This window comes from Uloborus diversus, chromosome 3 (assembly GCF_026930045.1).
Source record: "Uloborus diversus isolate 005 chromosome 3, Udiv.v.3.1, whole genome shotgun sequence".
Lineage (NCBI taxonomy): Eukaryota > Metazoa > Arthropoda > Arachnida > Araneae > Uloboridae > Uloborus > Uloborus diversus.
In genome coordinates this window covers 140,672,897-140,744,985 of record NC_072733.1, presented here as the reverse complement: position 1 = coordinate 140,744,985, position 72,089 = coordinate 140,672,897, and the positions used below count along the sequence as shown (strand labels likewise).

Here is a 72,089-nt window from a genome sequence, read left to right as displayed (position 1 = left end):
TTACTTCATGTCTCGAAGTTATTTCGAGTAAGGGCGAATGTAAGGGGGGGGGGGGCGATCGAAATAACTTTTAAAATCTGACTTTTTCTCTTGGAAACATTGCACTGAGCTGCTGTTAAAAAAGAGATGGCTAGTTTCAGTTAATCAAAGCATTTTACCTCAAAATGTTTTTAAAAAAAATCTTGAAATTTGATTGAAATAATTATGTATTGTTTATTTTACTGTAATAAGTATGTCAAAAAAATGAGAAACTGCTATTGTGCAGGTTAAACTAACATTTGATATACTGTCCAGAAAGCAAGATGTCTATTTCTGGAGTTCATATTGATCAATATTAAGTTTGTTTCTGAAGTAAATGTTTCAAAATGTAGAAAATCGTGAAATATCCCTGAAATATCTCTACTTTAAAGAGATAATGGGTTTTTTCAACTATGCCTGCCTGAAAAAAAGGGCGCGATTTTTTTTTGGGCTGGGCCCAGTTCGATGAATCCTGCATTTGGTATGCAATTTTGGAAAAAGAAAATATCTTTAAGTATCGAAGTAAACGCCACTTTAAATATCTCTCTGATATGTAATTGATAAATGACAATTCAAAGTGCCTGTCAAAACATGACCACGGAGTACTGAATAGATTTATAAATTGAAGTAAAAGATATTCTGCTTTAAAATCTGAAACTGAACTCATTTACTCTAAAATCAAAAATTCTATTACAAAAGACATTGAATTTAATGTCAAAAACAAATACATGATGTCCCCAAAGCGTTTTTTTTTTTTTTAATTTTTATAATTTAATACACAGATAGTTAAAGAAATAAAAGGGGAGGGGGGTAGAATTAAGTAATAATGGTCGAGTCTTTACTTTTCGGAATTAAAAAGTTGACTTAAATTATTGTCTACAATATATAAATATTACGCTCATATAAATAATATGCTAATGTGCATAACATATTTTTCATGTATGATGACACGAAACAGTGAAATTACCACAAATTAAAAATAACAAAAAGACTATAATTGCACAAATTATAATGTAAGGTATTTCACCGCAAGAACCAAAATTAGAAATAGCAAATTTCTTGCGTCTTGTATGCTCAACATTGTGTACTATAGACATACCGAAATAGCATTCAAAGTTCCACATTAAAAAGGAAAATGCTAATGTATGCATTAATTAAAGTCACTGTAAAGACACAATTAAAATCAGTGTAAAAGATGGCACTTTTGAATAGCATGTTTAAACACAAATCAATAATTTTTCCCTTTTAGATTCTCAGCGAGACGGATTAATTATTTCAATGAGCAGTATAATTTCTCCTCCAGCATTACATATACAGTAGACCCTCGTTTTACGCAGGAGTTATGTTCCATGGAAATGCCTCGTAAATTGAGACCTAATAGTAGGTTAAAATAGGGGTTGGGTTCCGTAGATAAAAAAAAAACTTCATTCTAGTGATGACCAATTGTATAATAAGTTTAATGTGTACTTATATCGATTTTTATGCACAACATGCATAAAGAAAACATAAATTAATTTCGTGTTTTGTTTATAAAGAGGAGCTGGCTATGACAGTGTTTTAGCAGTCATGAAGAATTTTTCTAATTCTTTGAAGAGCATTAACACATCCATGATAACTTGCGTCATTTCCATGATACAATCTTCCTTCACTAACAAATCAGGAAGATCATTTCTATTGCATAGCATGAGCGCCCATATGCAAAATTGTAAGGGGGGTTCAGATATTTTAACCACAGTTTAGCAAGATATTGTCCCCATGTAAGCAGATTTCAGGTCAGATTAGAGTCATTAAAATTTGACAATTTTAATAACTTATTCATTAATGGCTGGAAGAAGAAAAAAGGAACTAAAAGCAAGGAAGTTCTCATTTCTAAGGGGGTCTCGAACCCTTCCTTGTCCCCCTATATGGACGCCCTTGTTGCATAGGAATGGCTCAAAATTTTCAATGTGAATGTTTTTGGTTGTGTGTCACCCGTGTCAGTATCCTCGATGGTTTTGGCCTCCTTTGTCACTCCTAAAAGCTCTTCTTCCAGTGAGTTCTGAACTGTGTGAGTTTAATAACTTAACTTCTGGACAGAGCTCTGGAACCAATCACATAAAATGTCTGCACTGGCTCAAGCTCAACTATTAGCACTCCAAAATGCAGCTGATTACAGGTAATCTGCAATCTTTAAGAGTTTGGATTTTGAAAGAGGGGAAAATTTTATCTGTTTGCATTGTCGCATCAGCGTAAAACTGAAACTCATCTGCGTAAAATAAAATGAAGGTGTCAAATCTTAAACCATTTATAATCAAACCTGCGTAAAATGGTACAATAAGTTTCTACTGTAATGAAGAATTCAATTTTACTTTTTTGGTGAAAGTTTTTGTTTCCCCTTCATTTGGAGAATTTTTGATCCGTGGAGATCAGCGCCTTTTTACTCTGGCGCAGTCGTGCGTTGCACGCCCGTGCATATAGGGATGGTGCGGCCCTGTATGCACTATATCACCAAAAGTATTGGGGCACTTTCAAAAATTCATTTTTTGGATTTCTCGAGATATAAGAGACAAATTGCTTTATGAACTTTTGTCATATGAAAAGTATGCTTCAAGCTGTCATTTTTCAATAAAAAGTAAATCACCCATGCATTTAGGGGACAGTAACAAATTGCAAAAACAGCAAAAGTTTTTTGATCATCCTTCGTCATAAACAGCTGGGAATAAGCTATAAATATCAGATTATAATATTAGATTAATTTATAATTACAGTATAATATTAATATATTCTGTTATTTACTATTATTTCTTTTCTGTACTCTAATTAATACCATTTAATTTTTTTTTGGGGGGGGGGGGTGATGATGGTACCATGATCACTAAGATGTTAGGCTGGACTAGAAAGTTCCAGGTTCGATGCTTGCCAGTCAAAGATCCTCCGTGTTCGCTGATGATGACTGGGGCAGGTTAAACATGTTGTGGTCATGAAGTTCTTCCACCCCTAGAGTCCCCAATGACTCTAGGGGTGCTGAACCGGGACTTTTTCATCTTCTGGTTTGAATCAAAATTATTGAAATGTTGATAGAATTGAATGTTGTTGCTTGAATGTGTCATGTGCTGTCTAGGCTAAATTGGACTTCCATCTCAGTGGTGCTCTGTAAACAGAACCCATACTGCCGTGCTAAGCACAAAAGTGATATCTGCAGTGGAACTGAAAATGAGAAATTCATGATTAAAGTTTTACAACTTGTTTCTTTGATCAATGAATGCAGTTTCAACAAATTTTCTCTTCAAAACCCTTTCATATACTGGGTTAATTTCACCGTAAGTGACTATTACTAGGCATTTTCAGGGGTCTCTGCATGGATACGACAAAAATACCTTAGTAAAACGCACTTAATGTGTAATTAAATAATACTCTGCTTTATTTGGACTTAGCTGCCACTTTATTTTGTTAATGCAAATAGTTATTCTAACAATCTACCTTCTGAAAAATACCATTTTCAAAATTTTGGACATTTAAAACTGTAAACTATAATAATTTTCCGTTCTTTATATTCAAAGGATGTGTTGATGCTATCATTTTTAATGTTTTATTTCCTATATTCATTTTTACATAGCATGAAGATAATTTTGACAGCAGACGATACTTAAATAAAAATATAATTGGCTGTAGAATGAAATGCGTTTTTTTTTTTTTTTTTTTTTGCATGAAAGAATTAGATATAATATTCTACATGCATTTCATTTTTAGAATTTGCATTTTAAATAAACATTTCAATAGAAAAGGCTGAATATTTACTTTAACAATTATGAAAAGTTGTATTAGTTTTTATTATCAACCTGTATCAACTATTCAACGGTAAACTAATTTAAGTACTCTGTTACAATAAACTGCTACATTATTAAATATGCTGCTTTACTAAAGTATAAAAGTCATTACTAAGGAAAAAAGTGGTAACTGTGCAGATACCACTTTAAAGGCTTAGTATTTGTCACTTATGGTTCAAATTGCCTTAGCAAACTACGCAAAATGTGCAGTTGCAACTTTTTTCTTAAAGTTTTTTTAATATTTCACGTCCACAAATCGCCAAAAAATTTTATATATAGGTAAATTAAATTGCTAACAACCACCTGGTGACAATAACTCAATTTTAATAAATAAAATGTGCAGATACCACATCTGTGCTGGCAGCACACCTCTCAGCCTTATACCAGATAGCATTGTCTTACAAGGCTCAGATACTTGAGTGGCTCAAGCAACAACAACAAAAATGTTTTGCTAATTTTTCAAAAACATCTATTTTTAACCCACCTTTCTGAAATTGAATGGTTTTGTTTTCAAAATAATTAATAAATAAATGAAATAATTCAAGGGGGGTGCTTTTGGGATTTATGGTTATAAAATTATATCAGAATATGTTAAATTTTTAACAGAAATAAATACTTGTTTCTCATTTAGCTATAAAATGTTAACTAACTTCAAAAGTTTACATTATTTTGGGGGTTAAAATCAACCTTGCATAATTTCTGTAAATTCAAATCAAAATAGGTTTTTTCTGCAAAAACAGTTTAAATCACAAATAATGGAATGCAAAATAAAATATTGACTCCAAAATTTGGTCAATCAAAAGACGACGTAGCTATTTTAGCTTTGTACAACAGATGGCAAAATAATTCTGTTTTTATGACACCACTGCACAACAAAAAGAGAGAGAAACTGAAGAAAAAGTCAATGTTTCAAAAAAAAAAAAAAAATCTGATACCATGCAATTTATGACTTTGAAGTTAAGCTTTTTTTCCTTTTGCTGTGTCAGTATTACAAATATTTAACACAATGGTAAAATTGCTGATTACAATATAATTTTTCATAAAAACGATAAAAATCAATCCAATAAATTAATAATGAACTGCATGTTATTATTATTATTATTTTGTCATTAAAGGGGGTGCATAAACCTTTAGGCTGCCAGTATGAGGTATAGTTAATTCCTTCAATTTTCCTGTTTTCCAGCAAAGTAGTTTGATTACTAATATCAAGAAATGTTTTCTTTCTGTTGAAATGTACATAAGTGTGATAATTGATCAGTAGGGTATTTAATTAAATCTACCAAATGGTTAACTGAAATTTATTTTATTGAAAAAGTTAAAGCATGATTGTATAATGAAAATATAATGCAAGTTTAATGGTGTTGGATACTTTATTCATAGCTCATCTGTCATAGTTGATTGATCAATAAATGAACTGCTTTCTGGTAACTCAAGGAAGTGAATATGATTCATAATTAACAATAATTATATGTGTTATGTGAGGCACTCTATTGTTTTACTTAAGAATTTGTTTGATTACTTATATATCTTTGATCTTCTATAACATTATTGTTGTTTTATTTCTTTTAGGTGAAACCAATCATATCAGAAGAAATTCTTTATACACCTTCGGAGAGTGCAATATTCGCTCATCTTGGTTTACCTGTCCGATCACCTGAACTAAGAGATCGTACTAATTTTTTTCATTAACCTTTCAGAAAAGGACCTCAGATTTAATGGTTGTGTATTTATGCTATGTTCATAGGCGGATTTAGGACTGAGTTCCTGGGGGGGCAGGATTTTTTTTTTTTTTTTTTTTTTAGCAACATTTTTATTGCTTCCCACTCCCACGTTTTTGTGTGTTTCCTGTGATGCAGAAGTCCATGTTTACTTTTTTGTGTGTCGTTTTCATTAATGTGTGTTTTCATGCTGTCCTTTTTGAATTGACCTTAAGAGAGGGAGCTGGTATCAAGAGAGCGGGGCTCCCTTTTAAGTGGAAAATAGAATATCTCCAATTTTAGGGGGCTGGGGTTTCTCCCCCGGAGGAAAATTTGTAAAATGGATATAAAATTCTGCATTTTGAAGCCTTATAAAGGTTATTGGATATACATAGAAATTGATAACTAGATTATACAGTTATAAAGTATTGTTCTAACTTTGTAAGAAACAGCCATTTTAAGTTTGAGAGAAAAAATAAACTATAGATTTCTCATTACAACATCCTTTTTTTAATTATAAGTAGTGCAGAAAACGAAAAGGAATAGGGGTAGTGTATCATTTTTTTCTTTGGCTAAACAGATTAACAATATGCAGTGGAAGTAATTGGAGCCCACTTTGCTTAGGATTTTCAAGGACTTATCTAATTATTTTCAAGGACTCTAGAATAAATAAAATTATTTAACGCACTTCATTTGTACTTTCCTGTCTCTGATATTTTAGTACTTGATTGTAAACTTTTACAGTCCTGTTCTAACTTTGTGAGAAATAGCTATTTTAAATTTAAAAAAAAAAAAAGAAAGAAAGAAACCATAGATTTCTTATGACAACAATTTTCTTCAGTTGCAAGTAGGGCAGAAAACGAAAAGAAATAGAAGTAGTGTATAGCTTTTTCTGTGCTAAACAGATAGACAATATGCAGAAGAAGTAAGATAAAAGCAATCAATACAAAAGAATTTCCAAAATACTGCATTCGGGATTGAATAAATAACAAGATATGAAACATGTGAGTCACAAAAATTTATTTTAAATAATATGTTACAAACGTGAGAACCATGATTTTTACATTTTTAATACAGGATGTGGCAAGGAGCTGAATTTGACATATTTCGGCATTCCTCCCCCTCAACCATTTGTTAGAAATTTTAAAATTTAAGGTTTGTAGCCACACGTTTCCAAATATTCAAGGTTTTCAAGCTCTTAAAAATGAAATTAGTTTTTTCAAGCAATTTCCATTTTTTAAGAAACAAATCATGAATTTTTTTTTTTGGAGTTAGGGATCCACTTCAAAGCAAGGGCTCTAAGCAATAGCTTGTTTATCTTATAGGCAAATTCGACCCTGTTTGTAATTCACTCTTACATGCAAATTTTTGCTTGATTTTTTGTAATTTTTACGAAAATTCATCAGTTTTTACGGTTAAAGGATTTTTACGATTTTACCAATCTTTGTTAGATTTTTATAGACTTCTATAAAATTTCAGCAATTTTTTGCAAAAATTTTGATGACTCAATTATTTAGATTTCAATAATGACAAAGACTGACTCACTTAGACTTAGATGATTATAACTTACCTTACTTTTTAAACAGTATTTATAAAGTAAGTAAAATTGTACTCTCCCTCTAAGTAAAAGGATTCATTTAATCAGAATACTCAGATAACTGAAATTTATTCATATTGCTGTAGTATTTATTTTCTCTCTCTTTAAAGAGAGAGAAAGAAAGAAGGGGGGAAAAAACTATGTTTTTTAGAATTTCTCAAAAAAACAATTATGCACAAATACATTTGAAATGTGGACACAAATCATAACGAGTAGATCGTTCTGTTAGCGCGAATGGGGGGGGGGATTTTTTCCCCTTTACTTTAGGTTCTAATTTGTTAAAATAATCGTCAATTATTATAAGTGATACAGCTTAATGTATAGCTCGTTTAGCCTATATTTTCAATCATATACTTGCCCAAATGGTTTCCAGTCCAAAATAGTGAATTTAGACACATTTTCAGCACCCCAGTGACAGCTGTACTATTTGTATTTAATGTTCATTTTTTTTTTCCCCTTTTCTTTTCTCCCATCAGAAAAGGACATTCATTCGCTTTTCTCTTCACTTTCATTGAACTATTCAAAAAAGAAAAAGTCATGATTTTTTTGTTTTAAGATTTTCGAAGATGTGTTGTTACTATATAAAGTCCTACCAAAACTGGGGGGCATTGCCCCCTATGACCCCTCCCCCCTATAAATCCACCCATGCCCTTCTGAACTATTCAAAAAATAATATTTTTTTGTAATTTTTGGAAGATGTGTTGTTACTACATAAAGTCCTCCAAAAATTGGGGGGGGGGGGCATTGCCCCCCTCTGCCCCCCCATAAATCCGCCCATGGCTATGTTTTAAGCAGCACAAAAATTAAATTATCGTCTGAAGTTAAATTTTGTTTGCTCTAATGCTTTCATGCTGAAACTTTCATTGTGATGTGACCTTGGGCAATCTTACTGCTAGGGATGCACCGATTAATCGGCAGTAATCAGTAGTCTGCCACATCGCTGATTGTTTGTAATCAGCCAATTTTCGCCATAAAATTACTTTTAATAAGCCTAAAACAAGAAACTAAACTGAAACAATATGTACACCATAATTAAATGTAAATTTTTTATTGTTTCATAAAAAAAAAGTAGCTGGTTGTGAGATGGTTATAATCATGTCTTTATCTCTCTTCCCCTCATCTCCTCTCAAACTTTTTAGGGAATATTCTTCTTCAAACAAAAATAACATTTTTATTTCTTGTAATCACTGTTTATAGACATAACTGCAACCAGCTTTTTTGTTTGTTTCACATATCATGACTTTTTCATTCAACAAAGCTGTTATTATTGTTTAATATGTTTTGATTTTTTGAAACTTTTATTTTTTCTTCTTTTCAAAATCAGATGATTGAAGCTATGTTAGTTTTTTTCAACTTAATTTACTACTTTATATAATCACATAGATACAATGTTCCAACATGTCTCATGCGTCAATACATTTCTCTACTACTTCATCTTCAGCATAGCTCTTGAAGATTGCCGTTTAATTTTCAAAAAGAGTAAAAGTCCTTAATAAGTAGCTAAGATGTATTAATGATTAAATAGAGCTAATGAATTAAAAGATGAGCATGGGGCGCTAACTAAATACTATTTTAATTTTCATGTCCAGTTAACAGAATGTCATTTTAGTAATAATGATAATAAAGTTGGCTTACAGAATTTGGGTAAAGTTTTAAATATTTAAAAAAAACAAAAACAAAAAAACATGCAAATTGAAAAAATTAATCATCAATCCCAGAAATGAGCAAATTATTAATTTGTTCTGAAAATCCAAAATTATAAATTAAAAAAAGACTGACCGAGAAATGACCGCATTAAAATTCCTTTATCATTAAAATAAATTGGTTGCCAATTAATCAGTAAGTGGCCGTATGTGACCGATTAATCTTCTGCTGATTAATCGGTAACCAGCCAATTTGCTTATTGGTGCATCCCTGCTTACAGCAAAAACGGATTGCTCTTTGAAGCACATTTTATGTCATGTCATTGCAGAGTTAAAAACTGCTTCTTTTCCATGAAAGCAAATGAAATATGTGTTTCTTTGGTAACAATGAAAATTATTTGTAGTTATATATGGTTCTTTTTCAGAATGTTTCATTGATTATATTCTGAAAGCGAGCAATTCCTAATTCTGCTACAGCATCATTCTTTCAAAATTCTGATAGGTTTTCTTTTTCTCATTATTAGTGTTTAGCAGAACATTTCAAATGATTAGTCATACCTGTGTGCCATTCAGGGGTTAGGAATCATATTTTTTAAATGAAACACTTCAATCTGTTTAAACTTACCTTTCAATTTTGGTACTTCTTTGTCAGTCTTTTTGGCTTTTCAAATAAGATCCGCAGTTAAGAAATTTACATTGGATGTTTCTTTCTTTGAAGGTATGTAAGCCTATGCTTTGTTTTAATGTTGGTATGAATGTCATTGAATAAATTCTTTTGTGCTTCTTAGACATGCAATTAACAACAAAAGTAATACCATTTTTTTAAAACTTTGTAATCAATAAATTCCCTAAATTTTATAAAAGACTTATTATACTGAAACAAAGGATGTGAGTTTTAAATTGATACTAAAAGCTTCAGCAAAAGCTCCTATGTCTGGCTGAAATTGAACTTTTGTGAGACTAAGAGCAAATTTTTAGTTATTTTCTACTGATGATGTTAAATGAGTTAATCAATTAAAATCAGAATTAGTCCGAATTATCAATCTGCTCATCATCATTAGATGCAGGCTAGTAGTCATTTTTTGAGAAAATATTAGAAATACTATGTGATATCCAAAAATATATGACAAGCATTTTGTCTATCAAAAAACATGTTTAATAAAATATTTTTTTGTAATTTGAAAATGTTATATTTTAACCCATTAAAACTAAATGTAAGTTGTATTGCAAAATGTACTATCAAAATGGGTTTAAAAGATTAACAAAGTTGATGTAAAGTCATGTTTTTATAAAATCCTTCAATCACAAATGAAAATACAGCCCAAGCTTCAACATAGAGTTGATTGTAGAATACTGTTTTGTGAGATAGTCTATAACAAGGAGTGACCAACTACTCTAACCTTACGATCAATTCGATATGTTGTCAAATGTGTCATAGTTTACCACTGACCTTTTTTTTTGTTAATGGGGGAAAAGACAAGAACGAAACATATTTAAAGTATTAATTTTGCTGTATATTTGATAAGAAACAGTAAAAAATGTGCAAACATAAAAACCATTTATGCATGTAAGGAATTCATTGAGAATTGTGAACTTTTCTAATGTGCTGTGGAGTAAATGGCAGCAAAGATCATGTTAAAAAAATCTTCAGTGTATTATCCTGTCAAGTAAGAGCAGTGATTGCTCTGTTATTTTTAGGAAAAAAATGAAAGTGTCTGAGCAATGAAATCATCATAGTAATTTACTCAGATAGACCACACATTTTTGTGGTATCAGCAAAAATAGTTCCACTATTGACCCGTTGACCACCCAAAATTTATGCAGATTAAAAACCTATAGTGATCAAATTTATCAAATGTTGACAATGAAAATCCAATACAAACCTCACATACTCAAAAAAAAAAAGTCTTGTGCATTATTCAAATTCAAGTTTAACAACTTGCTTCAATCAGGGATATATTACATTGTAAATGAAGATGATACATTGAAAGAGGATTTTAAATTGTTTTTCTACATGATAGTTTTAAGATTTTAATTGGGAGACTGACTAGCAAATGTTCATTTTTTTTTTCAAAAAAATGGTTACTTACATGAATTAGCAAAAGTATCTTCCTTCTATACAATTCTAGAAAACCAACGGCTTGAGAAATTTTTTTTTGTCCTCTAGTTAGACGTGTTCATTTACTGGGTTGATGCCTTTTTTTTTAATACTCCCTAAAAAGCTAAAGGAAGACCATGTAAATTCTCATTAAAAAAAAAAGTTACACATGCATGATTGCTCTGGAGAAAATCCATACTTTGTATGATTTGTGACTCCCAAGTTTAAAGGTAGGGGTTCATTCTTTGTGAGTCTAAAGGCACTATTCATACTAGGAAACTATACAGTACATGGAGTGGTGCCAATTGGAGTGTAAAGCGCTTTCTCTTTCCTTCTCTTAAAAATAGTGGAAGAAAGAGAACGAGGAAATTAGTTACATATTTAACAATGTTATTTTTGACTATTTTACAGACTTTTGAACTGTGGTCACAATCATTTCAGTACGCATATCAATTAAAAATCTATTTAGTGTTATATATCAAATTCACAATTTTTTTTTTTTTTCTTTTTGGTAGTGTCATGAATTTATAAAAGAAATTCATTTGTTGTGTTCAGACTACCATAATCTTTGTATGAAAGGCTATATGATTAGTAATGTGCAATACCACTCCTTTTTTAAAAAATATATTTGCTTAACACTTGTCATGCATTTTACAAGAATACTCCCTCCCCCTTTTTTGGTTAACAGAGTGGGGAAAATGTACAGTTTATGCTTCCATATTACTGCAGAGCATGTTGCACAATAAAAAAACTTCCATGTTTATTAATGAAATAATTGCTGATGTTCATTACTAGTGATGTGAGCTTATCTGTATATATCTGTCATACTGTTTTATTGCATCAGAGTTTGCATCAAATATTGTTAAAAATATGTAGTACATGTTGTGAAATGCATATTTATTGATGTGCCAACTTGAAAAACTATGAATGTTTCTTGTATAAAATGTCTTGATACAGGATTTAATTAAGGATTGGATTTTTTATGTTTTTAATTCTTTTAAGATGTTAAGTTTTTTTAATGTACATTTTGGAAAATGCATATTGTAATGCTTAAGCTTTGGTGTTATGTAATGGATTATGTAAATTGTTTTTACTGAGCAGTTAATAATGCATTTATTTTATTCATTATTATTTTTTTAATTTTTATGTTTTTGTATTTATACTTTTCTTGCTCATTTTATGCTCATAACTATCTTTTTCAAAAAATTTGCATTTTGTATATCACATGCTCATCTGAAACAATGATGTTTTTTTTTAAAATCTATGTAAGTTGTACTTAATTTTAATGTTATTCGAAATCATTTCATTCTTATTAAGTCCTTGGTCTATCTACTCAGTCACTTATAGCCATAACAGTGCACCATCAATACTGTAGCATATTGACTGCAAAAAGCCTTGGCAGTTATCAAAAAAATTTGATAGTAACAAGTTGTACTAAAAGGCCACATATTTGTTTGCTTGATGATTTTGATATTTTAATTTGAAATTCAGATTGAACATACTTAATAGAAGTTGGAAAACTGCTGTAACCTGTTTTGCAATAATAATACAGTGGTGGACATAATTATAAGACATCTATCTAATTTGACACATAGTGAAAGAAAAGATTCAGAGCTTAAAAATATTTTATCAAATATGTCAAAAACATCAATTTATTCTGTCTTCATATACAATTATTTTATAATAATGATATTTTCATACAGTTTAATGAAAATACTTAAAAACACAATCGACAAAATTACAATACACCAGCCGTTTTCTTTCAAATACAGTGGTCAACATAATTAGCAGACACTAATGGTCTAAAAGAATATCCTCTAACATGGTTATTCAATATTTGGTGGAGCCCCCATTGTTTTTTTTAACATGAACGATGCGAATCAGCATCAAATCTATCAATTCTAACAAAATATTGCAAGACAGTTCTTCCCAAGCACATTTTATAGCATTCTTTACGTCTTCGACACTTATAAATTGCCTCCCATTTCGCTAAATAGCAGAAGCTAAGATCCCCTACATGTTTTCAATATGATTTATGTCTTGGATGCAAGAAGGCCATGGTAAAACATTGATACTTTGCTCTGAAAGCCACATTTTTGTTTTGTGTGATGCATGAACTGATGCATTATTGTGCTGAAAAGTGTAGCTTTCTCCACAAAGAAGTTCCCTGCATATAGCTTGTTTATCTTTAAGAAGATTCTTATACTTTTTGGAAGTCATTCTTAAATGCACAAAAACTATCCCTTTTCCCTTAAGTCTAAACACCAGCCCAAACCATTACTGAGCCTCCAACCATTTGGCTCATTTGTACACGAAGAAACTTCCTTAAGTCATGTTAATAATATTGAAACCTGTCAGGACAACCAGGTTAAACTTTTTCTTTAGAAAAATAACACAGAGTACCATTTGGTGGTCTAGGTCGTAGTTTGTTTTGCAAAGTTTAGGTAGTTCATTTTGTGCCGGCTTAGAAGCAGTGGTTTTTCTTCATTTTTTTTATATTTCACATTGGAAGCATGATGCAACACCCTTCAAATGGTTCTCCTTGATCAATTCAGTTTCAAAACATTTTTAATGCTTGTGGTGGTCAGCTTATTCTGTGAAGCAAGTGAAAGCTTATGGTGTCTGTCTCTCGAGGACAAGCAAGGAGTACGTTCAGATCTTTTAATCATCAATCCATTAATTCCTCTTTTCAAAACATTTCTAATTACACATTAGAGTATTTAATAACTTTTGAAATATTATTAATTGAAGAACCTATTCCATTTAATCTCCAAATTTCACAAATTGCACTTTCTTTTAATTCTGTACCTCGTGGCATGTTTGTAAATGCATGCAGTTAGTTATCGAACTGATGTCCACCACTGTGATTAAATGTCACTTGAGAACTTTAAATCAGAGCATGTATGCTCTTAGATTATCCTTTAAGTTTGCTGAGCCATATTCAATATTACAAACATAATTTATATTCTGCTTTTTAAACATATTTTTTCAAATAAAATGTTCATATTAATTGCAAATATCTATGTTTAAAAATTATTTAAAATTTCATTTACTGAAATGCTTTTAACTTACAACATGTCTAACTATCCTTTGAAATTTATACTAGAAAAAGTCTACATTATTTCTTAATTAATTGAAGTTTCATTAGATTCTATCTCAAATTTCTAACTTTTTCACCATGACAAAATATTTGTATTAAGGTAATTGAAAAGAAGTTTGTAATGTCTGTTAATGAGATGTTTAATGTGTAAAGTTTGTTCTACCTTTGAATTTGTAGAATCGTATATTAATGTTTTAACAGATCGTATGTATATCTATTGATATAAAATTTTGTTTTTAATATTTTGGTTGAAATCTTTTAAATATACATTACACTGTTACTGTTTAGATAAAATGCTTTTCATTTTTTGATTTTTTAGTATGAGATTTAATTTATAACTAATAATGAGTTCTTAACTAAGTAATATTAATTGGCTATTTACTTTGTTGCAACCAACTTTTCACCCAGTCTTTTCTGTGTTGCTAACAATTTTTTTGTTCATATTCAGGGTCGTGACATAATGGGGAGATCAGAGAATTTAATTGATTGAGAAAAATCAGGGAAACGTGAGGGAATTTTGTAAAAATTAGGAAAAGTCAGAAAAAAAAAATGATTAAATGCATGAAGAAATCATTTTTGCCTTGTAAAATCTTACAATTTTTGCTAAAAATGCAATTTATTGGTTAGTAAAGAACAAGAAAAAATCCCTGATTTGCCAGCATGAGTTTCTTTTGCTCATTGATGATTCCTCCCCCACCCCCTCTCTAATTTTTTTGTAGTCATTTTTCTCTTTTTTTCATTGATTTTTGCCTTTTTTCTAATTACCCACAATTTTTTGTAGTGTAGGTAAAATTACTTAATCCTGTCCCATTGCTAGGCTGATGTAATAATGGTTTTCAATAATTCATTGGGGGAGGGGGGGATCATTTTGAGACACACCATAAAGTAAAAGTGATGGCCTCTAGGTGATTGGTTTTCACGCTTTTTAATTTTTTGTCTCATTGAATCGTAATTATTCAATTTCGTCACCTTTCCCGCTATTTTAAACCATCAAATCATACTATTTGAGCTTTTCTTTTGCCCTGTTCTATTAGCAGAATTTCTCTCTTGAAATGTGCTCCATTTGACAGATTTGAAAATTTTGCTTTTCGAGCTTTCAGTAATTGTCTTCCTAGTATGGACGAATGTCTTAAATTATTATTTTCTTTTAATTTAAATTAAAAAAAAAAGTGTGTGAGGAAACAAAACACAAAAATTAGGAAACTGTACTTAAAATATTATTATTACAGAAAAGGATCCAATTTAACTGATTTTACAATGTCATTGAAGTTCAAAGCATTTATGTACTTCTAATGTATTAAGTGAAAAAATCTTTGAAAGACACATCAGTGCATGAATGTTTCCTTAAATATTTAACAAATAAGGCTAAGAATTGTATGAAATGTAAATTGAACTGTTGGTATTGTTTTTTTTTAAATTCGTATGGCATTGTATTAAACTTCCCTTGCAAAATTTCAGTACTTCCCAGCAGTGACAAGGATTGAGAAATCATTAAAATTTAGAATAAGTGGACTAATTTTTAAAAATTAATTACTTGTTTACTGCACTGTATTTTTAACCAATAAATAAAAGATTACTAAATAAGAATGCATGACAAGTCTTTAAAAACCCCCATTCAAATATGAACATTTGTCATTAAAAATTCCCAACTGAATAAGGAAACTTCGTAAATAAAGTTAAAGACATCCCTAAAATCCTAATTCTCGTTAGATTGTATCTGGCGTTGCATGAGCTATCTGGATTGTTGCATCAATCTCTGCTGAGAAAAAGAACTGAGACTACTATAGCCATGAGATATATCTTTTTCTCCTGAATAAAAAAGGGCTATTAGAAAAAAGGCAACAGTAACAGAATAGTGTCAAACAGGCCCTATAAATCTTCATTCGAATTAGGACAACAATACCCAAACATCTCCACATTAGTCCCCAAAATGTCCTTAAAATTACCCGTCTGAGCACAGATAACAGTCCGTAAAAATTCCCGTTAGAATGAAGATAATAGGCTCTTGAACTCTATAAGAAAGAGTAATTTATTCCTTAAATTTTTCCATTATGATAAAGACATCAGTTTTTAAAAATACCTGCTAGAATAAGGATTACAGTCTTCAAATAAGGTCAAAAATCTCCAAGATATCTATCTGGATAAAGAATATAGTTCCAAAAACCACTTTAGAATAAGAAAAACTTTTCTAAATAACATCAACATTCTCTCTTTTAAATTACATCAGAGTTGGAACAATAGCTTTAAAAAATTCCCTTTCTAATAAGTTCAATGTTCTCTAAAACTCCTTATGAAAATAATGACATCAGTCCCTCAAAATGCTTAGTAAGCGATTAAAGATGCCACATTCTATTTTTAGTCATGCAGTTAGGTACTAAACTTGAAGAATTTGAGAAAAGGAAAGTGGTTGCTTGAAGCTTAACGACGTAGTGCTAGTCAAATAGCAACAAATCTGATTCAATAGAGACCAGTCAGTTAGAGCTTTTTCAAAAACCCCGGCAAATAACGTACTTTTGGAGACGGCTCAGTAATGGTCTGAGGAAGTTTCAAAATGGAAGGAAACCATACCAATATTTTTTGTGCAGGACAGAATGAATTCTGAGAGTAATGTTTGTACTAAGCAATACTTTTTTTTTAATCAAAAGCACCTTTAATTATGAGTTTGTTCCAGCAGATAATGCCTAATGACATGTTTCTCAAACCTCAAAATCATTGCATGGTGTTTATTTCATGAAATTGGTGTACTGGCCGGACAAAAGTCTCAGTCTAAGTTTAATGGAAACTTTGTAAGGCATTCTGACACCCGAACTATGAAAACCTGGTATTCAATATCGATACAAGCAAGCACTCATTTGCTCCACCGAAAAAGCCAAAATAGCAATTTCCAAGTATGTTCTTCAACTTCCATGACATCAAGACTGATAAAAGTGATTAAAAAGAAAGAATATTATTGAATAATAGGTTTTTACTAGGCATGACTCTCGTTGCCCTTATAATTTTGAACATAGATTACTATTCATTTCGAAGATAAGTATTCCAAGATTTTTATTCCAATTTTGAAGAAAATCATAAATTTGAGAGCATCTCATCAAAAAAGGGTAATATTTGTTGGATTTTTGCAGCAGACCTTTAAAAAGCAGCAGAAGGTGAGCTTTACCCGAAGTTTGTGGGGTAATTAGAACGTCGCTTCATATTTTAAAATGAGAGGTATCTTGATTTATTGGCCAAAATGGCATGAAGTGACTCCTTCTACTGGAAAAAATTATCGGATCGTCCTTGTTTCAGTTTCATTGGAAGCCCATGATAAAACCCTTTAAGAAGGTTTCTCCCCCATATGTTCGAAACTCATAAGTCTCCAAATGAACCAGGAAAAAATTTAAAAGTTTTTTAAATTGAATATTCATCGTCTGTACAGAGATGATAATGACCGTGAAAAAAAATTGAAAAAAAAAAAAAAAAAAACAGCTGACTATACAAATTGGTTACCATTTTTTGTTTGAGAGTGAACAGATAAAATTCTTGTTTTTCTTTGATGCTTTTCTTGCAACAGGGATAAAATTTTCCCTTTTTGAAATTTTCCCCCTCTATTTATTATTATTTTTAAGTACTGTGGCAGAAGATCATCAAGGATTTTATTTTTGAGGCAAACCTGACCTGGCAGCATTGTGACGGCTACGCTGATCCTAATCACAGCATTACAATGATGCCAGGTTAGGTGTGCCCAATTATAGTTGTATTAATGAAGACTTTTACTGTTGCCTTTAATCTAACCTGGACTTTTAGGTTTACCATTAGTGTTATTTAAGAATGGTTGTTATTAATGTGGATTTTGAGGGACTGACGTCGTTATTCTATTGGAGACTCAATGCAGTTCTTCCAATTCTGATGGGGTAAAAAAAAAAAAAAAAAAAAAATTGAAATTGTTTTCTTATTTTGAAATTAGAATTTAGGAGTTTCTTTACACAACCAGATAGATATTTTTGTGGGACTGGTGACGTTATCTGAAAACTGTAACCCTTATTCAGACCCCGAAGAGTTCCTATTTTTCCTACTTTTTCCTACTTTTTAGAGCTCTCTCCTTATTTTCCTACTTTTTCCTCTTTTTTCCTACTTTTTCTTTCTTTAGCATAGCACTTCTAATTGTGCATTGATTCTTATTTTTACAATGCCGCACCGATAATTTTCTGCATGTTTCAATTTTGAAAAGCAAAAGAAGCAAGCATATCCTGAGCTTTTCATTGACTGACTACATTAATTTCTGGAAGGAATTGCGCGGCGGCGTTTGCGTGTTTAAAAGTTAAATTTTCGTAAGTGACTTTTTTGCCGTTGCGGCGTTTATGATCGACTTTTCTTTTTATCGCCCTACTGTGCTATCGTCCTGTGCTATCGTCATGTTTTAACGAAACTAAAAGAAATAGAAACTGGCACATTCTGATGCAATTATATATTATTTACTCCTCAATTAGAAGCAGGGCTGTGGAGTCGGAGTCGGAGTCGAAGAGTCGGAGTCGGACTGATTTTGGGGTAAAGGAGTCGGAGTCGGAGTTGTTGGAAAACTTGCCGACTCCGACTCCGACTCCGGGTTTCTTTTTTTCTTTCCTTTTCACTGACTCTCCTTGCATTTTTTAAAAACTGACTACCAATTGGTTCAATTACATGTATAAAAAGATACTAATGAGAAAATAACTGCCATTATGGCAATCAGCTAGCCTGAATGCTTACCGAACTTACTGTAGCCGTCCTCTAGTTTGCTTGCTTTTTAACTTAACTAATAGCGACGGTCAGCAAACGGTTTTGTTGCCTAACATTTTCAAGTAATCACTTTCAAATAAAAATAGAAATATAGTGTTTTGTTCGATCTCAGTTATAAAATAGCGAAATAAACGTAACAAATTAATAAGTCGAGGCCCGTAGCTAAGGTTGAAACGTTTAAGGGTGATCGACAAATTCAAAAACGTTCTGGCGCGAAAGCACGAATCCAAAAGATCCGATGAAAAATAATCTAATGTTTTTTTCTTTATTAAGACTATTTCTATAAGCTTGGTTCTCACTAAAAAGTATGGAACAAAATAAGTAAATGATTTCTTGATTGCAACACTCAATAATTGCAGCTAATCATAAAATCTTAATATTAAGGTTAATTCTAAAGCAGACAATAAAATTTAAATTAAAAATTTAGCGAAGAAGAAATATAGGTATAGTAAAAGCTATTCGTACAAATTTGTATACCGGCCGCATTTTGTGTAAAATTAGCTCCTGATGTATATGTACCCTATTTTCGTTGAAATTTGATTGATGAAATATAATTTAAAATATATTCGCGAAAATTTTCAGAATTAAAGTATTTATAAACTCTGAAATTAACTTTGGGTGTCATCTACCTGATGGGTGTCACCCAGGGAAAACCACCCCCTCTCAAGAACTTGAATTTAGAAAAAAAAAAAACCTTTTTTTTTTCAAGTTACAGCTTTCAAAAATTGAAAGCACACGATTTGATCAATATCTATTTATTAAACATTAAAGGGGGGCAAATTGCAGATAATCCTTTTCAAATTTTTTAAAAGGAATTTTTAAGTCATCTCACTTTTTAACTCGTAACTGTTGGAAAATTTGATTTTTAAATTGAATTTCTAACGTTGTATGCGTCTTGGGTTTACAATAAAAAACAAAATGCGAAATTTTCATGAAAAGGAATCAATATTTCAATCTCTGTTTAGAGGTTTTCCCCCTTCCCCTGAAGGGAGAGAGGGAGTTGAAAAAATACAATTAAAAAAATCAAAAACATCCGGAGTCGGAGTCGGAGTTGGAGTCGGAGTCGGGCGTTTCAAAATCCAGGAGTCGGAGTCGGGGTCGGAGTCGGCCATTTTCCTTCCGACTCCGCAGCCCTGATAAGAAGCTTTAAGTAAAGTAAACGACCGACTGTTCAAAAAGTGCGGGAAAAGCCGAATTTCTTATTCGCCAATTTTTTGTATCATTACAAGTGAAATGGAGCTCTATTTAAACAGAAAGGCAATATAAAACCTTAAAAGGAACATAAGGAAGCAAAAAATGAAAAACTTGTACACTGTACATATTTTATTGATGTTAGTACAAAATAAAAGCGACAGATAAGAAAGTCGCAAAAACGGACCGCTTCAAAAATAATCGCGGAAACTAACTTTTTTCGTGCATAAATATGATTATTGTTCATTCTAAATCGTAAACATGATTATAAAATTTCATTTTCTTTCCTTGCAAAGAGTGTATTTGCAAAAAAAAAAAAAAAAAGCGGCAAAACTTGGATGGGCAAAACATTCCCGATTTTTCGAGAAAAATCGAAAATTAATTTAAATGCGAGATTCCGTTTTTATTTCATCACATTTTTAAAAGTTGGGGGATAGAGCCACAAGCAAATATGTATTTTTTCTTTCATTTTAATGGGTATTTTCTACTCTGATATATCATCTATATCAAGGAGTTGCTCATCATTTTTATGTGCTGTGTTTATGGCAATGCGGCATTTCTGAACATTTAAATTTTTTTTGACAGAATCTTACTCTTTTCGGGGTGCGGCCATTATACCGATGCGGCGTATCTACAGTAAAATATTGTACTTAGTGCGCCTGATCAAAGAGAGGAGGGGAGAAAGAGATATATGCAGGCATTTGATGCCAAGTGCTCCCCCCCCCCACTCTCAAATTCGTGAACAATTTCCGAATGGATATTTTTGTTGTATGGTGAGGATTGAGAGAAACTACATGCCTTTCCTTTTATATGCTCAGAGAAATATTAGTAACTGATCTTTGTCTTTGATAAAAATGTTATGTTTATAATGCATGGATTTTTCCTTTTTTTTTTTTCGTGACAAAAATTTTGGAACAAGAAGGAGGTAAAAGTCATCAAACCATTAACACAATACGTGAAAAACATCGCCAGCTCTGTCATTTCCAGCCGAGGACTGCAGTTTCATGCTTATTAGCACTCATCAGCCCGGCATAGGAAAGTGACTGAGATGGAGATGGAAACGTATTTCTGCTTTAGCCCTGGCTAATGGGCGGTAATTTACTGAATATACATTAACACAATATTCGTTTTTATTGCTTGGTTAAAATTCAAACTGGCCCGTCACTTTGATTCCCCCCCCCCCCCGGAGGTGGCTAGTGAAGGATGTATACTGAATGCAAATTTTATCTGAAAACAACAAAAACCGCACAAAACTTGTATAGTTAAGCATTAATTTTCCAAAGGCAGGGATGGGAGTAATTGACCCCACTGACCCCCATAAATGATGTGCCTGAAACAAAAATTTATGTTGAATGCTAAAAATACATAACATAGTACAAACCCTTTAGTTTACTTATTTCGTTATTTATTTAGTTTAATTATTTTATTATAAATTTTATGTCCCATATTTTAGATCAAATTTGTTTTAGTTCTGTATTTTCAGTCTTTTTCCTTTTTTTTTCCTTTTTCAAATTCAAACATCTGCCTCTGTTTATGCAAGAATGCATGTCAGCTGCTGATTATTTTTAACTAAAACTAATTTAATATTTGCTTAGCTTTTGTATCGCAGTTTATGACAACAGGAGCTAAAGGTGTTAGTATTTTCAAATGATAAATGGATGCTCTCGAAGGAATGTTTTCGTTTTTGACAAAACAAATCTTTAACAAAAATGGCTTTATTGCACCAAAGTAAGAGTTTTATTATTATTGATTGTTTTTTTTTTTTTTTTTTTTGCAATCTGTATATCGCATTTTATTCTTTCACACTTAAAAATTTTATTACTGTATTGTTGAAAAGCGTTTCTTTGTTTGGATTTTTATTTTCACATTTTTGTAATTAATATCTTTGTTTCCACCAGTTTATTTTTCATACTAATGATTGTCAGTCGTCTTGACGTGTGTGTAGTCCTATCTCTTGCTATTTTTTTCCTACCTTTCCTACTTTTTTAATTTTTGATTCCTTATTTCCTACTTTTTCCCCTCAAAAAACCACTTCGGGGTCTGCTTATTTTATCGGGGATTAATTGAAACTGATGCCCTTATTCCAATGGGAAATTTTAGGGACTTTCTCTTTTCGACAGTTTTGGGGACTATTGTAACTAGGATGGGGATTTTGAAGGACTTATACTCACTCAGATTTTGGCGACTAATTTCAAGATTGCAGTGTTGATTTTTGAGGACCATTGTACTATTTAGGATTTATAGTCTGTGCACGCTGTTTTGGGACTTGAGCATTTATTCTAACGACCCATTCAGCTACATTTCTTCTTTTTAAAGACTTTTTCTGTACTTGCTTTCTTCGTCATAATTTTCACACTTAGCTTCTGGTTGCCGGGTTAAATTTAGCCTGGTTGAAACTTAAGACACTTCCGCTTTTCAATTGTTGCCAGAAACAATGAAATAATAGTAATCATAAAACTAAAGTTTTGTTAATAAATTTGCACATAAGTTTCAAGGCTAAACCTAAGCAAACATACATTTATGGGTTCTGGCAATTAAATTATATAAGCTAAATATAAGCCTTTAAAATAAATATTTTTACTTATGTGAGATTTCTCGTGTGCTAACGGCACAATGCGTCAGGCCGCTCCGCTGTAAAGACGTTTAGAACGGACTTTTTGAAGGGACATGTGGTAACACAGCAAGAGACGAAGATATTGGGAGTGGCCAGAGGAAAGAAAAAGGAGAGTGTGTTGTGGATTTTGGCTATTAAATTATTATATAAGCTAAATATAAGCCTTTAATACAAATGTATGCTCTTTTTCGTTTTAACTTTTTCGTACAAAAGTTTTTTGGTTTTAAATAATAAAATGAAAAATCTTTTAAATAAAATATTTAAAAAAAAATATAAATTTTTAAGACTTTTTCATCAGCTTGATTCGCAGTATGAAATAAAATAAGTATTTAATTTCTTGATTGTAATGCTCAAAATGCTCAAAAATTACAGTTCATCTTAATATACTTATATTTACGTTAATGCTAAAGCAGCCAGTAAAGTTTAAATTAAAAATTTGATAGAAGAAATAGGCGGTATAGTAAAAGCTGTTCATACTAAACAATATACCGCCTGTTTCTTCTATCAAATTTTTAATTTAAACTTTACTGGCTGCTTTAGCATTTACGTAAATATAAATATATTAAGATGAACTGTAATTTTTGAGCATTATAATCAAGAAATTAAATACTTATTTTATTTCATACTTTTTAGTGAGAATCAAGCTGATGAAAAAATGTTTAGATTTAATTTTTTTTAAAAATATTCATTCGTGTGTTGGTATTTTTAGGGGAGTGTAAACTGATTTAGTTTTCTCATTCAAATTGGCATTTTTGCGACCAATATCCAATTTTTAATTGGGATTTTTAAGAACTGTTCATAATTTCGGAAGAAAATTTTTACTTACATTTTTTTTTTTTTTTTCATTTACGCCTGACTGTTGAGCAGGCTTCACTTGACATAACTTTTATTTTCGAGGTAGACTGTGCAAAGCCGGGTGACGCAGCTAGTGTCATATATTTATCATTAAATAATACAGCATGATTTGTTTCACTGTATATGCACTATGAGATTTTTTAGAGCTGCGAAAAGACCTGCGTCTTAGCTCCCAGATTTACCAAATGGCAGCGTTTCTTAATCTTTTAGCTTTCAGGACCCACTTAGCAATTATCATTTTCATCTCATCCCCTCATAAAATAACAACATAAGCAATAATGCATTTTGATTATTTTGACTATAAAGCTACGCTACGACTTTAAATAAGAAATCTGCTCTAAAACTATAGAAGTTTTGTTTTCTAAACTAGGTAATGAATTCCCCCAGCTTTCACTCAATAATTATATTTCTGTTCAAATGAGTTTGAACTTGCTGATGCTCAAATCCTCATTAAATTTATCCCTTGTCAGGGGAAGGGCCGCTTCACAGATTGAGTGTCTCTTGTTTTTGGGGAAACACTGAATCAGTGCTACAATTCAGGTTGGGAAAGGATAAGGTAGATGAGTCAAAGGTGGCCAGTATTTCTAACGCAGACAATCCCCTAAAAATGATTTAAAAAAAAAAATCCCACAGTGGAAGTGCTGCATTTCAAAAATTTGTTTGCAGTGCAAATTGCGTAATTTGAAGAGATTAACTTCTTTGGCAACCATAGTATGCAGTGATTTTCTTTTCAGGAGATATAGCTCTATTTTCCAGGCAAGAATATATTTCAGTTTATGTGTGTTTAAATTCTTAGAACTTTGAGATGAGATACGGTTTTCTGAAAAATTTGCTTCCTCTTCAACCAAATATCCTTTAACTTTAATAAATTTAACAGATTAATAATCTTACGTCATGCAAATGGTGACCATCTGCATATTCCTAAGGTGGCTATCTTAAGAAAAAGATATGAAAATTAATGAAAAAAAGATAATTTTCTGTGTTCCACTGTGTTAGGTTATTTTTTAACATTACACATTGTTCTGCTATCATTTTCCAAAAAAAGAAAATCCAGCACAAGTGAAGCGATGAAAGCGCTGGATAAAAAGAACATTTTTTGTAACTTTTACCCCATTGTAAAATCGTCATAATTTATTTTTTTTCCTTTAATGCACCATTATATTACTCTTCTGGAAGTAAGAATAGGAACCATATATAACGTTTTTCACATTTTATAATTGATTTTAAAACATTTGCCACCATTGTTGCTCAAAAGGTAGACCACAAGCAAAAAAAAAAGTTTTAATTTTGTGGTCTTGAATTCAAATTATGTTTTTCGCGGTCACGAAGTGCGATAGGAACCTAATTGCTATGTTTCTTGTCTCCACTAATGACTTGTCTCAACTATCATTTGAATTTAAGACTTCAAATGAATGCCAGGATGCAGGATACTGTTTTCGCGTAAAAGGATTATGTAAAGTTGAGAAGGTCGTTCATAAATAATTCGATTCCGAGGCACATGGACGCCTGCATTGTGAGCATAGAAAAATAAAAATCAAAGGACGCGAACGTCATTCAACGATTAAGTGAAAAAACAATGCGCAATTTGTAATTGCTCAAAAAAAAAAAAAAAAAAAAGATAGAGAGAGGGAAAGAAAAAACCACAGATACGTGTGAGAGATGTGTAAAATTCAATTTAAAAAAATTGCAACAGATACATCAATCCAGAAAATTATGAAAAACTCAAAGCTTAACAATGGCCACCTTTATCTCACTTAATAGCTATATTTAGTGAGAACAAAAGGGGAGGTAAATCAGAAAAAAGTTGCTCAAATCGAAGAATTGGTTTTGGCTGGATTTGAATCATGTTCGACTTTTTTTCTTCTCAGACAATTTCCGTATTTTATATGCGGCTGGGAAAACTAAAACTTTGTAAAGCTATATAAAACTGTGCTACAGTTTTGAGATTTTTCACAACATATGAAAGCTTTTACAGCCAGGAAGGGGAGTTTCCCCTCTAAGTGTCTATTTTTAAACAGCGAGATCATCCTCTTCTGCAGTCTTAAATGTCACACTTGTGCGTGTTCGTTGCCAAGAATTATTTTCAGCAGGTATGTCATTTTCGATCTTTAAAAATAATTCAGAAATGCATTAATATTGCTCTTAATCGCATATTAACTCATTATTTTGGAAGGATCATCCAGGTACTGATAAGTTTTTAGTAAGGTACGTAAATGTTTTGTTGTTTCAAAATCATCTGTCCTAAAAATATAGCTCTTTCCACTCGTTTTCATCATTTTTACGATGGTAATATGTAGTGATTTTTCTCGGTTTATTCACAGCCCAAATATTTAGTTTAGCTTTTACATTCTGTTACTCACGCTGCAATATAGAGCAATTATATATGGATGTTTTTAGAAAGTTCCTTAAATTGTAGATAAAAATTACAGCTAAAGTAAACTTATTATTATTTTTTTTTTAACCTTTAATCATCTGGTTATCACATTATTCGGATAAAAAAAGTATGATTTAACCTTGCACATTTGCAAATATTTGTAACATTTACATTAAAGAAAAAAAAATGAAAAAAATCATTCTGAAAAAAAATTAACCTTACTAGATGCATGTAACTCTACATATGTACTATATGCTACTATAAGAGACTGAAACCTGGTAAGTATCAACATTCGCCGGTGAATGTCAGCATACACATATTAGATATCGGTGAAGGGCCGAAAATATTAGGTGAACATTTAAATTCTCAAATTTTGATCTTTCACAGTGACATATATATTTCAAATACATAAATTAGTCAATAGATTATTTAAACATTAGTGCGTGATTACTAAGTTTGGTTTCCGCAATCACTACATTGTTTTATATATCTACTAAAATTTCCCGTATAAATATCCTAACATCAAAAGAATGACATAGATAAAATACTTATTTCAATGTATTGAAAATAAAAGAGTTGAAAGTGGTCTTTTATATGATGAAAGAATGAGTTAGTAACTTTTAAGAAGTATGCCGATTAATGTTTTCTAAATATTTCTCAGCATGCAAAATTAAACTCATTTTTAGCATTAATGACGATACTTGCACGAATTAACATGTAATATAAACACAAGTTAAAATAGCTATATCACGAGATGCTGAGACTAGTAACTACTAATTGGTAAACATTTGCAAAAAGCAGAAGAGATGCAGAAAACACAAAAGAACTATTAATAAACAGGACCCGATAAACCTCTGAAGTTAGAGGAAGAACAGACTAATTTCGAGGCCCCCATTTTTTGTTTGGGAAAATATCTCAAAATTCTACATATATTTAAACAAAACTCACTAATGTTACCCATTTTGTTTCTAAAAATGGCCTAGCATAATTCAGAGTAAAATTTATTCTCTCACCCACCCATTCACATTTTTTTTTAAATGCATTTATATATGGTGGCACTCAGTGCTGTATTTGGAAAAAAATGTTTTTCGAGGAGGGGGGGGGACTTCTCGCAAAAAAAAAAGAAGAGCTTTGATACGAATTCACATTGCATTGGCATCATTTTTTTACAATAAAAAACCAATTATTTCGGAATTAGTGCCCCCCCCCCCCCTTCTTCAACTACAGCAATGGTTACACTGCAGTTCTACGGATTGTTGTTGAATCACATTTGTCGCTTAACGGATTAGATAAAATGTTATAAAGTACATTGTAAAAAAGTGGGGCTGAACTGCGGATTTAAAACAGCTTGTAGGGACCACATTTTATTAAATTTGTCCCCAACTGTCAACTTATTAAAATTCTTCCAAAAATTCAATTGAATTTGTTCTTATGTTTACATTTTCCTAAGAAAAGCATTTTAAAGTAGAAAGTCGAGTTTTCAAAATCGTTTTTAGACCCCTTGAAAATTCTAAGAGAAAGTCAAGCTTCTGCTACCTTTTGGGTAATCAAGACCTGGTAATAAATACGTTATAAACAGTAACAAAAAATTTCCAGCCATTAAACGCACACAAATTCAGGTAACTTCTAAATCTTATTCAAATAGATAAAAAATTTAATGCAATTTATTTTAGCATTATTTTAAAAGCTGTGCTCTGAACGAGTCTCAGCGTTTTAATAATGTATGAAATTACTAAGACAAAACTACTTTTTTCAATTGTGCAGCCTTATGGTGAATATTAGTTAAACGTCGTTATTTTCGATACCGATACCAGTGGTTGTTACCAAAACAAATGAATCGATGTCTGTCGTTATGGATAGTATCGGAACATTCCAAACTGTGATACCAGTGGCACAGCCGGAATTTTTTCTCGGGGGGAGTGAGTCCAAGAGCTACAAATTAACCAACCTATAGCAGAAGCTAAGGCAGGATTGCAAGAAAATGTCGCTCACGTATTGCTCAGCTACAATATCCAGAGACTAGTTTCTCCCTTGTTTTGGTTCGGTTTTATTAGTCTGGTATAGCTGCAACTGAACTAAAAGCCAATAACCTCATATGTAAGCTGAGTATATCTTCACATTGATAGCTAAAACATTTTTTTCCATATCTGTGAGATGTCCACAAACATCGCAATGCTCCACAGTCCCCGCATGCTAAAACTGAGTTGTTCAGAATTTGTTTGCCATTATTTACTTACTTGTTGGAGTAGCTTCTAAAACACAGGTAAATCAATGAAGCCGGGTCATTCCTATTTCAGGATTGTTTCAAGGCTTCAAAAGACATGTGGGATTACGAGATCAATTTGGTTTCTTCAACTTTGACAAAAGAAACCATAAATCAAAACTTGAGGCACATGGAATTCCCTTGGCCAAGTCCAGTTGTATCCAGAGGAAACGAAATAGAAAAAGAAATTAAAGCTGTAAGTGAGACCTTTTTCGACTTTTTAAAATCAAGATTAATTGTCACAAAATGATGAGATCTTCTTGCGCATTTTATTCATGTGCTCTTTCTTCAAAGTCAGAATTAAATTTTGTATTCCTTTTCCGCATTTTATACATCATTATTTTTCGAAAAAAAATTATTGTGATTGAAATTAAAATTTTGAGAAATATTTAAAGCTATCAAGTTCTATGAGGAGAAAATAAGTAAATATAACTTACTTTAAACATGAGCAGAAATGTTTTATTACACAAGTCAGTTTATTTAAAATGTCATAACTTGGATGTGTGACGGCATTAACATGAATCTATTTTTCGATGTGTAACGATGTGAGCTTTGCTGAAGTCCTGAATGCAAACAGACAAGGGTTGTAAGCAAAATCTAGTAGATTTTCAAGAAGACAATAAAGGTAAAAGAAAATATTAGAACGATAATTCGCACAAAAGTGCAGAAAATTGGATACACTTATTTACACGGTGTTAAACGGAACCCCTTTTTCACTGCAAAAGAAGTGAGCTTATGGATAAAAAATTCGTTATTATACACTCAAACCTGTTTTTGTGTGGCCTTTTTTTTTCTTTTTTTTTTTTTTTGCGATTTTTTTTTTTTAATGCGGGCCCTATCTAACCGCATAAAAACAGGTGTGAGTGTACTTCCTTTTACTTTTGCATGCAAAAGTATTTCTTTATTTCAGACAATGAAGGATTGCAGATACGTTTTCTAACATTCATTACTCAAATGATATTAATTTATTTGTCTTTTGAACTCATGTAAATAGGTGTAAGTTGAGTTCAATAATAACTGTCTAGCATTTCAATAGATCTTAACAATCAGTTAAAGAATAACTTTATGAATAACATTAATATAGAAATAATTTGAATTTCGGTTACTTCAATCCATGCTATTGTTCGTTCACAAGTTGAGGATGTTTGCTTTTTTAGAAGACAATAAAGCGAAAGGAAGCGAAGATTAGGGACATCAGTGTGATTATATTTTCAGGCCAAAAACTGAGGTTAATTGTAACACTTATTCTGCCTATACTTACAAGCATCTGTTCAAACATTTTACGTTGTTCACAAGATGTCCAGCTTTTGATGAACATATTATTTTTAATTTTCTACTTCAGAATTTGAGTTTATTGCAGAGAAAATAGAGCCGTTAATGTGTCACTAAAAATGGAAACTAAAATTAAAAGCATGGTAACGTAACCGCTAAAAAAGATAACAAAACCAGTTTAATATTTAATAATTTAATAATAATTTTAGTAAAGGATCTTGTCAGATATTTATATAAAATACTTCTTGTATTATTTTTGAAAGATGGCTTTAAATTATTTTAGTTAATGATAATTCATTTTCGATAAGAGAACAAAGCTGTTTTGGGAATGAATTTATTCTAATATTAAAGTTCAACGTTCGTCGCTACTAATAAAGGGGAAATTTCAGTAACAACTGTGACGATCAAGGTACACTGTAAAAAAAATCCGGAAACGTTTCTGAGTAGATCGTGCAGCTGCGGTTCATGAAATTTTCAAAAACGTTTCTGAGTATTTCGGAATTCTCTTTCTGTAATGTCCAGAAACGTGTCTGAGTATTTCGGAATCCTCTTTCAATGTTTCTGAGTATTTTGGAATAATCTTTCTGTAATTTTCAGAAACGTTTCTGAGTATTTCGGAATCCTCTTTCCGTAATTTCCAGAAATGTTTCTGAGTATTCTGTGCAGCTGTGGTTCATGAAAGTTTCGAAAACGTTTCGAGTATTTCGGAACTCTCCAAACAATTTTCAAAAACGTTTCCGAGAATTTCAGAATCCTTTTTCCGTGATTTTTTCTAAAATATAATTTTTTACTATAGTATTGCATACCATATCAGTTTCAGTTCTTTCATATCTAACAGCAATGAAACAAATAATTTTAGAATCATTCGTGGATTTTTTTTTCTTTTTCTGAATTTCTGATGACAAATAGCATGGTTAACAGCATAACATATGCACAGTTATAAATTTTTGAAAATTTATGAAATAATATAGTAGTTTCATTCCTATTCACAAAATCGTCAGGGGAGGGGAGGGGGGTACTTTCTCAAAAGTGGGATTGTTTTTTAAACAATCTTAAACTTCAGTTTTTCTCACAATATTTTCAAGACAAAATTATCAACATATTGTATTTTTAATGCAGAACTTAAAAACATATCTTGTATCAAACTTGATAGCTTTTACTTTCGGATAAAATTTGACAGAACTTACCTTCCCTTCGCGTCAAGTCTATTTCTCTGACGAAAAAAGTGTACCGAAAAGTGCCAACAGAGAAATTGGTGAATTTAAATATGACACCAAGTCCTCCTGTTGGAACCATTCGGGGTGATTCTTCTGTTCTTGCCCTTTTCCAGTTCATCACAAATATAAATACTTTATCAAAATAGGTTACTGATTTTATTTTTACAATGTGCGCAAAATGCATTACATATTTTATTTATTAAAACATTGAATTCTATTGCATGATTACTCCATTTCATATATACGAGATCCCCCCCCCACACCATAAGAGTGATGGTGAACCCATAAAATGCTATAAAGCGCCCCCCCCCCCCTTAAAAAAAGCAATCCCTGAAAATGTCAATGGCAGTCTGCGTGGTGAACGCCCCTCGTCTTCTCCCCATATGTACATTGTATATTTAATTAATAACATAGTATTTAAAAAAGGATCACTTTTAAAACAATGACATGAAATAATTTTTCTTTTTATTTCGGCTTGTAAATGCAGCTGTTCCATTTTTGCCTCTGGCTCATTCCTCCTGACTGTCCTACATTAAACTAGTATATCCACGAAGGAAATGTTATTTACCGAACAACTAATGTCAAGGAATTTTTTATTGTCAACCACATTTAACAAAATGAATAAGCACATGAATTAATTGCATAACTATGTAGCTTACTAATTGATAACTGGGCCATTTTCTAATGGTATAAATATTTTTAAATAAATGAATAAATTATAATAAAAAAATATAAATAATACTGGCACATTTTTTGTGAAGCATATTACAATACTAGAAAACATTTGCATTACTATATTTTTAATGAATTAAACAATTGATTTTTTTTTGAACCAATGTATGTATATCCAAGTATTTCGAAATAACTTTTCTGTGATTGCTTTTCAAATATAAATCTTATTTCTTTTGCGTAATTAATCAATTTCAATTGGTTACAACAAATAGTACACTGCGCTCACAGGTATGTAGGACCACTTTAAATTAATGCGATAAACCCAAAAACAGTTACAATTGGAACCTCATCAAATGCAAATCAACAAAAATATAAATGTATATAACAACATGTTTTAAAATATTCATTAATACTTACAAGTGAACATGAGCGAAAGAAAATCTAAGTACCTCCATTACAACTGGATAAGTAATCCAAAGGGTTTCGTTTCATTAAGTATAAAAACGGGTGTTGAAACTATTCACGCTTGAACACACAATATAAAAGTAATCATGGTTGCACCGGAAATTGTAAAGAAGCAAATCGTTATTAACTAACTTAATAGCTGCGTACATCTTCTAAAAAATCACGAGCAGCCCAAAATGCAAAGGCGTAAAATTAGTTTCGACACAATTTACTACTCTCTAGACATATTAGACATTTACTACTCTCTTAACAAGCAATCCAATGCTAAACAGTTGCTGACTGCAGCAACCATAGAAAAGGAAAAAATTAAGCTCTCGTTATTTTCGACTCACTGGCGCCGAAGGATAAAATACGTTTCGAAGCATTGCGCCTCACTTCCGCTTCTAGATGTCTTGAAATAACAAAAAGCTTTCTGAATAATGAGGAGTTCGCTATTGGATGAAGGATTCTTACTATTTCGGAGACGTTTCCGATATATCCAGAAACGTTTCCGAAATTTGTTACAGCGTAGTATTGCATAACATTCTTATAAATCATATTTTGCTATTAATTAGTAGCTATAAATTCTGTTCATTAAAATGAAATACGAGTTAATATAGCGTGGTGATCCAAAACTCTGTTTTCATTAATAATATTGAAAACTATTAAAGTCGATGCAGATGAAAAACATGCTACAGGGTCATTCCATAGTGACTAACGTAACATTCGCAGCTGATTTTCAAACTCTTTTTACTTACACCGGGAGTAAAAATAAATGTGTTTTGGTTTAATATGCAGATTTAAAATGTACAAGGTGACTATTTTTCATTTCTACCAAGAATTTGAAGCAAAATAAGCGCTTGCAGGTGTTTTTTCACCAAAAAAAGCATCGTGACTAACGTAACATTTTTGCAACCCTGAGAAACAATGCTTATGTTACGAAGCAATTTTTTCTGAAACTTACACAGGCATTTAAAATTGGCCGATATATTTGTAAGAGGTAAACAATCTATTTTTAAAATTGTACTACAGATTTGTTACAGATGAATCTTTTTTGGCCCTAAATGGTACTTTTCCGAAAAACTGTGTGTGACTAACGTAACGTGACTAACGAAACCATCGAATAACAAGCAATGAATGCATATAAAAAACTTTTTATAATTAATTTCTTGCTCTTATATTACTTTTACACTTTTTAGGAACCTTCTTTGTGTCGTATTATGGTTCTTTCTTTACTTTTTTTCTATATTTGTGTAAGAAATTGAATGGAAGGATTCAGTTCATTTAACTAAATTTGAATGTGCAAAAAAAAAAAAAAAAAATAAAATAAAAATAAATAAAAAAAATAAACAAATAAACAAATAAAAAAACTGCTTTTACAAACTGAATAACATCATTCTTGGGCTAATTAAATCCTAAATATCTCTCTTTTAAAAAATTAACTTTTTGCAAGTTGGTAGTTTCACTGAATTCAAGTGTTCTGCTGATATACTAGTTATCGTCATAAGAAACTCCGTAATACTATTCAGTGGCATATTATTTTTTATACTGATTCCTCGAACAAATAGTGTTGTGCATCCTTTTGAATTAAAATGTAATATTGGAAAAAAATGTTCGAACGTTTTTGCAGAATGCATTTTAATTCCAGATATCACCGCAAATGTTTGAATTTCTAAATGATCATTTTTGCATTTTCTGAAATATATGGCAGCAGCGCTTATTGTCACTGTATCATGTAACATCTTCAAATGTTTTCCAACGAGCAGCCGTAACGTCATTTTAATAATAGGTGGAGATATATTTTCGAAAAAATAGAGACGTTCTTCTTTGTTAAGACTTGATTTCTATTATCTTAATTCTTAAGCTTGGATTCTTGCGTTGAATGCACATTCAGTAGAGTACTCATTTTGCTTTACTCACCTTTTTTCTTTTTTAATAATTCTTTAAATTTGGAAGTATCTTTATAAAGACCTTTAAAAAAGTATTTTTCTAAGTAAACAGAAGGTCTAAAATGTAATATTACTGGTATTTTTCACCCTTTATATTTTTAATCAATATAGAATGTCTACATATTCAAAATTGTTTATGAAAATGTACATTAAATTAAATAAGTTTTAAATATTAGCAGTCATTTTTAAAATGTTTCGTTAGTCACATGCAAACTGTTATGTTAGTCACAGCTCAAATGTTACGTTAGTCACACTAATTATTTTATATCTACTGATACTAAAATAAATATTTTGCACTTTTTAAGTAGATATGACACAGATGTAAGAAAATAAAAAGTGCTGTTTGGTTCAATCATCTGGTTTAGTTTTTAAGCAGAAAATTGTACATTTTCGTGACTAACGTAACGAAAATATTTTCAGTGAAATAACCAAACTAATTAAAATACTTATCTTATAATGTATGCAAAAAGAACAGTCAATTTTATTGGGCCAACATCTAATCATTTAGAATAAACATAGTTATTTTAAAAATTTGCAAAACTTTTTACATTGTACAAGAAAACGTAGACGCATGTTTTTTGCACATGCTAAGCCTTTCCTACAACCTCGCACGTTTAGAGCCAGAAGAAAAACACCGAATGAAATTTTTGCAAACTGTTACTGGATTTATGTACTAGAAAGTATGCTGAATGAAATGATAGGTCACAATTAAGGCTTTGTGGTAAAAAAAATTCTGAAGTTGAGGTTGACATTTCTATGGAATGACCCTACATATTTGCATAAAACATGTTTTTTTTTTTTTTTTTATAAATAATATTATTGTTCCTCCTGCTCATGTTTTAGATTTAAGAAAATAAAAAATATTTTTGGTAGAAAATTGTTGATAAAAGCAAAGCTGGCTTTAAGAAAAAAAAGTCCTTATTAATAAATCATTTAGAATCTAAAAACGAAATCTCCATTACAAAATTTAGCTTTGTTCACTGTATTTTATTTGAGAAATAAATAAATAAAACTAGAAACTAAAAATGCAATGACTTGTTCTATCTTATGGAAAATGTTTTAACAGGCTGAAGCAAATATAAATGAAGGAAAATGAAAAGTCCGTTTTTCCAATATTGCCGTTAATAAAAAGGCATTGCATGCATCAGAAAGATGCCTAAATGGAAGAAAATAGTTAACATATGGTTGTAAAGCTTTTATTTTTTTTACTTTGCCTATTCAAGATGTTTTCGTATTTTCCATTGGACATGGAAAAATGTCTAACCAATTAATTTAACTTTAAACTGCTTTAAACTTTTTCATTGGGCTTTTCTAATTTGAATAGAATTGAAACTGAATCTATTTGAAGCCGTATGAAGTCACTCGGGAAATTAAAATAGTTAATGGATACTTTTTTTTTTGAAAGGATAAGAAAAGGAACTTAACTAGTAGATTTATTTGGTATTAAAAAAAGAAAGGAGGAAAGTGAAAACATAGTTCTTGTTTAAACCATGCGATTTACGATTTACCAAACCAAATGTTCTTCAATCTGCTCCCATGCTCGATAAATATGTATTTAGATGAAAATTTAATCAATTAATTACGGATGGAAGAAAAAAAACAATGAGTTTGTTTGTATGTTTTGTTAAACTCTTACAATATCCAGGAGAGACATTAAGGTAGAAAATTTTCTCTTTTTAGGGAAAAAAATTTCCTTTTGACGAAGTAATTCATGCACATGCGGGTGATCCGCAAGGAATGGGACAAAAACCAATAACTTTTTTTCAGCAGGTAAGAATTAAACTCGTAGCTTGTTGACGTACACGTCGTGTGTTTTAAAAAATTATTGGTTTCTAATAATGTTGATAAAAGCTTACATGAGTTAACTGATTTAATTTATTGTGTACCCAATATTTGAACTTTACACTGACTATATTTGAGTCGTTTTAGTATCAAAACCAGCTCAATCCATTAATTCTCAAAAATGATTTTTTTTTTCATAATTTGAAACTTCTTTTTCGTTACTATCATCCCACAAAGTGATTTGGAACAAGTCTCTTTCAATCAGGTCGAAAAGCAATGCCAAAAACCAGTTTTACTTCAAAACCAGCCCAATCCATGCGTCTACCGTACGGCCACCAAAAAAAAAAATATATGGATAACTGCAGCAGCGTTGTTATAATAAATAATCTAATTGCTTAATCAAATCATTCTAGAATGTACAGGCCAGTACATAGCATGAAATTGAGGAACCACATAAGTTTAACTGGAATTTGAATGGAATATTAAAAAAAATAGGTAGGTTTATGTCAAAACCAACCCAGTTCAAATTATTTTAATCTGAGAATAATTAGATAATACTGCTAATTTAAAGAATAAAATAAAAACGAAGTCGTACACAGAATGTTTTTCAAACGGAAAAATGAAAAATCTTTTGGAAAATTTAATGGAAAGAGCGTGAAATGTTTTTTTTTTTTTTTTTTGTCTCGTCTATAAAAGCTTTAAAAAATAGATTGAACTGTTTTTTAAACTTAACACCTCCTTTTTGAGCTAATATTCAACGTAAAAAATAAAAAAAAGTTTATGGAATACAAATCGATACCTTTTGGTTTTAAAATTTCAAATTGATATGGTAAGATCGCTATTGGGGGAAACCCGGACAACGTGAATACATTAAGCTTTATTCTTGATTACTGTCGTTTAGTTATAACTTTGGAAAGTGAAACAAATGTTTATAATCAGTCTGCATTTAATGAACTTACGTAATGCAGTAACAGTTTTCCTTAATATTAATTACACTATTAGATATAAGGCCAGTTTTCAACAATGGCATGGATATCCACTTTGCCTTACACCCGGGTAAAGTGGATTCGGTACTAGGGCAAAGCGAACAACATTATTTGTCATGAAACTAAACATTAAAAATAAAATAACTATCAAAAATTATAGGAACATGTCCAAAAAAAAAACATTTCTTTGCTACAATGCTAATTATTGTAGTTATTACAAACAAAGAAATTTAACTTAAAAATGAAATAAAACTCGAAAATTAAAGAAACATATTAAAAAAGATTTTTTTTTTTACAATATTAATTATTGTAGTAATTATTATAACAACAAAGCAATTAAACTAAAAATAGTCAACATCCAAAATTTAGGAGCATATTAAAAAAAAGAAAAAACATTTTTCTGCTACAATACTAATCATTGCAGTTATCACAAACAAAATCATTACCATTTTCTAATGCTGAACACTCTTTATGACACCACTGAGTACAAATACGACAGTGTATGTAGTTTTCCTTTGACTGATCATCTTCTTCAATGAACATTTCACCACAGAAAATGCCCCTTACATCATCAAATTTCTTTACTTCCTTCCTCTTGTCGTTCTCTTATGCAGTCCTATGTTTTGTAGCAGAGATTTTTGATTTAGTCTTTTTGGTAGTGGTCTTTTTAACAGTCTTCTAAGATTCTTCAGTTGAAACATCATCTAAATACTTATGGCAGTCTTTTTCTGATTGTCCTTTACTGGAATACTTGTCAGGAGAGTAGATCTTTGTAGCTTTCGTTTACGTGTTGTTATTGGTTTAACAGGCTGACGAATAGGTCATAAAACTGAAAGATTGTAATAGTTCTTAGAACATCCAGGTTTGGGTGAAGCGGCGGGGACATCATTACCTTGGACTTATTCTGTTGTTTCAGATCCCATGGGAGTATAAGGAGTGCTCAATGGTAGCATTAGCTTGAGATCTAAAAATTGACGGACTTCCAGGTTCGGATGAAGGGACTTGTCATGACCGGGCATAGTGAATATGGTATCCACTTTGCCAATCCGCATTGCCCTTCAGGAACATTTTTGAACTTACTAAAAATTACTAGAAAACCAGAGCATCTAAACTCGTCGTCTACGGATAGTTGAAAGCTACATAACCGTACATCAAATCCTATTCATAACAAAGGACATGTCATAAATAGTATTAAAGTTATAAATGAAACACTAACCTCTGTAAACTAATATTGTTTTCCCCAAAACATACTTTTTTTGGTCACTGGCGTCGCCTGACGCGAACTCGTCTCGACTTGTTTGCCGCACACGTAGCGGCAACAGGCGACCGTTGCTATGACAACGCAGCTGCCGGCCAACTAATTATTTGGGAGTTATAGGCAAAATTCGCTTTGCCCGGGGGCATCCACTTTAGCCGGGTTTCCCCTATAAGACTTCTAAATCGAACATAGAGGAGTTTCATAAGAAATCATACGAACCCTTAAATACACTGGTGTAAGAAATTGAGAGAATTTTAAGATTTGGTCAATTATCTCCGGAACTACTGAACCGATTTTAATGAAATTTGGTATATGCATACATTGAAACAATACAAAAAAAAATTAACCCTCCAAAATTTAAAATACGCACGCATGATCATAAATAAGCACTCGTTAGAGTCGGATGGAAATGAAATAGCGGTTGAAAAAATGAACAAAAAAATGGGTTAGTATTGCGTATGGTCCTCTGTAACAGACATAGGTCTCGCAGTGTGACTCCATACTTGAAATAAAGCAGTTCATGGGATCCTTAAGCAATTATTTCCACTCGTTCCACAACGCCGTTCTCAGGGTATGGATGGTAATCGTATGGGTATTGCGAGTTGCTATTGCCCTCCAGAGAGCGTCACAGACATGTTCTATAGGGTTGGAGTCAAGAGATCTGCTTGGCTAATCCATCGAGTGAATATCCTCCCCTTCTAGAAATTTGTCGACCAGAAGAGCTGTCCGTGGCCTTGTGTTAACATCCATTACAATTAACTCGGTGCTAACAGGGCCCCTCATAAAGTGAGTATAGGGCTCCAAGACCGCATCTCTATTCCTTGAAACTGTCAAAGAGATATCACCCCCTCAGACAAAGACATGGAGGGGTGTGCGGCCACCCAACATGATGCCTGTTCAGATTTTCAAACCACCACCGACATAATGATCGATTTCGCGCATATTGAAGGGTAGGTAGCAGGTTCCTGCTTCTATCCATGTAAACGTTGGACAAGAATAGCCGTTTAAGCTGAAACGGGACTTGCTATTTGCCTTCCAATATCTGCGAAATCGACCATTATGGAGGAGGAGGTTTGACGGTCGGGGCTGACATCATGTTGTATGGCTGCATACCCCTCCATGCCTTTGAGAGAGGCTCTGTGACAATTGCGAATTGCGAGGTATAGGGATGTGGGCTTGGAGCCCTATGACAACTTCTTGAAGAGCGCTGTTAGTCCCGAGTTAATTTTAATGGATGTTAGCACAAGTCCACATGCAGATCTTCTGGTCGACGAATTTCCTGAAGGATAGGATATTTACTGGATGGATTGGCCAAGCAAAACTCTGAACTCCAGTTCTATACAGCATGTCAGGGACGCTCTTTGGAGGGCAGTAGACACTCGCAACACCCCTCCGAGTACCCTCCATATCCTGAGTACAGCTTTGTTGACGAGTGGAAACAATCCCCCCCCCCCCCAGGATCCCATAAACTGCTTCATTTCAAGTATGGAGTCACATCGCGAGGCTAATATGTCTGTTAGAGGGGACCGTAACCACTAATAGCCCTTTTTTTTTTGTTAAATTTTCCAATTGCTGTTTCATACCATCCGACTCTAACGAGTGTTATTAATGATCATGCTTGTGTATTTTAAATTTTAGATGGTTATTTGTTTTGTATTGTTTCAATGTATGTACATACCAAATTTCATTAAAATCGGTCCTGTAGTTTTGAAAATAATTGACCAAATCTGAAAATTCTCTTAATTTCTTACACCAGTCTAATAAAAAAGCTCTTGACGAATTGTTGTAAGAAATGACGCCATCTTGTCAGGGTAACCCATCCCTCCTCCCCCCCCCCTTCCGTAGAGCGGGAGCGCACTTACTTAAATGCAACAAGGTACCCCCCAGAATAAGAGCACCCACAAAAAAGAAAAAAATACCCCTTAAAACGACCCCCTTATAGGTTCAGTGGCGCGGTGCGCCCTCCCCCTCTAGGGGGCACCCCTACAACCTAAAGAAAGATACAAGATCGATAATTAGATTTCAGACGCACACAAAAAATTAAACTTCTTTAAGTTTGCCAGTGCTATTTTTCATAACTTTTATTGTGCTCACGTGCCCAGCCTATCATCGGTATGCAGAGATATAAATTTTACATTTTAAAATTTCCGGTACCACTCCCCCCCCCCATCTTTGCCTTACGCAAACTTATCATCGTATTAAAAACCTACAAATGGCGTTGGAACGATCGGCGTGTGCCGAAAATTGCTTGTTGACCAATTCAAGCACACTGTTAAAACAGGGTTCTTAGTATTGAGACAAAATTGTAATTGCTTATTTTCACATCACTTACTCGAAATGGCTGCGAAACAATTTCGCTTAGAATCAAAACGCAAGAGTTCTTACTTTTGAAATGTGTCCCCTTCTCAAAAATGATTCATCACGTTCTCATTTTTAAGATACCGTTCTACTCCAGAATGATAAAACATGTTCTTATTTTTGAGACATTCGTGTTGTCAAACCAATTTGACACGTCCTTATTTTTGAGACAACCCTATACATAACTAACAAAGTTGTTTAAATCGTATAATGTGTTTTTAATATCAAGTATATGATACTCTTTAAATGTCTTATTTAGTCACAGGAACTCTTGGTTCAGTCAATTTTATCATTTTGTGAATGCTTTTAAGCCCTCAGGAATTTGAAGTTCAATTCAGCAGAAATGATTCGCTTTACAAACTTTCGGGACACAAATGAACGAGGTAACGTAAAAGAACCAAAGCGAATAGAAGCTAAATAAATAAATAAATAAACAGTAATTGAAGCATTAAATGATATTTAGTGCTTAATTTAGAATAAATTAAATCTTGCTATTGTTTACATCCTTTATAGACCGTGTCTTTATGTATCAATCCTGCTCTCCTTCAAAGTGATAACTTTCCGTCAGATGTCAAACAGAGGGCAATGACTATCTTAAAAAACTGTAGAGGACATAGCATAGGTGAGATGATTATTTTACTGTCTCTTACTATGAAGAAGTTAAATCGTTCACATTGATTATAAATGAATAGAGGACTATTACTAGGATCTTTACTGATTTCTGCATATCAGTCACTAGAATCCAAAATGTTTATTTCATCAGTTTAAGATTGTTTGCTAAGAGCAAGTGAAGTGGAAAGGGGTTAAGTGCAAAGATTAAACATTTGGAGATAGCTAGTACACGTTGTAGGAAAGCCTCTCATCTGTTTTGGGACAACATATGGTTGTTGGTAAGTGCTGATGATTTAAACATTTTTTTAAATGAAAGACTACCTCAGGGTTCGTACGGTCCTCAGAAGTTCTTAAAAAGTACATATTTTGTTGTTTCTCCAAAGAAGTACGAACCCTGTAACCTATGGTTCGAACTTAGAAAGCGTTTTACTCAAAACTTGAAAAAGTTCACGTACATCCCTTTGCTTCTCACTGCTTAAATTTGTCTACCTTTGAAAGTATTGTTACTAAGCTGATCAATATTAGAGCTCAAATTCTTTTCACAAAGACTAACTGAAGTGACAAAAACTTGTTATGGAACTTTTCAATTAAAATAACTGTCTATGGTCAAGTGTAATGGAACTAAAAATTTAATTGAGTTCCTTTTCAGGATAAATAAGTTTAGAAATTTTTTTTTTTCATAACGTAGGGTCAATCTGATAACTATTTAATGCCACATTAGACAAATTGACAACAACATGTTTTCTAATCGTAGGCAAATCAGAATGAAACGAACTGAAACTTTTGAGTAGCTTGATAAATGTCTTATCCAGAATCATTTTGATTCTCAGAACTGGCAATGGAATCAAAACCAGAAATTTAATTAGAAAATGAAAATCGCAACATTCGTTCATTGAGCATGAACTCTTAATAAATTTGTGATTCACAGACGAGCGAGTTGCTTTTGACCAAGTTGCTTTGTCAATGGAATCACAATCAGAAGTGGAATTAAAAGGAAATAACCGTAATTCTTAATTTTCTTGCATGAATATTTACTTATTTTAAGTGGAATTGTGTTTCGCATGTTAATAATTTTAGTATGGTAGATAGTGCTGTGTTTCCCTGTTAAAAAAAAGAAAGAAAAGAAAAGAAAACACACACATTATTTTCTAATGCTTTTGTTAGGTTTTCCATTGTCTCACTGTCCTTTTCTTTCATGAAAAACATTTGTTGCTGGGATTCAATCTTACATTTCATCGTCTTTCAAAATATTCAAGATTTTTTCTGTCGCATTTAAATATGAAAATGATTTGTAATGCACTATAAAGCAGCAATGTTTTGTTGATTGTAAATTATACTTTCATTAAGTGTGTCTAAACCAAGCTCACATTTTTAGATAACCCTATTTATGCCATTACTTAACTAAAACAAGCATAAAGTGCTAGATAGGTAAAGATCACGAGCAAAAAATAGTTTTACAAATACTGTAGCTTAAGCTGTATAACAGCAATAATGATAATAATATGAAACAATAATAGGGAAGTTTTCGATTTTTCAATTTTATTTTTATATGATAGAGTAACATGTATGAACATCATAGGTGAAAAAATTTTTGCGATACGATAAGTAGTTTTTTTTAAATTAATTTTTAAAGTTCAAGCGCTTGTGACGTCAAATGGCATAGGAAATGACGTCATGCGCTCTTCCGATAGGGGAGAAACCGAAGGACGTGAATTCGACTTCGAAGACGAAACGTAAAAGGCTTATCTCCTCGCATTTAACTCCTCGCGTTTCTGGAACATTAAACCTCTCTTCCTCTCGGAAATATTCGAATATCATCATTGATGTTACTTGAGGAAGATTATTTAGATTGTGCTTTAACGAATCCGACCTCCATAGTGTGATCAAAAGGATTATTGAATTTCTAAAAAGTAAAAATATCAGCGTGCTCAAAATGTCCTTAGCGAAAACAAGGGATCTTCGGCGGAAGGCTGCCCATTAGTGCTCTGTGACGTAAGCTCGTGACGTTTCAGAAGAGCGCACTTTTGCGCGTGAATTTTTAAAAATTCATTAAAAATCAATCACGGTGTTTTAAAATTCGGCGATGGTGAATTTCTTAGTTTTGAGGGTCAATTAACAATATCCAATAGCCAAACTACGAACATTTAATAGGTTGCAACTTCCCTATTATAATGAGTAAAAATATCAACAATAAAAACATACTTCTTACTAAATAACTTTGCTACTACCACTTCTACGAAACATTGAAAATAATTAATAGTACTATTCTATTTTCTTAAAAATCTTTTGTATTCCCGAAGAGATATTTTTAATATGTTTCAAACGATTTAATAAAGTTTTTTCACTGATACTCTGTTACATATTTGTAGGTTCATATAGTGATTGTAAAGGAATGAGTGTAGTGCGAAAACAGATTGCAAAATTTATTCAAGAAAGGGATCAAGTTCCGTCTTCTTTCGAAGATATTTTCCTTTCAAGTGGGGCCACGGAGGCATTGCGGGTAGGTGGTCTTCTTTATCAGCCATGTGTCTAACAAAAATCGAGTAATGAGTGAAATTTCACGAAATCTGACATTGATGCAATCATATATTGGCCTTGGTATACGGGCAATGCTGCAGAAAGCTGTTAGTTTCTCACTCCAAACTTTTCAATTTTTAAGCTTTTTACAAGTGGGGCAATTTGGCACTTTTTAGAAAGGCAAGATATGTATTTTTGTTCAACTGCAAAAGTTCACAAAAAATAATCAATTATTTTAGATATTGAGGGTTAAATTTCTAAATTAGACAAATTTTAATGAAAAAACTTTTTTTTTAAAGTTTTCCTTGATTTTGGTTTTGAATTAATTGACTAATTAATCTTTCTTAAAATTTATTATCAAAAACCAAAAACAAATATTCTAAAAATGTGGAAGTATTGAACAATTTCTAAAGTATTAATCAACTATTTTTTTAATAAGCTCCGATTTAACCTTTGGAAATCAAGCACCTTAAATATTATAAATGATAAACTTAGTACATATTTTATTCTCTGTCTAACATTACCATACCAACTGCACATTATAACTTTTGCTCTGAAAGATAATGACATTTTAACATATTTCACCTGACCAGACAAAAAATATTTTTAAACCTTTATAACTTTAATAATGTTAATAACGTTACAAAAATTTTGTAGTCAGAGTATGGTAAAGAAAACACAGCTTTTAATTCTCAAGCACTAACAAAAATTTTGTATCACTCTTATATCATAGGTGGTTATGTATTTATTCAACAGCAGTTCAACTGAGAAACCGCCTGGAGTCATGATACCTATTCCCCAATATCCATTGTTTTCATCTACCGTGTCAGAATATGGGATGCATCAGGTAGATATAACTCTCAAACTAATAATTATTTGCATTTCAAAATAAACAGTATTGAGCGGTTGATCATTTATTCTGATATTTCCATTACTAATGTTTGGGAAATTCAGCTTTAATAAATAGTTGTGTCAAATATTTTGTGTACCTGTGAAGTTTAATATTTTAAATTTTAACTTGGAGTCTTTGTTTAGTTGAATCAGGACATTGCGACAGGTACTATTCTACAATTTGTAACGGTTGTCAAAGTTCAACTTATTTTCACATAAAGGGTTCCACAGCCTGTGTAACAACGAGTTATATTGGTTAGCGGGATTATCAGTACTATGCTATACTCGAATAGTTGGACAACAAATTCAGCAGCATCCACCATCAGCATGCACAATTGCACCGAGTGGTATTCGAGCCAAACAGCTGGCCATAAATTCAAATTATCAGCTTTATTAATTAGCGTCGGTTTTTGAATTTCAAAACAAAGGGGGAATATGACATTATGTGAAAGTGTTCCGCTTCATTGATACTAACCGTACAAATTTACTAGCAGTCGGAAGTTAGCACTCTCATGATACGGTTGTCTTTGTTTACGGCAGTAAAGTTCTTCATAGGATGTTGTTCTCTCTGTCTTTTTATAAACTCCATATCCTGGAGTGCTCACCCCCTAAGCGCAAGGGCGCTTCCCACCCCATAAATATCGCGAAGACCTACCCCCAAAGCAAGAGTTCCCCCCGCCAAATGATAAAAATACCCTTCACCCCCCCTAGAAACTTCAACGACGCAGTCTGCGCCATGAAATTTTTGCAGGGGTGCCCTAGGTGAGCACCCCTGCCATATCTGAACGCACATATTGCGTACTAGGATGTGTTCTTAAAGAAACAAGGCAATCCTTGCACATTAGACTTCCCCCAGATTCAGTAAGTAAATGCTACTGCAAAACTGCATTAAAAGCGGAATAAACTTGCAGAAGCCCACCCAGCATTTGTCACACTCGGTTAAAAATTGAATTACACGTTTCATTAAGAAATTGATTAAATCTAGCAAATATTTATCTATAACCGTAATATAGGTGATAACTTTCACCAATTTAATGGTGCTTTTACAAATACTATTTAGTGAGTCCTTGAACTAATTCCATAGCTGAAGGTTTTGTCCCTTTTAAAGTTTTTCTTGGAAAAAGTAACTTAGGAAAAAGTTGCTTACGGCGTTAATCGAAGACGAGTTTTCCGGATATTTGACGAGCATGCGTATTACTGCACTACTTTTGTTCGGAAAATTATCGTTTATTTATCTACAATTGTGTTTCTGAACCGAAAACTATTGAAACTGATATTTCATTTTCAAAATGCATCATTGCTTGCCACTATTTGCTATCTTTTATTACTTGATGTTGTAAAGCCTCTGTTATATTTCTTCCTTTCTTGTTCTAGAATATTAAATGTTCATGCCAACGGTGAAAGATATTTTCAATTTCATTCCCGCAGTTTAAGCTGAGTTTTACAGTATTATTTTATTTACTTTAATATTATTATATTTGTTTTATGTATTTTATTACACAGTATTTGCATTAAATAAATATTCGTGAAAATAGTTTTTAAATGATACGTCATTTAAAGCAAATATTATCTTAATTTGAATTCGTTCTTTCATTTACTTTTTACTTGAGGAAAAAAGCTTCTCTTTATTAAAGCTTCATTATTACCTCTGAGTACAAGTTTGTGTATTATATATACTACTTATACTACTATTTAAACTACATATTTGTGTTCAAAATTAGAGTTTTTGAGGGAAAAAATTCAATATCATTGTAACAGAAGGAACGAAACACGAAAATTGGAAAAACTTCTTATCATATGCGGCCACACTTTTTAATTATGCTTCAGGTTAAATTTAGGTAGTGGTTCAATATAGAACGTTTTTCCTCACTTGTTATTTTTCCCGCAGTGTACTTATTGATAATTGATTTTTTATAGATTAGTTATTACCTAGACGAAGAAAATCAGTGGGCCTTAGATGTAACGGAGTTGCAGAGAGCTGTTAAAGCATCCCGATGTTACTGTGAACCTAAAGTTCTAGTTATCATTAATCCTGGGAACCCAAGTGGAAAGTTATTTGACTTTTTTTCTTTTGTTTTTAATTCTGTAAAAAGAAAAAAAAAACCCTTAGAAATAACAATTTGAGACAGTTATCAAATTGTCAGATAGTATGATTCAGGGTGATTTCTGGATCTACTTAAGATTACTGGCTTATCGCTGAAATGAAGACTAGAGATAACTCGCTGTTTCACTAAACACTTAATTATAAGCCCTTAGTTTTTGTATAAGGTCACTTACAGTGAAAAATAACTGTAGCTCAGTAGGTACTTTTCTTTAAACAGTGCATAGTTGCGTTTAATCCACCATTAGAACTCCAGCACTAGCTGAGAATCATTAAAGGGGGAAAAATACCTTTCAGGTATCAATAGATGATAGCACAAGGTCTGTTAAAATAATTGCGCATCGGATTATAACATTTCATAGGTAAAATGCACAATGGGGTTGGAAATGAGGTGAACTTGAGTGCGCCGTTTTGAAATTTGACCACAAAATGATGAACCCGATTTCAAAAAATTATATTTTTGTAACTACTACATATATATATTGCAATAGGTGATTCGATAAACTTACAGAGAAAGTTTTTTTTCCCAATAAAGTTCAATTATGCAAATGTGCAATGTATGAGCTTATTTTGCAAAACGTAGCTTCAAATGCTCAATATATGAGCCTTTTGTTACACGACAACATCCAGTCTGTAATCCAGTTAATTCCACATATTTTTTACAGTATCACACTGTAAATGGTTCGTACTGTTGCACAAATGTGTTCTTTAAGTTTTTGTAATGTTTTTTGTGGTCTGGAGTTCATAAACATTGTCTTTAACATAACTCAGTAATGGGAAATTAGACGGCATGTGGAACGTACTGGATTACAGATTAGACATATACTGTTTAACAAAATGTTCACTCATCGAATACTTGTAACTCAAAAAAAAACTTGGTATGTTTCTTATTACATTTATGTATCATTCTTTAACTGAACTGTGTTCGAGAGTTGAAATTTTAAGCACATTCCCCTGAACACAGTTCAGTTTTCACTACTTAAATCACTCCCAACGATTCAGATTTCAAGCTGAAAATTTAAGTTCGAGTTTTTAAAATCATTCTTTGAAATACAAAAAAAAAAAAACAATGGTAAAAAAATAGTTTGTTACTCCGAAGTCTAAAGCGCTTTCTATCAGCATTTTTTTGTCTTAAAATTTATTTTCAAGAAAATACAAATATAAAAAAATAATTTTAGCGAAAACCACAAATGAATGGACCAACTTGTAAAAAAATATTATTATTAATTTTATATGTTTTAAAAAATATTTTCTATAACTTATTAATTTTTATTACTTTCAGGATTTGTGATGTCTCGCAGCGACATTGAGAAAATTATAAAGTTTGCTTACGATGAAAAGCTTTTTATTTTAGCGGACGAGGTATTTTAGACATGATTGAAATATCATAATGTAACATTTATTGTTCTTACATAAAATTTATAGGCATATAAATATGTATATTTAGCAATTGGCAAAACTAGAAGTAAAATACCATTATCCGCAGATGGTAGCCTGCAGGATACCATAGGATTTTTTCTTCGGTAACACTGCTTCTAGCAATGCAAGCTGCTGTGTGCTTTGCTAACTACGTCTTTGCAACCCCATTTTGCATCTAGCTGACTGTTTTATTTTCGAAATGTTTCACTGTCAAACACTTTAGGTAGAATTTCAAGAAGTCTTTAATCGGTGTATTTGCGCATTGCGTACTAGAAAATAATGTTAACTACGCTAATGTGTTTTGAAATGTAAAAGCTGTGTGCATTGATGTTTCATTAATCACCATTATGGATAAATTGATTATAAAACTTATGTTCTCGCAACATACACATCTAAGGCAGTGAGAATCGAAGGGATGTAGGGAACAAAATTGAAATTTTCGAAATAACCAATACAAACGGTAGGTGAACCTCTCCTCTGTTTTATGGCAAGTACTAGTAGCTCTGGTAGGTGCTGCTATACAGCATAATTCAGAATTTTAAAAGCGTTTTACTCAAAACTTGAAAATGTCCACTTACATCCCTTTGCTTTATATAACCAATCCCTTTGCTTTATATCCACATAACATCCCTTTGCTTTATATAACTAAACCCCACTGCCTTATATAACCAATCATTTTTACTTTTAGTTAATGTTAGTTTTTGTTAATAAGTAATCACGAAAAAAAGTTTTTTTTTTAAAAAATCCAAATACATCTTGCCAAAGTACGTAAGGGGCAGTTAGACGAGCAGTTTTTACGGATGGAATATCAGAATTTCACCAATGAGTTAAGGCCGTTTGCATTAATTGTTAAGAATTAAAATTTACTGTAAAATAAGATCCGCCAATTTTGACAAGACTCTTTCGTAAAAACTGCTGATAACAAAGGTAGGGAGGGGGGGGGGGGGTAACGATAGGGCTTTATAACTTGACCTCGGACAGATGGTGGTTAAGCTGGAAGCGGAAACAGACCACATCATTTTGTAATTGGTAGGATCAGCGAGATCGTGCAAACAGTAGAGTGGACCGGGGCACGTTTACGCAGTGCCCTTTTTTCAAAACGAATTATAACTGGAGAGCCAACAGTCATAACATATTGATGATGCTCCCTAGCAAATATCCTCACAAGTTTTTGAGCATCAGCCGAGCTGCTGTCTAGCGAGCAGAAAGAATAATCTGTTTTCTACCAAGTCGAGTAAATTTTGAGTTCAACGTTTTGAAGCTTATTGTGAATAAATAATACTTAGTTAAAAAAGAACAAATATATAAAAATTAGCAGAATTTTATTCTTTTTTGAGATATGTATTAGTACGAACTGAAATGTTAATAAATTCTTTTGTACGTTAAAAATAAATCCAAACTTGGCGACGGGGCAAGTTTGCGCGTTGACGTCTAAGCACCTTTATACGCACGTTCTTACTGTGTCTTATTTCTAAACGTGCCCTGACGCTTTTTTCGCACCGAACTGTCTCAAAGCTTTTTAGTGTTTTCAAGCTTTTTAGTTTTGAAAATCACCATTTAATTTTTATTTGAATTACAAATTCGTATCTTATAAGCTTACAATCATGTAGTGTTGTCTTCATGCCCCTTCAGTTTTTACTTTATACACTATTCATTCTGTAATATATTTGCTTCATTTTAACGATGGTAAGACATAATGTTCAAAACACTAACAGAACCACGTTAGATGTCAAAATTAATTTGCGTAAATGAGCCCCGTTTCCGGGGCAAGTTTACGCAACCGGACTCAAACTTGGACTCAAAACTATTTTTTTTTTAAGATTAAAAACCGAAACTGAGCAAAAACATAGCAATTTTGACTAAATTAACTGCTTTATAAAACCACAATGTCTAAAATTTCCTAAGTTAAAATATAAAATTTAGAAAATTCATTGACAAAAATCCGCGTAAACGTGCCCCGGTCTACCCTAAAACATTTACTGCTTGTGCGTTCTCACTTATCCTACCTTTTGCAAAATGAAGTTCTTTTTATGCTTCCAGTTCATTCGCTATCTCTCCTTAGTCAAGCTATATCATCTGTTTAGGCTTTCTCTTGATAAAATCACGATCTACCTCATTTTTGCTGTTCTACTTAGAAAAAGAGGAGGGGTCGGACTAATTGACCTACTTGCCTTATTTGGCGTTTTTTATCAACTCCACAGCAATGTCACAAAATATACAGCAGAATTTAAAACATTTGTTTATATTAGTGTGCAGAATTGTTCAATTTGAATTTTCAATGCTTCATTTTACCTTAAATGTTGATGAGCAATATTAATGTTTTTATTGAAATGGGTAAAGTTTGCAGTAAGTAGGGTACATGAGGCAAAGTGAAATGGTGAAATATTTACTCTGCTTTTAGTTCCACCTACCTGGTTTAATTTTAATTGTATAATACCATATGAGGCCTTGAGAAGCAAAGGGATGTAAGTGGACATTTTCAGGTTTTGATTAAAACACGTTTAAAGATAAGGTCCTTGGTAGGTTTTCATTATTTTTTTTTCTAAATCATGCTGTATAGCAGCAACTACCAGGGCTACTAGTAACATCTCTTGCCCCAAGACAGAGGAGAGGTTCACCTACCATGTGTACTGGTAATCTCCAAATTTTTAAGTTTGTCACTTACATCCCTTTGCTTCTCACTGCATCATATGTAGTCTATTCCAGTCAGGAAAAAAATACCTCCGAAGGTTAAAGAATTTGGAAATTCTGGCAATTTTAAAAAATTGATACTCATATTGTAATATTTTGTTGTAAGTCAAAAATTATATTTTTTAAATATAAAATGATAAAGTTCTTGTTATTGACATTTTAAATATTAATTGACACCTCCTAATAGTCAATGCAGTATTAGATAAGTTAATATTAAGTTTATGTGTATTTAAATAAATTGTACAATTAGTCAAGTTTGTTTCATTTACTCACTCGATCATTTATTATAAATCACTTACATTTTCATTTATTAATCAGTTCATTTACATTCCTTCATTTAGTAATTCACTTATTTATTCAACCTCATTCGCTTATTTCCTTATTTATTCATTCTTTTACTCGCTCATTTATTTTTCTTCTATATCAATTGATTTATTCATTTAATTGTTCGTTTATTGTTTCATTATATTTTCATTTATTCATTCAACCTTTTATTTAATGGTTCTTTTGATCAAAAACATGTTTTTATAATCGAATACAAAATATTTCATTAGAAAAATATTTTATTTTTCACTTTGCCCCATAAAAAAAAGTGAAAATTTTCCACTTTTTTTTTTTGAAGGCTCAAATTTACTGCCAAAAAAAAAAAAATTGTTTCAGCGCAAGTTTTATTATAAAATACAATGTTCTTTCTTTATATACTGTAATTTTCAAAACAAATTCCCGATTTCTTTGTTTTGAAAAAACTCAGTCATCTTAACCATTTTACTTTGCCCCACTCTCCTACATTCTTGTTGCTTATATCAATTTTAACTCCTATAAAGCAGTCTGACCCAATATGAGATCTTATCGTGCATGACAGTGGGTGTTCTGCAACAACATAATATAGTAGTAAGTTGAGTGTTCTTACCGCTGTAGCAAGGCATGATATTTCTCTGTTAACTAGCAGTTATTTTAAATGCTGCTTTTAAGAATAAGACTTAAATGATTACATGCATAAAAAGAGGAATTAATCAAACACTAATTTCGTACTAATTTCCGTTGTAAATAAAAAAAAATAATGTTAATACATATACGCTTAAAAGAAATTTTGGGCAAAAAAAGGGGAACAAAAAATGTCTAGAGTGTGCCAGTTTGAATTATACATGGTGGCGCGAAAGTAATGTCATAATTTGAATTGGCTGCCATTTTGTTATAAATGAAAAAAAAAAGAGCTCCTTTTTCATCAAAAGGATAATTGTGAGCAAAATTGGTGACATTACTTGGAAAAAATGATATCGTTCAAATGGCTACCTCCCGAGTTGATGCATAATTGCACTCGTTTAAGGCATTTTCAATTGTTTCTCGCAAAACATCTGGCTCCAGATTGGCAATTTCTTCTTCAATGTTTGCTTTCAAGGTTTCTAAGGTTCGTAATTTGTTGTGGTAAACCCCTTAATGGTATGAGCACATGGAACACGACTACAGGGAAACGACGACGAAATTCACGTTGTGTTAAAACAACAAGCTTAAAATTTGTCAAATGAGAAGTAACAATAAATCCACGTGGTCAATTCAAATTATGACTTTACTTTTGTGTGCCACCATGTAGGAGCGTTAAACTTAATTGCGTTTGTAATCGTGATCTTTTTTGTACAGGTATACCAGTATAACGTTTATGATCCTAGTCTGAAGTTTCATTCATTCAGAAAAGTTATGACAGAAATGGGACCACCTTACAGTCTGATGGAACTTGCTTCATTCATGTCTGGGTCAAAAGGATATATGGGAGAGTAAGAATTTGACGGTTTATAATTTGCAACGAAGTAATATCTTTATATGCCTTCCTTCTTTTTCTTAAACTTTTTAAACATGAGTATGCGTGTATGCATATAAAACAAACGACGTTTGTTTTGAAATAATATTGCAGTCGAACAAACGGTTTACTATCGGTTGAATAGCTTGACACATTTGAGTCACAGAGTTAAGTGATTCAGGGCCGTAAACAGAAAATGATTACGGTAAGGTTTAAAAACTTTCATTCGGAGCTTTGCACTATTTGTACTAATGTTCAAGTCTTCGGATTATCTAATTATGAAAGCGTTTTATACAATTAATATACATATGAAAAACATTTGAGTTTCGGAACAATATTTTAAAAATTTTTTTTAATATAACATTTAAATGTCAACCTGAACTTTTCGGGGGGAGGGGGGGTGTTGAACCCTAAGACCCCCCCCCTGTATACGGCCCTGATGTGATTCGAGTTTTAAACATTTGAGTGTCTCGTGAAAATGTGTGTTCACTGGCATAAAGAATATTGTAATAAAATTCGTATATATTACTACACATACTTTTATTTAAGACGTGTTGTTATATTAATATATGAAATCAAAGAACTAAGTTTAAACTAATTTAGGGCGATTCGGGATCAAAGAGACGTTTCATTTAATACTAGTGGGAGGGCTGCCACTGTGTGTCGTCGACAACTTTTTGAATATTAGGTTATATTAGGCACCCCCCCCCCCCCTTATTATCCCGAAAATGTGAAACTAAAATTGAGAAAATTATCGATAGTTATAAGGTTTCACTTAAATTTTTACACAGTCGAGCCTCTCTTGAAGTTCTTTTACACCTCAAAGGTTGAGAACCCCTTGTTTAGGGTAAAAACATGTTTAGGAATTTCGTACAAAATTTATAACAATTCAATGATTTATATCGAGTTGGCGTAATTTTTGAACAAAATATAATACTGCATTTAAAACATTTTACTGCTTTATAAAACTCTTTCTGATTCATTTTTCTTCCAATTAAGGGTACGATGCTTTTTACTTCCTTTTACAAAAGCGAGAATATTATCAATCGAAACTCGGCCTTAATTTCCATTTTACTCACCTCCGAATTTTGAGTTTTTTTTTCAACCCGACCACACGCGGATAAGTGCCTAAGAACGTATAAACACTCGAAATATCCATTTTGACATTCCCCGATTTAATTACAACGACTTTCCCGTGACGTCCGTATGTACGTATGTTTGTATGTGCGTATGTGCATATCTGCATATGTGCGGATGTGCGTATGTGCGTATGTATGTCGCATAACTCAAGAATGGTATGTCCTAGAAAGTTGAAATTTGGTGCGTAGACTCCGAGTGGGGTCTAGTTGTGCACCTCCTCTTTTGGTTGCATTCGAGTGTTTCTAAAGGGGTCTTTTGCCCCTTTTTAGGGGAAATCATTGTTAATTTCGATGTATACTCAAGTGGTGTTATAATTTGGCGGACACATGGCGATATATCACCAGTCTTTTGGTCGCCAAGTTGGTGAAAAGTTTGTCGATTTTTTTTAAAAATCTTGTTTCAATTCAGCTACTGAAGGTGATATTTAGAGAGTAAAGTATTGAATTACATACAAATTGTTAATAATGGGAAAATGACATTAAAATTGGAGTAAAAGGAAGTCATGTGATGCACACATCAACTCGTTATAATAACAAATTGTACTTATGATGTAATGTAATTTTTTTCTCTCCAGATGTGGGGCAAGAAGTGGTTATTGTGAAATTGTAAATCTCGACAATGATGTGAAACAAGCATTGATAAAGTTGTTATCTGCACGGATGTGTCCTTCTTTACTCGGTCAGGTAAAATTCATTACTAATGCATACAAATAATTAAAGGGCGTTTTTTAATGCGGCAGTGTCTTCCTATTTTGTGTTTTGTAACTGCTTTGAAATCATAATCCTGAGATTTTCCATTGACACAATTCCCATTTTGGCTGTTTGGTTGGAAAAACTGATTTACTTTGCTTTCTATTATATACTGCTTTAATATACAGCATCTCAAAATGGAAGTTCATTAGTTCTGTTGGTTAGCGTATCGTTATAATAATGCGAAAGTTGTGAATTTGAATTCTCATGGGACAAGAATTGTCTTCTTAGTGATTTATCTTCAGCAGAACTATAATCAAAATTTCCGTAAACATATATAATCTATACTCATTACAGGATTCCGAGCTACAGTTCTGCTGTTGTCAAAAACCAAGAAACATACATTTATTTTAACATGGTAAATCGCAGATTATTGCTAAAAGGTGTTTTTTTGTGGTAACTTCTTGAATATTTTATAGAGCTTTATAAGTAAAGCATTATTTTTAGGATTTTTTTAACCACTTTTGCGAAAAATAAGCAGACAATTTACATTTTAGCTATTTCTATTCTATTCTATTCAAGAGTCACAATTGACCACAACTGTATTTATGTCGAGGTCTGCATACTAGTGCCTTGCCTCCATTATTTTATATACCGATAGATGGCAGCACCATCACCGGATCGAACAGTTAATGAGAATTTAGAACTAGTCCAAGAGCTAATAGCTACCTGGTACTAGCACCCCCAGAGGTATCGTTTCACTTGGAGGACATTGAGACCACGAGCATATTTAACGTCGCCCAGTCCCCTTTAATGACGACGGTGGGTCTTCGACCAGCGGGGATCGAACCCGAGCCCCTCCGGCCCCGAGTCCAATGCCCTACCGATCAGGCTACCACGGCCCCTACATTTTAGCTGTTTTGTCGAAAAGTCGATTTTTACTTCATTTTACGAAGTAAAGAAGTGTTGTATTCGCGAAAACATTTTGACCGAAAAATAATTCTTAATTTCCATTTTGCTCGCCCCCGAATGAATGTTGAGTTTCTTTTTCAACCCTTCCACACGTGGATATATGCCTAAGAACGTATAGACACCCGAAATATCCATTTTGACGATCCCCAAATTAATTACAATGAGTTTTCTCGTGACGTCTGTATGTACGTATGTATGTGTGTATGTGCGTACGTATCTCGCATAACTCAAAAACGGTATGTCCTAGAGTTGAAATTTGGTACGTAGACTCCTAGTGGGGTCTAGTTGAGCACACCCCTTTTGATTGCATTCGGATGTTCTGAAGGGGTTCTTTTACACCTTTTGGGGGGGGAATCATTGTTAATATCAATGTAAACACAAGTGGTGTTATAATTTGTCAAACACTTGGCGACATATCGCCAAGCTTTCAGTTGCCAAGTTTTTTCGCCAACTTGGTGACAAAAAAAAATTTGGCCCTTTTTTAAAAATCCTTTTACGTAGTAAAGGAAGTCTTGTATTCACGAAAAAAAAAAAAAAATCACTCAAAAATCGGCCTTAATTTCCATTTTGCTCGACCCCGAATGAATATTGATTTTTTTTTCAACCCGACCACACATGGATCCTGAGAACGTATAGACACCCGAAATATCCATTTTGAGGATCCCCGAGTTAATTACAACGTGTTCTCTCTTGACGTCCGTATGTACGTATGTATGTGCGTATGTATCTCGCATAACTCTAAAACAGTATGTCCTAGAAAGTTGAAATTTGGTCCGTAGACTCATAGCGGGGTCTAGTTGTGCATCTCCCCTTTTGGTTGCATTCGGATGTTCCAAAGGAGGATCTTTTACACCTTTTTTTTGGGGGGGGGAAAATCATTGTTATTTTCAATGCAAACACTTTGTGATATATCGCGAATTTTTTTCGTCAACTTGGCGACAATTTTTTTTTAAAAATCTGGTTTCAATTTGGCTATATTTAGAGAGTTAACCATTGAATCACATTAAAATTGCCAATATTGGGAAAATTTATCGGTATAAAACATTTTCTTTGCTTCGGTTTGCAACAAACATGGGGTGAAAATATTTGAAGGGTTTCTTTGCTTACTTTAAGGGACTATTTTCATTACATTGGGTTAAAAGGAAGTCATGTGATCCACACATCAGCTCGTTTTCTGTTTTTGGTTACGTCTTGCTTCAGTGTGTAGTGTCCCAAAATGGACACCTATTGGTTCAGTAGGGTATAGCGTCGTGCTAATAATGCGAAGGTCGTGATTTCGAATATCCAGGATCAAAAACTGCTGTCTTAATGACTAATTGTTTCAGCAGAATTCTGATCCAAGATTTCTTAAAGATGTAATATACACTTAATCCATGATTCTGAACTAAATATATTTGCTGTTAAAACCAGTAAACTAAGCATTAGTTTGAACATGGTAAATCCGAGCATTACTTAAGAAATTGTTTTACTAAAATATAGGCGTCGATTTGAATTGATTTTTTACTTTTTTATCCCGAGTTGGCGGCACGATATCTCAGTTGGTAAGAACATCGTGCAAATAACACGGAGATCATGGGATAGATCCGTCCGTGGGTCAGATTTTCCTCAGTTGAATTCTGATACACACCTCCATGAAAATGTAATATTTACTCATTGCAGGATTCTGAGCCATTGTTGCGTTGTTGCTTTAAATTCTGGGAATAAAAAAACTTAACTGAAACACCCGGCATAGATTTATTACATTTTACTCCTTTTCTTTTTTCTCTTTGCAAAGCAATTAGTGAGTGAAATACATTTTAAAACAGAAAAAAATCAGACGCTAGAAGCCTAAATATTTTCATCAGCAACGGAGTTGTAATTTATTGAACTTATTCAACAGTTCTATTATGATATATTAAAGTTAAATATCACTTTTGCAGCTTATCATGTACTGTATTACAAATCCACCTCATCCTGATGAACCATCTTTTGAGCTCTTTGAAGAGGTAAGTTCTTTAACTATACAACACAACAAAGTTCATCTTTCTTATCCAGACATACTTCATTCACAGCAATCCTCTATAAATTGTTTTATATTTATTTACTGTCTATTGGATTAACAGTTAGTTTACCTTATTTTATTGTTCTTTCATTTAATGGATCTTGTTTTGCAACTTGCAATTCATTTTCTTGAAATATACGTAATGCATGGGCGTCATTAGGGGGGGGGGGGAGTTGGCGGTCTAAACTAAACACCGAATTATAAAATAAACACTGATTTACATTACTATACGATGAATTATTTTAAATACCTAACTAATTATATACGATCTCTTAATTTTTAATAACCTTTTGAAGTCGGGGCCTCCTATAAACTACTACCTAACGTAACTGAGTAGGTTTAGTTTTAAAGACTAATTTCGCGTATAGTTAAATTAGTGTTAAATTCAGGATACGGTGGGTTGGCAGTTACGTTATGTAGTTGTTTATAGGAGGCCCCGACTTCAAAAGGTTATTAAAAATTAAGAGATCATATATAATTAGTTAGGTATCTAAAATAATTCATCGTATAGTAATTTAAATCAGTGTTTATTTTATAATTCGGTGTTTAGTTTAGTTGATTTTTGTACTGAATTGTAAAATAAATTTCATTTCTATGTTTGGGTAGGAAATAGAATGTAAGTGTAATCACAGTTATTTTTTGCTTTTTAGTTCCTGGGTATTTTTTGAAGGCTTTTTTTATTTAAAAGTAATTTATTTAACTAAGTATTATTTATTCACAATAAGCTTCAAAACGTTGGAATCAAACTTTATTCGACTTGGTAGAAAACAGACTATTCTTTCAGCTTGCTAGACCGCAGCTCGACTGATGCTTAAAAATTTGTGAGGATATTTGCTAGGGAGCATCATCAATATGTTATGACTGTTGGTTCTCCAGTTATAATTCGTTTTGAAAAAAGGGCATTGCTTAAATGTGCCTATGTGTAAACGCTACTGCGTAATGATTAGAAGCTATGATTAATTAAAAGACAACAATCTGAAGAAAAATACTGTAGTGATCTTATATCTCTAATTTCAAGTCTCCTACTAAAAAATGTAATCCTAAGTTTATCAATTGATTAAAAGAATAAATAAAGTAAATGAGGAGAAAAGATGTTTCTAATTTCCTATGATTGTAAAAGCTTTCGAATTTTTGCAAGTAGAAATGGTGAAGTTTGTAAAGCAAATTGATAAATTACAAGCTTCGAAGCCGCTTCAATTTTCCAAACATGAAAAACTTAATGCCGTGAAAATAAAGAATAATTGAGATTTATCCGCATTTTCGCAAGCTTTTATGGGTATCAAATACTGTAGTTTCAAAAATTTTAGAGAAAAATAATGAGACAAATTATTTACTGAATTCTGTGTTTTACTAAAGCTTAGACACCTAATTCGGTAAATATAATTTTCATTTATTTTACTTATACCTCGTCTACTTTGTGATATACGATTTTCTTATCGATGTCTCAAGATATTTCTAGCCTTTTTAAGCCTTTGGGAAGTGATTGCTTTGCAGAAAATGAAACCGTAAATTGTCATTTTAATTTAAAGTTTCAGATAATACTCCTAAGAGAAAAGTTTCATGCTTTAGGTGTGACTGAATTCAATGCCACAGTAATGTGAAATGATGGCTTACTTTCTACAGCTTTAACCGTTTTAACTGGTTTATAATCAACTTCATAAAACCATTTTAAAATCCTATTTGATGTGAGTTCATTTTATTTTTCTTTATCAGGAAAAGACTCACGTTTTACAATCCTTAAAAGAGAGAGCAGAGTACTGTTATTCAATGTTCAACAGTGTTGAAGGCTTATCCTGTAACAAAGTGGTTGGTGCAATGTACGTATATCCCAAGATTCATCTGTCACAGAAAGCTCTACAAGAAGCTCAGGTATGATACAGAAATTACGCAATCGACCTATAAACCCGATAGCAGAAACGGCGTGACACTGCGACGTGTGTCGTAGAAGAAAAACACCTAAAATTTTTAAAGAAGTAAGAATATTAAATTTCTATTTATGAAGATCTGTACCGTATTTTCTGGGATATGGTCCACTGGTAGCATGTACATGTACAGGGTGGGGCACGGGAACTTCCTTTTTTGAATTTGGCGAGGAAAAAGTGTGGAGCATCGCATAGAGGTGGGGAGAGGCTCCACGGGGAAAGATCTGAATGGGAAGTATTATTACATCATGCTTTCAGTTGCTTTGGTCGAGACAGACATCGCGCTTACTGTGGAGGCGTATTTTCTAACAGCCGCTCGATCGGAATGGGGACTTAAAATGACCTACACGCTCGCATGATTTAGCCCCCAGTGACTGTTTCCAGTGAGGTTATCTAAAGTCGCGGGTTTATAACGATCGTCTACGAACCCTGGAGGACCTGAAGAACCTTATCCGAGCTGGAACTGCCAATATACCGGTCGACATGCTCCAAAGAGTTGACCAAAACTTCCGAACTGAATCAGTGTAATGACAGTGGAGGGTAACACTTACAAGATATTGTTTTCAAAGCAGTGTAAAGCATAATCTCCCATTATGTGTGGCAGTAAAAATATAATAATAAAGAATTTTTTAGTTATGTAAGTTTTTTTATTTCATTTTCAAAAAAGGAAGTTCCCACGTCCCACCCTTTACTTGTATAATAAGCATCTTTTTGTGAAGCATTTCTCGGTGCCGATTTAGATTTTACGAGTATTGTCGACTACGACTAATGTCAGTTTATCTTTCAGACTATTTTTGTAATTTTTGAACAGTGTCGCAGACTATTGAAAAAAAATTCTACTATCAGTTCTATAATAATTTATTTTTTTCAGTCCATAAGCTTCGATTGTAATTGTTTTCGAAAGCAATTTCAGTGTCAAATCATTAAGTGCTTTCAGTACCAAGAAGGAATTTATTTAGTCAACTTAAATTCTGGCACTACGTTTGTCAATCTGAGCAATTTATTTGAGTCAAGTATTGAAGTCATAAGTAAAACTGTTTGACTAGAGATACTATAAATGTTAAGATATGCTTACACTTAAAATCTACGTAATCAGTAAATGCAAAGTATGCAAGAGTCTCCACCAGCTTCCTACCTTTTAACGTGAAATCTTCGAATTGCCATCTAGCACAATCGTACTAATCTTAGAGCAGGAATTAAAATGGAAGGAGCAAGTCCAATCATTGGCTTAGCAAAAGCTTGGGGAAAGACTCCCAAGTCAGGTGACTCAACAACGACGAACGATTGTCACGTTTTGCGTGAAACAAGCGAAATAAACCCGATTTCGTCCAATGATTTGCTTTAAAATATATCACGTGACTTGGGGTCTTGCTTTCATGAATGAAAATCTTCACTCTCTCCATTTTATCTCTTCCAAATGGTACTAACCCGTCATTTTGCTTGTCGGAGCTCGATTAATGTATGCTGTTCTTAGCAGACAACCCTGATGCAATTATCGCTGGTTTTGCATTGTGCACGGTCATTAGTACTATCCTTTATACGGGCAACGGGGAGTGATGCGGTGATTTCGCAAGTCAGAACACCATGTTAACTTTTTCAGTACGATGGCTATTATTGCCTACTGTATATCGATACAGTCACCTGAATAAAACATCAATATTTAAAATTAAAATTACAATTTTTAATTATTAAGTTAACGGGATGCGAGACACAAAAATCGTCAAATTTTGCTATTTTTGTTTTATCATTTAAAGAACTTCTCCGTTTTTTCTGCTTAAAAGGACGTTTGAATCTTGTTTCTATCTTAATTAGAACGAAATATGTTACTATTTTTGTTGCATGCATTCAACTAATATTATATTTTACTTTAAATCTTTAAACGCGTTTTTCTCCATAATGCAATTTTTCCCGATTTTTTGCATGCAAACTCTTATAAATCAAGAACTGATAAAGTAGTGAAATTTGGAGCATATCTTTTTCAAACAGTTTACTTTAATTTTTATTCGGGAAATGAGAAAAAAAGTTTACTTTAAAAAATATGATTAAAAAAAAAGTATCTTCGAATTTTTTGAAATTTTTCTTCAAATTTTTTCTATACTTCTTATTGATTTTTTTTTTTAAATCGCCGAATAAAAATTAAAGCTTAGATGTTTGGGCTCAGTTTTTTGAAAAAAAATGTGAAAATTGACCAAAAATATTTTGAGTCTTAGCGATTTAAAGCAACCCTATTTTTAAAAGAAAAAACAAATTAAGTTTAAATTAAAAAAAAAATGTTTTTCAATATTTATGTTATGATTTTGCTTATTAAATAGATGATGAATCAGTGCAAAAAATTTCAAAACTCTAAACTGTTTAATAAAATTTTTTTCAAAATGTGTCCCAGACCCCCTTAAAATGTATTACGGTGAAATACTTATTAAAAAATAATTTAAGCTGATAAAAGTTTCTTGTTTGACTGAGTTGACATGGACGCTCTCTTAGGCATTTCACAAAGGGTTGAGTTACATTTTCAGTGAACTAGTTTATTGATTCATTCTTCATATCTCAGAATTTGAAACTCCATAATCAAATTTCTCCCCGCATAAATTGTGAAAAGTCATATTTGAGAGAGAGAGAAAAAAAGTTGTTTTTATTGGAAATAACAAAAAATGATTTAAAATAAGTTTAGTTTTTAGTATAGTCATTCCGTGTCAACCTTCATTGTGAATTTGGTTTTGTAAAGCGTCACCGAGGTAAATAGCAAAATGCATTATGACTATATTACCAAGCTTACTAATTTACTTCATCTATTATGCGTTACTTTTGTATCGCATTTATCAAGGGAATTAATTCACTGCTGATTACTACCTACTTTCATTAAATATAAATTACTACTGTAGTTTGATTACGTATAACTCATATTAAGCTGTTAATAACAACGTGAGGTCAGCAAAACAATTTTTTTTGGTTTATATTTATTGCCTAAATTCACTGTTATACGGACAAAGTAGTTTTCATTACTTTGTCCATATAATGTATGTTACTGTAAAACACCAAAATCATGTAAATGTTGTTATTCGCCAATTTATATCAGCAACCGTTGAACAAATAATCCCTGTGTTGCTTCCCTTTGTTTGGCATCCAAATAGTAACCAAACTTTTTTCTAGTTTTTCTTATTTTTTTTTTTCATAAATTTGTAGGTGGTTCCTGCATTGGAAACCACATTGGGTGCAAGAAATTGGCAAAAAAAAAAGAAAAAAAAAAGATTCATTACCACTGACGCATTTGATCCTATTTTTCTGTACAGCTAGAATACATTTATGTTTGTATTTTAAGAGCATTCTCAAACGATAAATCAACTTCATAGAGGGAGAAGCTTTGTATTATGCAATTTTTACTTTTAAATTCATTTCTGTTTTTCCATCAGAGACGAAAACAAAATCCTGATGAATTCTACGCCATGGAACTACTACATAGCGCTGGAATATGTGTTATACCCGGATGCCTGTTTGGTCAAAAGCCAGGCACATACCACTTTAGGTGAGTAACATTTAATAAATTTATCTTTTATTTGAATAAAAATATAGGTTTTATGCTCCTTCTTGTTGTTTCTTTTACAGATTGACATTCCTTCCACAAATGGATAAACTAAAGATTATTGTGGAGAGGATATTGAAATTCCATTTAAAATTTGCAGAAGAATACAAAGACTGAAACACGAAGAAAATGAACAAAATGCAAAATGTAATGCCTTCAAGAAATTCGAGCAAAAATAAAAATAAACCAATTTAATAACAAACAATTTTTATATATATTTGTTAAAATTTGTTGTAAAGTTGATCCTTAAAAATAAAGGTGCTTATTTAAAAATTTGGTGGGTAAACTAACCTCTGATGGGATAACTAAACCCTGTTGCGTACCCATGGGGGGGGGGGGGAGACAAGGCCTACTGTGCCAATCTCAGTTTTTCGAGATCGAGGTCTTAGGGATGCAAAACACATTTTCCGTGCAAATGAGAAACATTGCGGACAAGTGAAATTTTTACCCTCCTCTTAAAAGTTTATAAAATAAATAAATAAATAAATAAATAATAATAATAATAATAATAATAATATTAATAATAATAATAACTCTGGGGCTTATAAACTTGTGAAAAAATTCTGCGTAGTGATGAAGTTTTTTTTTACAATGTAATATTAAAAATAAATAAAGCAATAAATATCTACCCCTTTACTTGGTATCGAAGAGTTGTCACAAAAATAAAAATTTAAAGACGAGTAATTATTTCAATAATGTGAGAAATTATACTTTTATTACTACATAACAGAGTAACAAAATAAAATGCACATGAAGTTTTTTGACTGTTTAAAAACCAAAAGAAATTTCTAACGCTATCGAGACATTAACCGCTAACAGGAAATGATTCAAACACCTGAATGAAAAAAAAATAATTTTTTGATGATTAAATGTTGCTTATCGAGTGCTCAAGAAAATAATGATAGATATTTTTAGTAGCGTTTTGAGTGATGAAAATTTCATAAGAGTAGCGGTAGCTGAAACTAAACGACAGTAATGGTAACTGAAAAGCAGAAAATGTACTTTTTAACACTTTTAATTATGTTTGAAAGCGCTAAAAGCTACAAAGTGATCAAAAGCTGTACTTACTTGTTATTTTGGAGATAAATCCTAGAAAAGTTGAGTTTTTATCCAATAGTGTTCTTCATTCAATGTCAAAGACATGGTTGCAACCTATCATTCTTCCGCCATATTGAAGTGGTTGAATGTATGCTAAAGACAGAGTGCATGTGCCAACGTGTCACCCTCTCTTTTAGGGGAGGTCTGTCTTCACATTTATTAGCGTCATTCACTTTGATCAGATTTCCTATTCTCCAGTGCACCCTGAAGCACCGTTTTTTCACCCCAGGGAGTCGAATAGTATTCCAGAGGTACCCGTAGTTTTGACAGTGCAGCATCGGAACTAATCGGAATTTTTCATTGAAATTTTTGCAAAATATTCTTGAATAGTTTTGCTAACATTTTATGACATTAAAAAAAGTAGATTTTTTAACTCGTCTAAACTGATTTCCTCACGTAAGGAAAGGTGGTTCGTGGCTCTTTCCCGGAAAAATTTCGTAATTTGAATTATAAAATGCGAAATTGCATTCTAACTGTGATGAGGTAATGGGAAGGAATGGGATTCGCGGAACTCCCCCTTGGAATTTTCGAAATAGAAGTTCCAAAAAAAAAAAAAAAAAAAAATACAATTCCAGACGGTCTTTGGTGAGGTAATGTAAGGGAAGATGTTTTAGGACTCAAATTTTAAAATTAGATTCGGATTTCAAAAACCACGGAAATGTTTTAAATCGCAACTGTGAAAACACAATTTTGGGATCTTTGATGACTTTAGGATAAATATTAGAAATCGGAACAATTCCTTCTAACTTTTTGAAATTGAAATTCTGATACGTAAATGTTAACCATATTTTGTGATGATAGACAGAAACGAGGTATGGAATCTTTCCCCAGGAAATGTTTCTACAGTATCTGAAAATCTTCTAAAAGACTAGAAAAAGGTGGGATTTGGACCTCGCTCGCGGAAATGTTTCGAAATTAGGTGTCTTAAAAACGATTTTAAGCAACTTTTGATGACGTTAGAGGAGGGATGGAGTTCGATATTATTCTGTAGAAGTTTTCAGAAATTGAAGTTCCTAAAATGAAACTTCAGAGCATCTTTGTTGATGTTATAGTAAGCAGGCTTTTTTGGATTCTCGGACTTTCCCCTATTTTACACATTATTTTAAAGGTAGGGCATCAGTCCCACAAGGTAGGGCATTGCCCCATAATGCTATCCTTAGGCTACGACTCTGCAATTATTTCTTATTACTTGTTGTGACTTTGAAATTGTGTTTAGCACTTTTCATTGTTGCTACTTAACAGTCATGTGTATCTATTTGTCGTATCACTGTATTTTTTTCATTTTTATTATCTTGACATACTTGACATAGTATATGCACCAGTTCCCTTATTTCTTGACATAAAATGTGATCAGTAGTTTCGTATTGCATTCAGCTTTATTTGCAATACAAAAGTTGGGAGTATGTTGAAACTCGTTTAACATTTTGGCAATACCGTTTTTAACTATAATTATGTTTAGTGAATCTGGCAAGATAGAAATGTTCTTAGAGTTCGTGTTTTGGTTTGTGTTTATTTTAAGTCCTACAGTTCTAAACTAATTACATAAGAAATTTTCTACGTTTAAGTTGCGCTCAATATGTAAGAAGTATGTCCTGTGTATGCTATATCGTGCTGTCTTCAATAAAATTACGAAGATTCATTTGAGTAACAACACGTGTCCCTTGATCCAACGTTTGCTGAGCTTTTAGTAGCATAAGGTAAGTGGATATTTTTCTATTGACATTTTTTGACCGCATTTTGTTGTTTTTTGATCGCATTTCTTCTTTTAATTATGAATGTAGTAGACATAATTTATCGCACTCTTCTTTAGAACTAGCTTCTGTTCCGATTCTGTATCGTTGCGGTTTTTTTTTTCTGAGAAAGCAGAACATAATTGAAAATACGATGGAGCGTTTTAGCTGTTCCTGGCTTTTACAAGTGTTTAAAAATACTATTTGGACAAAAATGGTTTGTTTTTAAGTGATAATTTTTGCTCTACCTTAAAAGAAGAAAAATTTGACAAGAAAGCCTACATTTATATCGTCGGCTGAACTAGTGGACTATGTAACTGCAAAACTTAGAAGTAATAGTATGTTCTACTTTCGCTGAAATCTTTGTTCTTAAGAAGACGTAAGTACTTCGTATAGAATAAAGCTTAGAATCAGTAGTTCAGTGAAATTTTAATCAAGCTTTCAGATTCCCCCAAAACTGCGTAAAAACATTAATTGTTACCTCGCTGGAAGGGGTATAAAAACAACTGAATTAATGTTACCTACTTGTAGCTTTACATATATAATATGTGTGCAATTTTTTACATACACTTTGCAATCCCTCCTCCCCCGCCTAGAAGAATGTAATAATTCGCTTATCCGGTCACTATTTAGATGCACAAACTAGAAATCAAAGGTGAGTTAGCACAATAAGGTTTTTGAATGTGATGTATTTTTGCAATTTTGTCTTATGCCGTTTTATTTTATCCTCTTGAATTCAATTAGTAATTATTAATTTTAAAAGTAGCTTGTTTATGCACCTTGGCTCAATTTTTAGATTAGTCTGTTTGATCCATACTTTTTATTAATTCTGCCAACCTGAATCCCCTATTAGTTTGAATTAATAAGGTTCCACTGTATTTACAACATGTAATGATAACTCAAAGTTTATGTTTGCGAAAGTCCTGTTGATAAAGTCTGACACACACATGAGTCGGACGCAAATTATTCTGTTTTGCTTTAATGATCATTGAAGTTGAAGGTAAAACTGTGCAGCTACGGTTGTTACTGACGGTTGCTGCATGCAGGGGCTCCCGGATGGGAGGTCATCATGGCCTCCCACGATATTTCTTATTCGGCAAATTTTGACTGATGATTCGGAAAATTTGTTGACAGTAATGGAATATTGCAGTTTTTTTAGTCTAATGTATTTTTCTATTTTCTTATTAAATGTTGGTATGTATGCACAGTTGATCTCTCGTAATACGACCAAATTTAATACGGAAGAACGGCGAAAACGAAAATTTTGTTAATTAAGTTTGGTTTGTCATCTAATTACATTAAAAACTTCACGTATAATACGTACGGAAAATTAAATGTCTCGGCTAAGACGAATAAAAATTTCTGACCTCTTTATTTGAAATGTTCGGGTATCTTTTTCTTCTTTCTTTTTTAGAAATTCTTTTATAGAAATTATTCTTTTTTAGAAAATATTCATCATTTTGTTAGGTTTTAGAATTGCCACTGTGTATCTAGAAGAAAATGTTAAATATTTTGTTCAGAAAATAGAGCCCGTACATCTGCTTATTCGTGGACATTTCAATTTACTTGGAGATGAAACTATTTATCTTCCATCGTGGATTACAACCTATTCCACGATTGTCGATTATCACCTTCGTTTTTCAATATTTTTCAGGATTATTTATTTATAAGAAATAAGTTTTTCTTATACAATTTTATCTTATAAAATATTATTTTCTCAATTTACTAATAGATTGCAACGTGTGTATTAATAGTAAAATTTTCTATTAGGTAAGCATTTCTTCGTTTTTTCACAGTATCATTCATTCACGGTTGTTACGAATAACGCCAAATAGGAATAGATTTGTGGATTTTTGACATGTCGTAATGACCGAGTTCAACTGAATGTATGCACGTGTTTTTTTTCTCTCTTTTTTTTTTCACATTCGGAAAAATTCAAAATTTCATCCGACAAATTGAGATCGCACCCCCCAAAGGCTTCGGGTGCCTTTGACTGCATGTTAGTATATTTGAGGTACAAATAAATTAATAGGGAGTATTTGAATTCAGCTTGCTTCAAATTCCTTTATAGGGTGGGGTTATTCCTTTTTGAAAAATTTTTACGATAAACAATCTATTTCAGTACTTTTGTGAACTGGAACTAAGCATTTAATTTTCAAATTAGCTATCTCTGTGGGTACATGGAAGCAGTTTATTTGGAAATTTCATTCAGTTCCTGGCGGATTAAATTTTTTTTTTTTTGAGAATATAGGTTTGCTTCGTTACAGTAAAAATAATTAAATAAGCCCGTTATGATCTCAGTTGCAGCTTATATTATACATTCCAGTAAAGATTTCAATATAATTGTTGTAAAAGGTTTATCATGTGATAAGAAATTATGGTGATAGGAATCGATGTAATACGACTTAAATTAAGAATTACGAGGTCTTAATTTGTTCTGTATTTGTACTACGCAACACTGAAATAAGATTGGTCACTGATAATTTTTTATTTATTGAAATTGAATATTAATTCAAAATGAATCAATTATTTCAGAAAGGGCGTAAGTCCAATGGATTCCCGTAGGAGTTACGCCCTTTCTGAAATAACCGATTCAAGTATGGTATAACTAAGTTCATAATGTTAATGATTATGAATAGAATTGTTTAAAATATATTTTTTTCTGTTATTGTAGTTTGTTCTGATCTTTTAGAAAAGATTATTAGGACGGCAAAAAAAAGTTCTGGTAAAAACAAGCTAGGTGATTGAAATCGGCACGTTACGACTTCAAGAGCAGAAAGCGAACGCGTTATGCGCTGTAACTTGTCTTGCGGTACATTTGAGCAACTGCTGATACTATGAGGAAATAGTAAATATGGGTCATGACCCCCCCCCCCTTAACCGTCGATATTATTATCCGTCCTCATTGTGTTCAGTTTATGAATACAATGCGAACGATTTCAGTGATCTCTTTAATTCATTAATTGATTTTGAAAGTAAATATTTCAGAAATTACTTTTTTTTCTGTTTATGAAATTAATTAGTAGCGTTTATGCTCTACGAAATGCCTTTTCCTCACCGTTTTGGTTATTGAAACGTAAGCAGTTTCAGAAATTTATTGTACCCAAAACCGTAGGTTCCTTTATGCAGAGAGGGAGTCGTTCTTCAGCATGAACCCCCGCCCTTTCACCACCTACAATGTTAGTTTGTATACGCACCTGCATACTACTACTAAGTTTTAAGTATACTAGTTTTAAGTATTATTTTACTCGAGAGTATCATCTTGTCTGAATTAAAGCATTAAAACTGTAATATATATATATATATATATATATATATATATATATATATATATATATATATATATATATATATATATATATATATATATATAATGTTTTCTATTACTCTCAGATGTTGTTCTTATACTTTAGAGCAAGGCTTCCTAAACTTTTTTGCCGGCGGATCCCTTTTATTGACTAATATTCAGTGCGGACCCATGCGATTAAAATGCATCGATACTTGTAGTTTGTAGTTAAATGAAATTAGTTGAATTAACTGTTACTAATTAGTTGGGAAAAAATAGCTATTTAAAAAACACTTGGTAGGTACTTTACTATGCTTAACTTTATTAACAAATTTTGGAGTTAAATTTCAAATTAATCAGATAGAAATCAATTGGTAACAAAACGATTAAAATTTAAAATTAAGTATCGAATAAATGGATTGGATAACAGTAAAGTTGTTTTGTCTGGCACAATTTTAATGTGATTTAATTGAAAATAAAACAATTGAAAATAAGTGAAGCACAAATTAACACAAAAATACAACATATAGCTATATGCTGTATTTTTGTGTTAATTTATGCTTTATTTACCCCCGGAAAAATTTGAAATGACGGGCCTGCACATGGTGAGTCCTGAGTTGTTTCAGCATAAGAAAAATGTATGTAAAACATTAAAACGAATGTTTAATAGTATATTTTTATTGCTTTATGGTCAGCTAAAGGATTTTTGAAATAATATAACTTTTACTCTAAAAATGGTATTGTAAGGTTTTCTGAGCGAAATCATATAATCGACAATGTGCCCATGTGTGTTTTTTCTATACATTTCGGTAATTACAAGGTGCATTTTTTATGCTATTAGAAATGGAGATTATACTTAAAAAATTACCGATTTTTCTTTTTTTTTTCCTCAACTTGAGGGCTTTTGCTCGATTTCAAATTTTTTCAAATATTTTTTTTTAAAGTTACTTTCCCCGTTATTTGGATGTCAATATGCAAGTTTTTCGCGCTATTAGAAATTGATTAGAAATAAAAATGTTTTTCGACCTACCCTAATGAGCAATGTCATTCTTTTTAATGATCCGTTCATCAGAAGAGCGTTCGTTTTTTTATCCGTTCGTTGAATTCGTTCATTTGAAAAAATTGCGAGTGATATCTCTGCGAGAGTTACTCCCGTAAATTTAAAATGTTTCAAACTATCATTAATATTCTTTTAAAGAAAATCAGCTAAAATGAGCAAAGAGCAAGAAAATATTCCGGTAAAAATTTAATTGAAATATTTTATTTAGGTTTAGATGTATAAAGCAATTTTAGTTTGCTTTGTAAGGTAGTTCTTGGTAGCCGAGGAGTGAAGTATCTGTTTTTCCTTCCCAAAAATTCGTATATTAATTCCTGCTTGGTAAAAATTTAATAAATAAATTTTATTCCATAAAAAGTAAAATAAAGAAATAAAATTAACGTGGCGTCAGAATATTAGCAAAATTAATTTAAAAGAAAAAGGTTATTGAGCACCGTTCTCAAAAACAGCGTTTCATAACCTTTTTTGACCCGCGAACCGGCAAAAAATTCTGAAACAAGTTCACAAACCGGTGACGAGTTTTTTCCCCTTGTTTCCACTCCCCCCTTTTTCTTTGGAAAAAAAAAAGCTTCCTAGTTCACCGTTAAGAATTTGACAAAAATTTCGAACCTGTAGGAGTTTTTCCCTCTTTTTTCCATTTCTTACAAAAAAAAAAAAAAGCAACTGGCATTGCATTTAAAACACGTCAAAAAGGGTTTTTGGATCGGTGAGGGTTTTTTGAAAAAAAAAGTAAAATAAAATAAAATAAATGAATAAATCCAAAAAAAAAAACTTGGTGTTAAAGAATTGTTACAAAAAATACGTGTTTAGATTAGTAATCTTTGCAACAACTAGGGGGCACCAGGGCCTGATTACTAAATAGGCCAACTTGGAAGTGGCTTAGGGCCTCCACTTTTTTGGGGCCAAAAACATCATTTGTATCATTTGTAAAAGGTTGTATGTTATTATTTTGGAATAGATAGGATTAGTGAGACCATGCCTCTTACTATTCGGTGCTTTCTGACAGATTCTACCTATTACAAATGAAATGATGTTTCGCTTCAAGGTCATCCGCCTTCTTTTCGTGGTCAAGCTTTACCAGGGATTCTTGATTTGCATATTGAGCATTTTAAACGAATAAAATATGCGCCTTTTTTTCTGACGACGATTTCCGAATGCCCAACGAGATTTTTTTTCCTTTATCGCAAAGGATGGCTTTTCGCATATTTTCTTTCTTTATTTCTTTTTACATTTTGGAGGAAGTTGTCATTATTGTTAACGGGTGTTTTACTGCTATTACTTAGATTAAATCCATTTGGGCGTATGTGAAATATATTTCTTTTTAATTTGAAAGTCTCTTGGCGAATCGACGTTAAACAAAGAAGCAGCAGAATTATTTTACATTTGAAAGCTACTATTAATGTAATTTTCATGTACAGTAGACGCCACTTAATGTGATTACGGTTAATGTTATCATTTGCTTAATGGTATAAGAATTACGAAGTCCCGGAACACTTGTATATCAACACGCGTTAAAACAGTTGAATATTGTAATCAGTCTTCGTTTGTTATCACTTTAATTAACTTTCAATATTGTAACGGATTCGGTGAGGTTTCCAACTTCTCGAAAGGACGACACAGTTCTTGATAAAAACACAGGAGCTTTATTTACACTATGTATAGAAGAAATCGTTAACAACTGCTAAATTATTCATCAGCAATTAAGCAATTATCACACAACACCGTAAACTCAACGTTTACACACGTATTTACTTCCAAATGCGAAAACAACACAGCGAAATGCCTCGCTATAAACAGAGCTAATACACACTCTCAGTACGAAATCTCAATCGAAACTCCCTTTTTTTATCACGCAGGACGCCTTTATAAACATCGAAGAAGTTTCCACAACATTCTTTCTGCTTCCAGAAATGCGTAGACCGTTATCAAATTTTATCAATGAAAAGAAAAGGAAATAGGGGGTCGTATACTTTAGCGGAATGAAAAGGGGTTGTATATTCATTACGGGAAACTATTTACAGGTTACGTTACTACAATAATTACTATTTACAGAATTTGTAACATTGCCCCCTTCCTAAGGACTGCACGTCCCGGGCAGTACAATCCCCAGAAAGGGTGCCAAACTTCTATCACAAATTTACAAATATACACATTAATTAATAACTAACAGATACAGAAAACACAATAATAACAAGAAATATTACTAAACATTAAAAGCAAAAATTATCTACAATTTTTATGTTATCAACCATGGTTGTTTACGTAATACTCATGAACTATGGCCATAGTATGGGGCTAACCGATCATAATGTACAAACCTAGGTTTTGCATTAGGTGATTTTTGGATCCTCACTACGACGTCATTCAGTCGGTTAAGGACTTTGTAGGGTCCATCCCAATGCGACTGCAATTTGGGTGAAAGACCTTTCCGTCGGATGGGATTCCATAACCAAACCTTGTCGCCTTCGTTGAATTCATGTCCAGTAGACCTTGATCTTCTCCGCCGCGATGTTGATTCGCTCTCGTGCGAAGTTATGAACGTCTTCCAACCGGGCCTGGAGATCCTGGATGTACTCCTCAGGCGATGCAGGCGCATCCGGAGGAC

The 72,089-nt window shown here is 32.2% G+C and overlaps 1 protein-coding gene across 2 annotated transcripts; it reads left to right on the top strand.

Annotated features, from left to right (window-relative positions):
- The first annotated feature begins 25,328 nt into the window (after positions 1-25,328).
- On the top strand, positions 25,329-62,579 carry LOC129218645 (alanine aminotransferase 2-like). Of its 2 annotated transcripts, none has more exons than XM_054852964.1 (14): positions 25,329-25,461; positions 28,043-28,204; positions 35,243-35,332; positions 40,460-40,568; positions 42,928-43,058; positions 43,809-43,922; positions 45,884-46,015; positions 47,352-47,429; positions 51,816-51,949; positions 53,687-53,795; positions 56,693-56,758; positions 58,528-58,683; positions 62,144-62,256; positions 62,337-62,579. In XM_054852964.1, the coding sequence occupies exons 1-14, from the start codon at positions 25,417-25,419 to the stop codon at positions 62,428-62,430; spliced, it is 1,533 nt and encodes a 510-aa protein (XP_054708939.1). In that variant the 5' UTR covers positions 25,329-25,416; the 3' UTR covers positions 62,431-62,579. The 2 variants fall into 2 exon arrangements, with proteins under 2 accessions (XP_054708939.1, XP_054708940.1); XM_054852965.1 differs by having other exon boundaries at positions 25,459-25,576.
- Positions 62,580-72,089: the final 9,510 nt, after the last annotated feature.

What these genes read in the sequence shown, in the direction of transcription:
- LOC129218645 (XM_054852964.1), top strand. Translation starts at nt 25,417, where the DNA reads ATGTCACACTTGTGCGTGTTCGTTGCCAAGAATTATTTTCAGCAG. An exon ending in TAGAAAAAGAAATTAAAGCT is followed by an intron (nt 28,205 to 35,242) that starts GTAAGTGAGACC and finishes TTCTCTTTTTAG; the next exon opens with GGAAAAAAATTTCCTTTTGA. An exon ending in CTTTTGAGCTCTTTGAAGAG is followed by an intron (nt 56,759 to 58,527) that starts GTAAGTTCTTTA and finishes TTTCTTTATCAG; the next exon opens with GAAAAGACTCACGTTTTACA.